Source organism: Schistocerca serialis, chromosome 2, assembly GCF_023864345.2.
Source record: "Schistocerca serialis cubense isolate TAMUIC-IGC-003099 chromosome 2, iqSchSeri2.2, whole genome shotgun sequence".
In the NCBI taxonomy this organism is placed as follows: Eukaryota; Metazoa; Arthropoda; class Insecta; order Orthoptera; family Acrididae; genus Schistocerca; species Schistocerca serialis.
The window spans coordinates 1,018,358,597-1,018,430,685 of NC_064639.1; positions in this window are offsets into that span (position 1 = coordinate 1,018,358,597).

The window sequence follows — 72,089 nt, forward strand, 5'->3', positions numbered from 1 at the left end:
TTTGAGAATTTGGCGATTTATGTTTTAAATTGAGTTAAAAATGGAGCTCGGATTTTTTTATATTTTTTGTTACTTCAAGTCGTTTAGAACGGGGGTTAATTTTTGTTTGTCACTCGATCACTCACTGGCGTGTGTGTCTGTACGTAGTTAGTAAAGGGAAGGAAATAAACTCTTATTTTGTATTTTGTTTGAAAGTCAAAATCTAGTTGCCGGCCGGAGTGGCCAAGCGGTTTTAGGCGCTACAGTCTGGAACCGCGCAACCGCTACGGTCGCAGGTTCGAATCCTGCCTCGGGCATGGATGTGTGTGATGTCCTTAGGTTAGTTAGGTTTAAATAGTTCTAAGTTCTAGGGGAATGATGACCACAGCAGTTAAGTCCCATAGTGCTCAGAGCCATTTGAACCATTTTGAACCAAAACCTAGTTGCCGCGTTGTCATTTAGCCCGAAGTTACTAAACAATTACTATGTAGGTAGTATTTTGTAGATATTGAATTATTTTATTGTCGATCGGAGTAATCGATTTTGAAGAGATCTGAAGATTGTAAGCGGAACACCTACACCTGTCAGCAACTTATTGTTAACCTGACTGTGCAATTTTCCTCACGTTTAGCTGCCTTTGCTGTCATAGAAAACCTGTGGATGATGTTCTTCAGAAAGTAATTGTACTTCTACAGTTTCCAAGTTTCTATACACTAACTCGAATAGTCCTTCTGTTGATATAGCCCCCAATTACCTTCGAAAAGCTGAAGGAATGTTATCTGCATCTCCTGCCCTGTTGTTCGCTGTTCTTACAGACCTCTGTTAAATTCTGACGTTAATACTGTATCCTTGTATGTCTTTCAAATCGATATGCATTTCTTCTGTAACGCCAACATACAAATCCGCACGCTCGTAGATACAACGCAGGTGTTCTTCTCACCCGTCCACTCGCTTCCCAGTGTCGTATCGTAGAGACAGAGACATTGTTTATATAATCGACGGGCCTTGCCGTAGCAACAGAATAGATCGCTGATTGTATCTGTCAACATCTATATATTTGAAATATTTTGGATGTTTGTTGAAGGTAGTAGGCATAAGTAAGAAGATGACAAAATATATCAACCTTTGCTCTGATTTTACTAAAAGTACAGTAGGAAAGCGAGCTCATTTAAAGTCTGTGACTTATGTTAAAGAGCGGTCTGATGTGTATATTGCTAGTAGTGAGTATTGGCTCCTCCAAATGGTTACTAGGAAGATAATTAAATTATTTCTGTTATAAGAACACTTCTAGAGCTCTACTTCTTACATACGTGTTTAAACCAACTAATTTCAGAAAAATTTCGATCGATTTGTGATATTTAATCGCTGGTATTACTGGACAGTGTACGATGCGCAATTGCATTTTCCGTTAGTGTGTTGATGTCAATATAGGAGGAACTATCAACTAAAAGTCACAGCTGTTGACCTTAACATAATAATAACACAAAACGGAATGGTATTTAAAAACTTAATCGGTAACAATCTACGCAAATAGCTGCCGTTTGTGGGCTCAATTGCAATTCCCCTGCACCTGCGTTTATGTATAGCGAGGGTGTTACCAAAGCATTCCTTCAATTTATAAATCATAATTCTTAAGACTTTATGAAAATTGTACTCAATTTCTTCTCTTATTGATGCTTGTTGTGTCTTCAACAGGGCTAGTTACGTGAAGTTACAGGCAACAATTCTGACACAGTATGTAGTGCCTCTTGTGTTACATGAAACTCCCACTCAGTATTCTCACCTCGAATTCTCGGTCATTTCTTGGCTCAACTTCCGGGAAGACTGAGCCGCGGGACATTCTAAATTAACTGAATGTTTATGACAACTTGTGTTCTGCGTCTTTCCAAAAGTATTTACATATGCATATTTATGTTCTGACGCAAGCAGTCAATAGTATTGTAATTGCTTATATTTTGTGCTTCCACATTTCCTTTCTGTCCTTATTCTCCGTGTAAAAGAGTCAACAAATGTGTGTGATTTTTTTTTTTATTTCAGTGATAGTAGTGAAGGACCTTGATGTCTGCTGTAGTCAAAGTGTGGCTATCTTTGTGTGTTCAGATGAGACAAAGAATTTTTTGCCCTTTATGAAGTCATTCCACAGTATCCAGGTTGATGGCAGAAGGGACCCATCTGGTCGGTTTCGGCTACCTGGAGAGATTTGGTGTTGTGTGTGAGTGCTTAAGAAGTTGGCGCCAGGCAGGTGGTGCGAGTGAATCGTAGCTTTAAGAGTGAGACTATTGTTGTCTCTCATTAAGAAAGAGCATGCACATTATTAATTTGATTTCAGTTCATACATTAATGAAAGGAATTAAATCTTCGCAATTACTGTGTATCAAAGTCAGTAATTAATTATCTCGGTACAATTAAATTTTCCCAATTCAGCTGCATGGCGACCCTGAGTAATGATGAAATATTGAATGTCCGAGTAGACCTCAGAGTTCTCCAGTTTTCCAAATAGTCAGTCCAAAGTTCACACGAAACATAAGTTACCCTGGGTAAGATCTGAATCTAAGCAAGTTCACAGAACCCATTTAATTCATTATGTAAATGGAGAGGAAAATGTAATAGCCGTGGGAGACTGAAATGATACTCAGTAGTGAGAATCATTTTGTTGTAAATAACTACCACAAGATGTTAAAAGTTTGTATTTTTATTATTCGAGAAGAATATACAAATAGGCCATAAAATGGCAAAATCTTTAGATTGTTAGTATCTTAAGGGTTTAAACTACTTGCTGTGTCTTTTATGGTATGTATGATGCGAGACTTTAAGATTAAGAGAGAGTTACTGAAGAATACTGGATCGGTAGTAGAAACAGATAATGTGTGCTTCAAGTTAACTGACACTGTAAATTAGGCGTTAATGAAAAACACAGTAAACACTTCAGTAGAACGGGGTAGAGATTCATTTAAAAAGGGCAGTCACGGAAGTTTGTCAAACGAATACGGGAACAAAAATGGCAAACGCTCAAAGCCATTAGGTGACACAAAAAATATCCACAGATGGAAATTAAAAATTTTCAGGAAAAGAAACTCACCAAGTGAAATCAATAAAGATTGTAGGAGAAACGATAAAAGTGGAACATCTAGATACAAATATGGACTAGCAACGTAGTTTTTGTCCCCTACCGGTCAACCTGTAGGTCCAAGAAGTAATGACGAAGGCTAATAAAAATTTCAACAGTCGAATTACAATTCAGAGTGAAAGGATATCTATTGTAAGATTGGCTGATACCATTGCTGTCCACAATGAAAACGAAGAAGAATTATTGGACCTCCTGTGTCTCTGTAATGGAATGAAAAGTTTAATGTGTGCACAGTATGGATTGAAAGTAAACCAGAAAAAGACGAAGTAAATCAGATGAGCAGAAATGAGATTAGCGTTGAACTTAACATAAAAATTAGGGACCATGTAGGAAATTCAGTGATGGAATTCTCCTATCGTGTAAGTAAAACAACCCATCACGGATGAAGCAGGTGTGACCGTCTCCTACTTCCGCTATACGCTGCAGTCAAGTATGATTATGAGCATTTGTGTTACGTGAAAGGCATCGATTGAGAAGGATGTAAACCAAAATGATGCTGAAAAGTCTACAACTGACTGTTAGTACTATAAGTAGATACGCTGCCCTAGTAACGAACGAGTCCAAACATACGTAATCAGAAAGATTAGTTATCAATAATAGTCGAATTTTTCATCAATCAAAGAAACTTCAGTTACATTTAAACTACAAACTTATTTGTTTGTCGTCTGTCCTAAAGTGACAATTTATTTGTGAAATCAACTGAGTTTAATTGAATTTAAGGGTGAATAAAAATTAGTAGAATGTGTACAAGTAACAATGGTAATTACTCATGTTGGAGCTCATTTGTATAACAAAGTGATTATCAAAGCAATTCAAAAAAAATGTTCAAATGTGTGTGAAATCTTATGGGACTTTACTGCTAAGGTCATCAGTCCCTAAGCTTACACACTACTTAACCCAAATTATCCTAAGGACAAACACACACATCCATGCCCGAGGGAGGAGTCGAACCTCCGTGGGGATCAGCCGCGCAGTCCATGACTGCAGCGCCCTAGACCGCTCGGCTAATCTGCGCAGCCTATCAAAGCAATTAATCAAATCCCAATACATATTCAAAACTTCAGAATTCATTAAAAAATGATGAAAAATCAAAACTGAATAGCTTATTGCATCACAAGATGCAGTGATAACCATGTACCTGAACCTCACGGTAATCTTTACTGCAAGTAATTCTGAATAACCAACCTTAGTAAGAAACCCTTAAATTTGAATGATTTCAAAACAAAAGCAGAAAACCAGTGTACCGCTGAAATATGATAGCCGAGACATCGTTTCGTAAATTTACCAAACACATAAAATTAATTAGTATAGCTGAATAAAAATTTCTTTTGTCACGTTCGGTAATTTCCCAAGTTATCAAATGTCATTTTCAGAATGTTAGTTAAGACCGTTGTACAGGTGACACAAAAATGAAATCGTAATGACAATGATTAATCAGTGAGAAATGTGCTTTCGAATTAAGATAAAATTTAACATTATGGTCTGGCAGAATATCTGGTTTTATTACATTCTTTCATTAATGATGTGATTATCAGTATTTAAGATAATAGCCACGAACCTGTTACAGTGTCGCAATAGGAGGAGAGGTGTACTGCTACGTGGCGCGTTCCAGGTGGTGGATAAGGAGGGTCCTAACCAGCGTGCTGGCGGACTTGAGGGAAATAAAATAGCTCTCGCGGACCAAACACACATCCCTTCAATCTCATTTTTCACCTTCCATAATTCACCCATCACATTCCAGATCACATCTGGCATTGTAAACCCTGACCTTGGTGAGACACGTGATCATTGATAAGATAATCAAACAAATATGAGGAGCCTTCTATTGAAAGAATCCACCGGTTTGGACAGTCACGACGAGATTATCCAGGAGAAGACACCATTCGGATACGGTGTGGTGTCACATAGAGGACAAAGGCTAGTCGGAGCGCCTAGTGATGCACTGAATGACCAAACAAACATGCAACATATTCCACTTAAGAAGGTGCTAAAATTTAACAAACCAGGAAAATTTTCGTATTTTGAAACAGTAAATATTAATTCTTTAAGGAAAGTTGGTAAAATGAAACATTTAATAGATGTCTTAGATAAACAGAACGTAGTTATCACAGCCCTTCAAGAGTTACGCAATACTGACCAGGACACGATCGAATCAGGAGCATATCGACTTTATAAGGGACCACCAGGAGAAAGGGTAATAGAAAATCTTCCCCAATTCGGTGTGGGTTTCTTGGTACACAATAGAATATTGGATTGCACTGAGGATTTTTCATCCAGTTCCTCAAGAATGGTATTGTTAACAATTAAGGTCGGAAAAAAAGGTACACACAGATAAATATTGATGCTCCAACTAATGATAAAAATAGAACTGCCAAGGATGGAACGGAAAAATTCTGGGATGAACTTGATCAACTAGTAAGGACCATACTGGAAACTAACATTAAAAAGCTGCTTTGAGACTGTAATGCGAAGATAGGACGAGAGAAGAAATTTTGAGGTGTGGTGGAGCGATGGCCAGCGCATAAACTTACAAACAAGAACAGGGAACGGTCAATTGAATTTTCTACTACAAATGGATTGGTTTTGAAGACAACCAAGTTTAAGAGAAGACCACGTCAAACTATGAGAGTTCCAGATAGATCATGTGGCCATGGATCAGAAATTCCATAAGGAAATCCATATGTTAACGTGCTTGTTGATTCAGACCACTACATTTCAAAAATTAAAATCAAACTGACACGTAAAAGAAAAAACAAACCTGAAAAGTTAGATATAAAGACAACATATGACGGTAGTTATATCATTAATAATCAGATATATTACGAGATATCAAGAATACCTTTAAGTGACAGTCTAGAAGCCATTGTCAATCGATTAAAAGCCTTGGCTGAAGAAGTAGCTCCTGTACGGAAACTCAAGAAACATGTTTGGTGAAATGAGGAATGTGATGTAGCGATTCAATGTAGACATAAGGCCTGGTTAAATGGCCAACAAAAGAGAACTGAAAGCTCCAGGGAGGAATTAATAAATGCTAGACGATCAACCGCCAAAGAAATTGGAAGGGTCAAAAGGCAATTTCATAAGGACTCGCTAAAATCTATCGAAGGTGCCTTCAATCGCCACAAGACAAGAGATAACTATCAGACATTTAAAGAGTACTAGTCGAAATACACTCCATCTACTCTTATGATGACGGATACAAATGGAAAGGTAGCACATAACAATTATGACAGTTCAATGATATTGGTTAAATATTTCAAACAGTTACTAAATAGTGCGGAACCTGAACATCATTTGGAATTTGACCCATATCCAAGAAACAAAACGCATTTAGAAAAAGTTATACCACCACATCCAGATTAAGTACAAGCAGCGATTAACTCACTTCGGAATTATAAAGCAGCAGGTGAGAACCAGATAGATGCAGAACTTTGGAAATATGGAAATGTACAAATTATTCTGAACTTAAACAAAGATCTTATTGACATTTGGAATACTGAGAAGTTACCAGAGGAATGGAATGTTGCAATAATCCATCTACTACACAAAAAAGGAGATTGGATCCAAATAATTATAGGGGTATATCCCTGCTGGATGTTACTTATAAAATTTTTTCCAAGGTTCTGTATTTCAGAATTCATGAACAGCTTGATGGTGAACTAAGCGAATATCAAGGAGGCTTTCGTCCAGCACGACGCTGTCCTGATCAAATTATTAGTGTCAGATGGATAATGAAACATCAAAGGGTCAGTGAGAAGATACTAGTTATCACGTTTGTCAATTTTAAAATAGCTTACGATAGTATCCATTGTGAATCTCTACTGTCAATTCTTAAAGAATTTGGTTTACATCAGAAACTTGTCAACCTCGTTGCAGTCACTCTTCGAAATACTAAAGCCAGATTGAGGTTAAGAAATGAATTCTCTGAACCTTATGAGATTTATACTGGCCTTCGACAAGGCGATGGATTGTCTCCATTATTGTTCAATTGTGTGCTGGAGAAAATCATGCATGAATGGAACAAGATATGCCCACTATCTGTTAAGATTGGAAGAAAGATTCAACTTAACTGCCTTGCATTTGCAGATGATTTGGCCCTGTTGGCAAACAATATTGATGAAGGAAAGGTTCAGATAGAGCAACTAGAACGATTAGCGGGAAAGGTCGGATTGCAAATTTCGTTTGAGAAAACAGAAATGATACCCAGCTTCCCAGTTGACACATCCCATATCATACTCCGTAATGATTAAAAATCAAGGTAGTAAAAAAGTTTAAATATCTTGGTGAGATTATTACCTGGAATGTTAATTAAAGAGCATCAATAGATAGTGGAACATTAAACTTCAGCGAGCGCAGAGAACCACTTGGGAAACCTACAAAAAACGATCTCTCTCAATAAATGCTAAATTTCGACATTACTCCTCCGTCGTTAAATAGGAAGCAACATATGCAAGTGCAATACTATTCAGACTTAATACTCAAGCAACAACTGACAAATTGCAGAAAGTTGATAAAAGAATACTCCAAACAATTATCAGTATGAAACACCAAGTTAATGGGCTGTGGAGACTTTTGCCCAAAGAAGAATTGCATTTTTCGCCCACATATCTCGTTTACCAAATACTAGAATCCTGAAGCAACTTTTTGACTACTTCTGGAACATTAAAACCAAAAACATCTAGTTTAAAGAAGTACAAAGTGATCTGGATGAACTGAACAGCACCACGCACCAAATTCAACAAAGAGAGTTGCTTCTGAAAAAGAAATACACACGGCTGGCATTCAAACCACCAGAACGGAAGAAGTATGTCACATATGTAGAAGAACGAGCAGCCAGATCACAGCGAATGAAGAAGTTTTGGGAAACGAAGAAATTGCTGACTGCTACGACTTAAACTTAATTATTGTAGACTCTGTTGTATTATGTTTGATTTTAGTGCTCCAGTGTGGGTGTAAACTATGTAAATAAATAAATAAATTTAAGATAATAGGATATGGACCCTGTTTGTGGTAGCAACGAGCTGAGTTAATGACCACAATACAATTATTAATAAGATTTATGCAGTTAATGTATTGTCCATTTTCCACTCGTCTGCACATTTTTCTTAACTTTGTTGTGTGCAAGAGTGGTATTTGTTAGTGTGGAGCAGTATGTCTCTCATGTCTCCCCGTCCTTCTCCTCCTCCATAACCTCAAAATTTTATTGGGATTGAGTACCATCTTTCTTACTCAACTGGCTTACTTAATTTCGCAAACTTCATTACTATTGGCCTCTGTCCTCCTTAATTTTATTTCTTATCCCTCTATTCCATTGAGCTAACCCGTCATTATATCTGGCCAGGTAGCTTTTGTTTCTCCCTTACTTCTACTGTTTCATCAGTATCTTTGACAGTTGGCTGTGCCTCTTGCGGATACTCCAATACCACTGGAGACTCTGGGACACTAGTGCACATCAGACACATTGTTGCTTCAACAATGTGTGAATTTGACTTCGATATCAATTAACTTCTTTATAACATGAGGCTCAGAGCCCCTCTGTGGATGTTTTCACGTGTTCCTTTCCACATGAAACTGTCCACATTTGCGTACGTTATTTTTCTAATTGTTAATAATTATTTTGTTGTTTTTACTATAGTAATGTTGTCGATGCTGATGGGCCAACTCGCCTCTGTTTAGTCCAGTTTGCTGTGCTATTGTCGTATCTGTCCATTTTTGGAACAATTAACTCTATGAAATTGTTTATTACTGTCTCCACTTACTCTTCTCCGGTCTCTGTCTGCTCATGAAACTCGAACGCCGTATCCGGTGGTTCTCTTATTGTTGTTGAGCCTGTTCTCATTATTATTACATCTGTTTTCATTAGTTCAGTACCACCAGCCTAGCTGTTCTTTTCAAAACTGTGATCCTATCGCATTCTTCTAAGCTGGTATAACCTTGGAGATTCAAAAGTAATTTTCTTTGCAACATATGTAACAGATGATGTTGTGTAACAAGATGTTTTACGCGATAAACTTCTCTGCATAGATTTTTGCAGTTAGACCTCACATTATTTTCTCCACCTTAATAGGGTAAGGACAAGCATGCTTCCTGTTACCAATATGCTGCTTGAAATGCATGCATTAATGCTTCTAATGTTTCACAGGCTTCTACAGCGCGAATTGCTCAAAATCATGCACCTTCCGAAATTTAAACGATTTGAAAACCACACGGAAGAAGGGGTTAAGTCCATTTTATAGATTTTTCAGGGGAGTAATTTTAAAATTTAAAACTTTACAGTTTCATTAGTTGTTGAAATACGCTTTTTTAATTCATACAGTACGTTCAGTGACCTTTTCTGTAGGATTCCTTAAAAGTGGAAAAAATAGTATTAAGATTGGAACCTTGCATGTCTTTTTATCTGAATGTCTATTTTTTTAATTTCTTTGTATAATGCATTAATTAGACTGTAGATGTCAGTATGTAATGTTACTTTGAGATGATACTTCATTATAAGACTTCCTGCAATTCTCTTGACAAAGATCTAATCATCTTTGAGTCTAGTCATTATTGTACAGGATGTTCATGACTGATCAGGTTTTAGGGACAGTACTGTTTATCAATATTATGTTTTTATTTTCATTGAACTCATATAAATTATAATGATTAATAAGCTCATGTCTCAACTTTTGTATCTTTAAATCACCTGCTATACGACTACCAACAATTATTCAATAAATGGTTACCACATTTACATTAAAATTATAGTTAATAGGACGTAATTTTAGTTATCACCATAAATCAAAGCCTTTATAACTCAGAGACTTCATTTCTCACTTTTTACTCATTACAAAAAAAAAAAAAAACAAAAAAAAACACAAAACGTGTTTGTAAATTCACTGCCAGAAAGTAATATTTGTATAGTACTCTTTGGCCCCTGTGTACAGAACACCTTGAGTTCTTGCAGATCACGATACTTTTCCTTGGTGATAGGTAGCAGTCCTGAAACATTTGACATGCGACATGTTATTAGTATGTTTTCTCAATAGGTTTGTTATAATAAAGCCTGACCTCCTATTTCACACACTGATATGATCTAGTTTCATTTCATTACTGTGACTAAAGTCTTTACCAGCCTACCTTTGTAACAGGGTGAAGCGAACAAAAACTCTCCTTCTGTAAGTTAGGTTCCTCTTCCATTCGTCCAGCATGGGCAGTAACAATTGATGTGACCTGAGATTCGTTGTAAGTGTCATGATGTGTGATAAGCCTTCGATGGTGACATTCTATCTTCATCTACTTAACAATTCGCGATGGAAATGGACTTTTTTGCCGGTATCTTGATTGTAAGAAACCAGTCCAGTCACGTATCATTGAGCCATCAACTTCAGCAACCTGAAAAGGCATGGATTTTACATGCACATCCATAATTATGTCTGTTCAGTCCTTTGGGAGATCAGATTCTGTTTTACGTCTGGTGAGGCCCATGTCTTTGTCACTTACGTGGTATGAATGGTCTCTTACTGGGAAAGTCACACGAATTGATTCAAATTGCTTTGCATGATGGACAAGGTAATGGATGAACCTCTAATGCGTATAATCTTTGCTTTGACCACCACATGAGTCACAGAAAATTTTCAAATTTTTGAGGTCAGGATCCGGAAACTAACTAACATAATGATTCAGCATCATCATTTGAACCTTTCTTCCCTATAGTTTCAGGAGAAACATAAAACACTCTATTACTGTCTGAGAGATGATGTGTGTTAAATAGGCATAGAGTAAGCTGTCGCTTATAATAGACAATGTTGGTGTTGTGTTTGGACATGTAAGATTTCGTTGGAAATCCATACATGTCGATTCAGTGTTTGTAAACTTTCTGCTTCTCTGTCGAGATTGTCTTTTACGCTGATAGAATACATCAAGTTTACGCCGGTGCAGTTCATATTCAGTCTTCTCTCTCTTAATATTACTTTGAACATCTGATCTTTCCTTTCTATCTGTTGCATGTGTGAGTTGTGTCTCTAGAGCTTTGAAAGTTACAGAAAACTTATCACTAGCACTGCATGGATAACTTCGAGGGAAACCGAATGAGATATTAATGACGGCTCTTGAAACATGTTGAACATCTTCTTGATTGTGAGCTCTTCCGGCATATACAGTTTCTGTGTTTTATTTGGGCTGTAATGACTGGACTGCCCTTTAAACGGCTTGATGTGAGCGCATATGTTTTGCTGTGTCTCTGTTGAAAGTTTATGGACTCGGTTTCCGTGTTTCCCTTTCTTATCAACTGACGCCATTACTTCATTTTTTAAGGAACACCGAATAGTTTCTAATCTTTTCTTTGAAATACCATGCAGTGATATAAAGACATTTTGACAAACTGTCAATTCTATCACAGTATTGTCTCTTATTATTCTGACCTTATAATGGAACGTATAATCGCCCAAATCAACTGCTGTCTCATCTCTGCGAGGCCTTCGGCGTTGTACATCGTCAACAGAAATCAGTCCTGTCAGGTGACAACTTTGCTCATTCCAGTACTTTACATAACTAAAATTAGATATTAATGTGGACTTTTCTGCATCAATTAGCAAAACAGTAGGTACAATCTTCTTGCAGTTACAATGCTCTCTTATTTCATGCGACATTGTTCTTAGCTTTCTAGACACTTCAGATAGTCTACCATAGCTTTGTCTTTTTCTAGATTTACCACTGCGGATTGACTCTGGATATTCCATCACCAGTTGAAACACTGACCTCAATTGGATTTCACACGAAATTCAATTCTATCTACTGTAAAACCCCAGCTACAGAAACCCTAATAAACAACCCTTTGTTGTAAAAGAAGTAGGAAAATTAGTCATCCTGACAGTGACGGCAGCTACTGACGACAAATTTTACACTTGTGATAATTTGATCAACTGGAATGTCATATGAATGAAAATAGTTATCATGAAATAGAGACTGAATGAAGTGATATGATAGTACACGCAACAAAAGCACCAAAGAAAGAATTGCAAAATAATTAAAAACGAAGGTTAAAGTCCAGATGGTAAATTGGCCAAAGATAACATTTATCATAGAATCTGCATCGAAAAGGAAGTTCGATGCGACTACAATGTAACTCGGAAATGGAACTCTTAGCTTCAGCTGCTATCTAGTCGCTCTATAGTACTACTGCGATCGTAGCATGCTTGTAAGCGCTACTAGATTGTTTTAAGCTAATCGGAAGTTTGAAAGTTTTGCGATATAGACTGAAATACTATTCAGAAATCATACTAAAGCTATGTCATCTTTACCGAGAGCAAAATAACGGGATACGGAGATTCACGACGAAATTAAATAGTGTAAGATTTGTGATGAGACTTAGCCTTCGTGATACTGAATAAGCACGAACATTCAAGGACACTGTAAAAGAAAGATCGCCGACAGAAAGACAATTATTATTCTCGAGTGGGTAACTAATTGAATAGACATTACTATGTGTATTAGTGAAAATTAATTGACTGTTAGAATAATATGAAGTGAAAAGTGAATTCATGATTATTTAACAGTGAACAATCATCTATTTGTCCCAAGATAACGACACATTCTGAACAGTGCTTAAGTACATGTTATCTCTGGAATTACGCCGTGTAGTTAATGAACGCTCGACGTAGCGACGTCTTGTCGACGGAATAACAATATATCAACTTAGCAGCCTCGCAATGCCATAATGTGGCCATGACTTGGGCGATGGCTTGAAGATTCTAGATTTTATAATATTAATATTCAACAACCATTATCTAACAGGGCATAACAAAAAGAAGAACTACAGTTAGCCAGTTCCTGCAAGCTGAAAAGTCTGTTGCGGACTCACAACAAAAGAAAACCACGCGAGGAGTTACAGAGTGGCGTCGTCATGAGCGACGAACGCCGTTCCACGTCATACCGACTGGGACAACCATCACCGCCCAATCGTGTCAACTCTAAGGAGAGGTAGACGCCACACTACCACACCACAAAGCACTGAAGTGATTGTCAAAGCTGCTATTTGTTAGCATAAATCACGGCACGAAATTCAGTTCCATCACAGCACAAAACAAAGAAGCTTAAGTCAAATCTGCTCCGTGTTGGTTTCGATAATACATAAGAATGATGAACAATGACATTGCATTTAACAATTCAACAATGAGACTTCCGTAAAAGCAGCTCCGAAATCCGCATCTGCGGGACTTCACCCTTTCTGTCCCTATACTGGACGGACTTGACCCGTTTTCTCCATGTATACCATATTTTAACCTGGCTATAGCTCCGTGACAATCCCCACCCAACTGAAAGTACATCTGATGAACTTCATAGTGATACCACTAAGTCATTGTCGTGAGATTCGAACTTAACCCAATTTTTCCGTGTAGTCTTCATTCCTTTTTAGGGAGTTCTAAGGAATTAATTTCCTAAATGTGTGTTTCGTTCTTACTGGACGAATCATCCCTTTCAGGTGGAACTTCTCTAGTTTGGCACTCACTTGCCAATGGTATACATCTCCTAATGGGAAAGTAGCTGCCACCCACCTAATACTTTCTAAACTTTCAATTTGTTCATTAGTTTTTAATGCTAGGTATTTCAAATTTTCTACTTTTTTGACTTTAAGTTCTGTAATCTGTTGATTTATGTTAGTTTCAAGAATTTGTTTTTATCGTGAATATCTGCTTCTACTGCTGGTACTAAATCAATCAATTTTTCGTCAATTATTTTCTCAAAATTTCTTGAGAGCTTTCCTATGTTGGTCTGTCCCTTTAGACAATCTACTAATTGATTCACTCCAGTATTTATTTCTTTATTATGTTTTCTTATTTTTCGTTCATCTTTCTAATTTCGTGTCCTTTTTTTTCTCGAAGTCATGACAAACAGCTTCTTTAGCCCACTCATACGAACCCAGTTTCTACATCTACATCTACATCATACTCCGCAAGCCACCTAATGTTGTGTAGTGGAGGGTACTTTCGGTACCACTATCTGATCCCTCCAACCCTTTTCCACTCGCGAATAGTGCATGGGAAGAATGATTGTTTGTTAGCCTCTGTAGCGGCTCTAATTTCTCGAATTTTCTCCTCGTGGTCAATAAGCTAGATGTGTGTGTGTGTGGGGGAGGGGGGGGAGGGAGTAATATGTTGTCCGATTCCTCCTGAAAAGTGAAAAGTGCTGTACCGAAATTTCAATAGTAAATCTTTCCGTGATGCACAATCGCTCTCTTGTAACGTCGACTAGGGAGCATCTCCGTAACGCTCTCTCACCATCTAAACGCTGTCGTCACCAAAAGCGCCGGTCTTCGTTGGATATTCTCTATCAGTTCTACCTGATAGGGTTCACATATAGATGAACAATACTCCAGAATCGTGGATGAGTTACATTTCCTTAGGATTCTTCCTGTGAATCTGAGTCTGGTGTCTGCTTTTCCCACTATCTGTTTTATATGTCCATTTTAGATCTACATCAATACTCCGCAAGCCACCTGACAGTGTGTGGCGGAGGGTACCTTGAGTACCTCTATCGGTTCTACCTTCTATTCCAGTCTCGTATTGTTATCGGAAAGAAAGATTGCCGGTATGCCTCTGTGTGGGCTCTAATCTCTGAGTTTACCCTCACGGTCTCTTCGCGAGATATACGTAGGAGGGATCAAGATACTGCTTGACTCCTCGGTGGAGGTATGTTCTCGAAACTTCAATAAAAGCCCGTACCGAGCTACTGAGCGTCTCTCTTGCAGAGTCTTCCACTGGAGGTTATCTGTCATCTCCGTAACGCTTTTGCGATTGCTAAATGATCCTGTAACGAAGCGCTCTGCTGTCCGTAGGATCTTCTCTATCTCTTCTATCGACCCTGTCTGGCATGGATCCTACACCGGTGAGCAGTACTCAAGCAGTGTGCGAACAAGTGTACTGTAACCTACTTCCTTCATTCCACTTAACGCCGCTCTGGACAGTTACGCCTAGCTATTTTACGGTAGACGCTGTCATCAGCCGTTTGTTATCAGTAGTGTACCTCTACATTAGTGGATTTCTTTTCCTATGCATGTGCAATATGTTACATTATTTTACGTTCAGGATCAACTGCCAGAATCTGCACCACTCATCAATTCTCTGGCGTTTCTACTTTGGTATAGACAACTGCATCATCTGCGAATAGTCTTAAAGAGCATTCTACTAGATCATTTATATATATTGTAAACAGCAACGGTCCAATCACTCTTCCCTTTGGTACTCCGGATATTACCTTTACAATTATTGATTTAGTTCCGTTAAGAGAGGTGTGTTGAGTTCTGTCTGCAAGAAAGTCTTGAATCGAATCGCAGGTCTGCTCTGATACCCCGTAAGCTCGTATGTTTTCATTAAACGGCCATGCGGGACGGTGTCAAATGCCTTACTGAAATCAATCTTTCGCATAATATTTGTAGAATCGTATGGGTATCTCATATTGTCCTAAAGCCTTTACACTTATAAGCGATTGTAGCTGCTTTTCAATTCCGCGATTAGTTATCTCAATATCTGCCATTTCTATGTTCGTACGACGATTGAGAGGAGGGACAGTGTTACGATTGTCTACGGTGAAACAGCTTTGGGAGACCGTATTCAGTATTTTGGCCTTCTCTGTGTTATCTTCCGTTTTGGTGCCGGTATGGCCGCCGAGAGAATGAATCGATGATTTTGACCCACTTAATGATTTTACATACGACCAAAATCTCTTAGCGCTTTTACTCAGGACGGTTGACAACGCCTTGCTTTCAGTTTCATTGAACGCTTCTCTCATTGCTCTCCTTACTCTCATTTTCGCTTCGTTCAGCTTTTGTTTGCAGCTAAGTTTTTACTTCTTTTGAATTTGAGATGAAGTTCTCTTTGTTTACGTAGCGCTTTTCTGACATGGCTATTAAAGCATGGTGGATCTTCCCCATCCCTTAAAACCTTACTCTGACATACTTGTCTAGGGCATATTGAACGATGCCTCTGAATTTTGTCCATTTGTTCTCTACATCTTCGTCCTCATCACTGAATGTTTGACGCTGACTGCTGAGACAGTCTGAAATTCGTATCCTGTCGCCCTCTTCCTCTTTTCTTAATATTCCTTGCAGAACCCGTCGTCATAGATGCTGTCACAGCCTTATGATCACTGATACATTCCTCTACGTTAACTGAGTAGATAAGTTCAGGTCTGTTTGTTGCCAGGCGATCTAAGACGTTACCATCTCGAGTTGGTTCTCTATCTGATCAAGGTAATTTTCAAGACATCCAGAACAATGCTACGCCATTCTCTGTCTCCGGCACCAGTTTTAATGGGATAACACTCCCAATCTATACCTGGCAAGCTGAAGTCACCCCCTATTACAACGACATGATCAGGAAAATTACTAATCATATTCTGCAAGTTCTGTCTGAAGCGCTCTTCAGCTACACATCCGGCCCAGGTGGTCTATAAAAGCATCCGATCACCATTTTTGACCATTCTTTGATACTCAATTTCACCCAGATTAATTCTCATTCCGAATCCATGATAACCTCGCTAGATTTTATCAAATTTTTTACAGCAATAAAAACGCCGCCACCATTGGCGACTAACCTATCCTTACGATAAACATTCCAATCTGAACTTAAGATTTCGTTGTCACTGACGTTTGGTTTCAGCCAGCTTTCTGTTCCCAATACTATCTGTGCATTATAACCTTCAGTAAGCGATACTAATTCTGGGACCTTTCCTTGGATGCTCCTGCAGTTTAGTAAAATGATATTAATCTTTCCTATCTCTGATCTGTGAGGACCAAGATTTTCTGAGATCGCTGTGGCTGATTTAACAGGCAAATCGCCTTTGCTCCCAAGAGAGGGGTCCCCTAACCTAAAAAGGCCCCACGTGCACGCCACACTTACTCCGCTACCCTAGCAGCCGTTTTCCGCCTGTAGTGCACGCCTGACCTACTCAGGGGAACCCTAGAATTCTGCATCCGATAGCGGAGGTCGAGAAATTCGCTTCAGATACTGTCGCAGAGTCGTCTGAGCCTCTGATTTATATCTTCCACTCTGCTCCATACCAGAGGACCGTGATAAACCCTAGGTACGATGCTACAAATAGACAGATTAGCGTGCACTCCACATGCTAGTTGCCTTCATCAAATCAGCCAGCCGCCGAAAGGAGCCGAGGATGGCCTCAGAACCCAAACGGCAGGCCGAAATGTGCCATTACATGGAGCCGGTTTCACCCAGTGCGCAATGCACACTGGAATTCTTTTCCGCATTGCCTGCTGTCTCCCTGAGGGGCTCCATCACCCGCCTAACATGATGTTTGTGGTTTATCCCTTAAACTTTCTTTCCATTGATTCGCTGAAACAATCTACCTTAATTTCTAAGTTACTGTCGATATATCTTAAGTCGTTAGCTAAGATTTCTATCTTTTTCCCTATTGTATTCCAGTCACACATTTAGTTTTTTACTGATTTCATTTTAATTCCCGCATTTCCTGCATAATGTCTGTCTCTTCCGAGTTTTTGTGATCAAAATCTGCAATATTTTATTTCTTAAACGCTTAACACGTGTTTTTTATGACTCAGAAGTTACGATTTTCCTCTCTGCTTAACACTTCTGACCTTACCATGGTGCCCTCGTAGTAACAGCTGCAGCTCGGTTCTTGCTACCTTCTTGCTACTGTAAGAAAAATAATACATTCGCTAATTGAAATTGAAATTTAATTCTGTGCGATGCAGAACATCAATAAATGATGTAGCGTCTACATATGATCGCCATGTGTAATCTACCCACAACCTTCGGTCTATGATGCAATCGACAGAATTAATTGTACCTAAGCTACTGGAGAAGCATCGATTCAACAAGTCAGTACATAGTCCAAATAACGAATGACTGCGAACGTACGGAATTACAAAGATTGAATAGTAATCCAATATGTCATCAATGAAAGATACTGCAACTCAATGACATTTTAATTACACTCCTGGAAGTTGAAATAAGAACACCGTGAATTCATTGTCCCAGGAAGGGGAAACTTTATTGACACATTCCTGGGGTCAGATACATCACATGATCACACTGACAGAACCACAGGCACATAGACACAGGCAACAGAGCACGCACAATGTCGGCACTAGTACAGTGTATATCCACCTTTCGCAGCAATGCAGGCTGCTATTCTCCCATGGAGACGATCGTAGAGATGCTGGATGTAGTCCTGTGGAACGGCTTGCCATGCCATTTCCACCTGGCGCCTCAGTTGGACCAGCGTTCGTGCTGGACGTGCAGACCGCGTGAGACGACGCTTCATCCAGTCCCAAACATGCTCAATGGGGGACAGATCCGGAGGTCTTGCTGGCCAGGGTAGTTGACTTACACCTTCTAGAGCACGTTGGGTGGCACGGGATACATGCGGACGTGCATTGTCCTGTTGGAACAGCAAGTTCCCTTGCCGGTCTAGGAATGGTAGAACGATGGGTTCGATGACGGTTTGGATGTACCGTGCACTATTCAGTGTCCCCTCGACGATCACCAGTGGTGTACGGCCAGTGTAGGAGATCGCTCCCCACACCATGATGCCGGGCGTTGGCCCTGTGTGCCTCGGTCGTATGCAGTCCTGATTGTGGCGCTCACCTGCACGGCGCCAAACACGCATACGACCATCATTGGCACCAAGGCAGAAGCGACTCTCATCGCTGAAGACGACACGTCTCCATTCGTCCCTCCATTCGCGCCTGTCGCGACACCACTGGAGGCGGGCTGCACGATGTTGGGGCGTGAGCGGAAGACGGCCTAACGGTGTGCGGGACCGTAGCCCAGCTTCATGGAGACGGTTGCGAATGGTCCTCGCCGATACCCCAGGAGCAACAGTGTCCCTAATTTGCTGGGAAGTGGCGGTGCAGTCCCCTACGGCACTGCGTAGGATCCTACGGTCTTGGCGTGCATCCGTGCGTCGCTGCGGTCCGGTCCCAGGTCGACGGGCACGTGAACCTTCCGCCGACCACTGGCGACAACATCGATGTACTGTGGAGACCTCACGCCCCACGTGTTGAGCAATTCGGCGGTACGTCCACCCGGCCTCCCGCATGCCCACTATACGCCCTCGCTCAAAGTCCGTCAACTGCACATACGGTTCACGTCCACGCTGTCGCGGCATGCTACCAGTGTTAAAGACTGCGATGGAGCTCCGTATGCCACGGCAAACTGGCTGACACTGACGGCGGCGGTGCACAAATGCTGCGCAGCTAGCGCCATTCGATGGCCAACACCGCGGTTCCTGGTGTGTCCGCTGTGCCGTGCGTGTGATCATTGCTTGTACAGCCCTCTCGCAGTGTCCGGAGCAAGTATGGTGGGTCTGACACACCGGTGTCAATGTGTTCTTTTTTCCATTTCCAGGAGTGTATATAAAAATAAAATGATTGTCAGTACTAAGTAGACTAGTTACTCCTGAAACCAATTGGATTTGTCTGAATTTAAGCAAATGTAACAATTAGTAATATGCATACAGTCATTTACGGTAATTACGACATGAGAACATATTTATATAAGCCGTAGAACCATTTAGTCAAATCCTAATAAATATTCGAAACCTTAGAATTCTTAAAAGAACTTAGGGAAAAAAACAGAACTGAGTGACTTATTGCATTATGCAACGCATAGAGTATCCTCATGGTAAACTTTACTGTTAATAAGTTTGAGTAATGAAAATTTCCAAATATTTACAATTCACTCTCAATAATAACACTAATAAATGTGAATGACTTTAAGAAAACGCCAAGGCAACGCAGGAATACAACATTTGAGATATTGATGGAAAAGTTTTCCAAAACACATCAAATTAATTACTATAGCTGAATAAAAATTCACTATATTTCGCCAGATTCATTGATTCATAGTGTTAAAATATTACTTTAAAAAGTCAGTTAAGACTGTTGTATTCTACATCTACATCTACATTTACACTCCGCAAGCCACCCAACGGTGTGTGGCGGAGGACACTTTACGTGCGACTGTCCTTACCTCCCTCTCCTGTTCCAGTCGCGTATGGTTCGCGGGTAGAACGACTGTCTGAAAGCCTCCGTGCGCGCTCTAATCTCTCTAATTTTACATTCGTGATCTTCTCGGGAGGTATAAGTAGGGGGAAGCAATTTATTCGATACCTCATCCAGAAACGCACCCTCTCGAAACCTGGCGAGCAAGCTACAGCGCGATGCAGAGCTCCTCTCTTGCAGAGTCTGCCACTTGAGTTTGTTAAACATCTCCGTAACGCTATCACGCGTACCAAATAACCCTGTGACGAAACGCGCCGCTCTTCTTTGGATCTTCTCTATCTCCTCCGTCAACCCGATCTCGTACGGATCTCACACTGATGAGGAATACTCAAGTATAGGTCGAACGAGTGTTTTGTAAGCCACCTCCTTTGTTGATGGACTACATTTTCTAAGGACTCTCCCAATGAATCTCAACCTGGTACCCGCCTTACCAACAATTAATTTTATATGATCATTCCACTTCAAATCGTTCCGCACGCATACTCCCAGATATTTTACAGAAGTAACTGCTACCAGTGTTTATTCCGCTATCATATAATCATACAATAAAGGATCCTTCTTTCTATGTATTCGCAATACATTACATTTGTCTATGTTAAGCGTCAGTTGCCACTCCCTACACCAAGTGCCTAACCGCTGCAGATCTTCCTGCATTTCGCTACAATTTTCTAATGCAGCAACTTGTCTGTATACTACAGCATCATCCGCGAAAAGCCGCATGGAACTTCCGACACTATCTACTAGGTCATTTATATATATTGTGAAAAGCAATGGTCCCATAACACTCCCCTGTGGAACGTCAGAGGTTACTTTAACGTCTGTAGACGTCTCTCCATTGATAACAACATGCTGTGTTCTGTTTGCTAAAAACTCTTCAATCCAGCCACGCAGCTGATCTGATATTCCGTAGGCTCTTACTTTGTTTATCAGGCGACAGTGCGGAACTGTATCGAACGCCTTCCGGAAGTCAAGAAAAATAGCATCTACCTGGGAGCCTGTATCTAATATTTTCTTTGTCTCATGAACAAATAAAGCGAGTTGGGTCTCACACGATCGTTGTTTCCGGAATCCATGTTGATTCCTACATAGTAGATTCTGGGTTTCCAAAAACGACATGATACTCGAGCAGAAAACATGTTCTAAAATTCTACAACAGATCGACGTCCGAGATATAGGTCTATAGTTTTGCGCATCTGCTCGACGACCCTTCTTGAAGACTGGGACTACCTGTGCTCTTTTCCAATCATTTGGAACTTTCCGTTCCTCTAGAGACTTGCGGTACACGGCTGTTAGAAGGGGGGCAAGTTCTTTCGCGTACTCTGTGTAGAATCGAATTGGTATCCCGTCAGGTTCAGTGGACTTGCCTCTGCTGAGTGATTCCAGCTGCTTTTCTATTCATTGGACGCTTATTTCGATGTCAGCCATTCTTTCGTTTGTGCGAGGATTTAGAGAAGGAACTGCAGTGCGGTCTTCCTCTGTGAAACAGCTTTGGAAAAAGGTGTTTAGTATTTCAGCTTTACGCGTGTCATCCTCTGTTTCAATGCCATCATCATCCCGGAGTGTCTGGATATGCAGTTTCGAGCCACTTACTGATTTAACGTAAGACCATAACTTCCTAGGATTTTCTGTCAAGTCGGTACATAGAATTTTACTTTCGAATTCACTGAACGATTCACGCATAGCCCTCCTTACGCTAACTTTGACATCGTTTAGGTTCTGTTTGTCTGAGAGGTTTTGGCTGCGTTTACACTTGGAGTGAAGCTCTCTTTGCTTTCGCAGTAGTGTCCTAACTTTGTTTTTGTACCACGGTGGGTTTTTCCCGTCCCTCACAGTTTTACTCGGCACGTACCTGTCTAAAACGCATTTTACGTTTGCCTTGAACTTTTTCCATAAACACTCAACATTGTCAGTGTCGGAACAAAAATGTTCGTTTTGATCCGTTAGGTAGTCCGAAATATGCCTTCTATTACTCTTGCTAAACAGATAAACCTTCCTCCCTTTTTTTATATTCCTATTAACTTCCATATTCAGGGATACTGCAACGGCCTTATGATCACTGATTTCCTGTTCTGCACATACAGAGTCGAAAAGTTCGGGTCTGTTTGTTATCAGTAGGTCCAAGATGTTATCTCCACGAGTCGGTTCTCTGTTTAATTGCTCGAGGTAATTTTCGGATAGTGCACTCAGTATAATGTCACTCGATGCTCTGTCCCTACCACCCGTCCTAAACATCTGAGTGTCCCAGTCTATATCTGGTAAATTGAAATCTCCACCTAAGACTATAATATGCTGAGAAAATTTATGTGAAATGTATTCCAAATTTTCTCTCAGTTGTTCTGCCACTAATGCTGCTGAGTCGGGAGGTCGGTAAAAGGAGCCAATTATTAACCTAGCTCGGTTGTTGAGTGTAACCTCCACCCATAATAATTCACAGGAACTATCCACTTCTACTTCACTACAGGATAAACTACTACTAACAGCGACGAACACGCCACTACCGGTTGCATGCAATCTATCCTTTCTAAACACCGTCTGTACCTTTGTACAAATTTCGGCAGAATTTATCTCTGGTTTCAGCCAGCTTTCTGTACCTATAACGATTTCAGCTTCGGTGCTTTCTATCAGCGCTTGAAGTTCCGGTACTTTACCAACGCAGCTTCGACAGTTTACAATTACAATACCGATTGCTGCTTGGTCCCCGCATGTCCTGACTTTGCCCCACACCCGTTGAGGCTGTTGCCCTTTCTGTACTTGCCCAAGGCCATCTAACCTAAAAAACCGCCCAGCCCACGCCACACAACCCCTGCTACCCGTGTTGCCGCTTGTTGCGTGTAGTGGACTCCTGACCTATCCAGCGGAACCCGAAACCCCACCACCCTATGGCGCAAGTCGAGGAATCTGCAGCCCACACGGTCGCAGAACCGTCTCAGCCTCTGATTCAGACCCTCCACTCGGCTCTGTACCAAAGGACCGCAGTCAGTCCTGTCGACGATGCTGCAGATGGTGAACTCTGCTTTCATCCCGCTAGCGAGACTGGCAGTCTTCACCAAATCAGATAGCCGCCGGAAGCCAGAGAGGATTTCCTCCGATCCATAGCGACACACATCATTGGTGTCGACAAGAGCGACCACCTGCAGATGGGTGCACCATGTACCCTTCATGGCATCCGGAAGGACCCTTTCCACGTCTGGAATGACTCTCCCCGGTATGCACAGGGAGTGCACATTGGTTTTCTTCCCCTTGATAATACCAAGCATTTCGTAATGACTTTGTTAATCTAAAAGAAATAAAACTTAAATTTGTGAATAAATTTAGTGATACTGCCTCCCAAAATTACCTTCTTTTGCTGTATTCTTACATTTATGATGTCATTCTCAGTATTCAAGATAATAGGATATTCAACCTGTTTATGGAAACACTAAAAAACGGTTCAAATGGCTCTGAGCACTATGGGACTTAACATCTGAGGTCATCAGTCCCCTAGAACTTATAACTACTTAAACCTAACTAACCTAAGGACATCACACACATTCATGCCCGAGGCAGGATTCGAACCTGCGACCGTAGCGGTCGGGCGGCTCCAGACTGAAGCGCCTAGAACCGCTAGGCCGCACCGTATGGAAACACTGTCTTTGCTTAAAGACCAGTACTGTATTTCGATTAAGGTTCATAGAGTTAATGAATTGTTAAAAAATAGCTACAGTGCACCACAAGTCTTTTAACTAACTGCGTGTCCATAATCATTCAGTTGGTCTTGCTGCGAAGATGCGGGCATGACGTATTAGCTCAGCGGTAGCAATAATAACAAACATGGCTCATCTTTCAGTTATAGATATTTCTTATGTGTGCTTCGACCAGACGGTAGCTACTCTTCCATTCTAATTCTTTTGCAGCATCCTCAGAAATTATCATTGAATTGTGGCACACAGGACTCACATTGTCTGTTACAGACACGACACTGCTGCACTCACAACCACTATGCCGGAACTGTGTACACACTTGTGTCTTCTCTCACTGTGCACAGAGAAGTCCTGTCCGTTCTATTTAGCTACTAACTACCAACTCCCTATTTTCTGCAAGTGCATCAACGTCTTTAACTTACCATTCAGACAATAGAATCGAGTACTTTATAAACTTTACGAAAATTGTTTCGAATTATTTGTGAGAAATTAATTTAACAACATTGAAATTGACCATATATAACAAATAAAGAAAGAAAATATTAATAAAATAAAAGTAATAGTAAATCATAGTGTGACATTCTAGTGCTACACAACAGCATATACATAACAGACTAGAATATGCAAAGAGAGTGGTCCTCTCTAAGAGAAATCTATCTGTTTAAAACGAAGAGCTAATAATGTGGACGAAATTGTTGAGACTTCGTCCCGAACATAGCACTGTGTGGAAGTGAGACTTGGACAGTGGAAAATCTGAAAGGAAGGGAATCTATGGCACATCTAAATCTACGTCTATACGTCTATTCTCTGCAAATCACTGTGAGTTGCATAATACATGAGGAGGGGAAGGCGTGCCATGCCGCATCAAACCAGGCTACAGACTTTTGTCAAACGTCAAATACGTAACTTCAGTTTTATTCATGACGAAAGGTGTCGTGTTTGATTTTACGCATGTGATCCGACCAGACGACGAACAGTATTCTTGGTCTCAATATTTCTTTTTTTAAATAATGAGAAAATGATTATGAAAATTAAGTGAAGTACCAAAAAGTGAGGAGACTTTACATTGAATCATTGAGTCAAGGAATATATGGTAAACTCTGACTGCTACCAGGAACAGAATGAGAGATCATGTTTTAGGACGTCAGAGAATATCTCTGATGATGTTAGAAAGAGGCATTGAGGGAAAAAACTGTAGGGGAACACAAAGGTTGGAGCAGTACATCGAACAAATAATTAAGGCCGTGTGGTGAGCTTGAAACATGAGGAGGGGAAGGCGTGCCATGCCGCATCAAACCAGGCTACAGCTTTTGTCAAACGTCAAATACGTAACTTCAGTTTTATTCATGACGAAAGGTGTCGTGTTTGATTTTACGCATGTGATCCGACCAGACGACGAACAGTATTCTTGGTCTCAATATTTCTTTTTTTAAATAATGAGAAAAATGGAAGCATGTCAGCAATTCGGATTTACGAGTGAACGTCGAAAATTGTTCTTCGGTACCTGTCAAAACAAATGGTTATGGGTATATGGGAACCCTGGATTAGTTGAATTTATGTGCAAATAGTTTTGCAGTAAAAGGCTATCATGATGTCCTTAAGTGAAAAATAATAAAAAGTTACTACGGTATATTGATAAGTTTCACTTATGGACCGCCTGACAGCAACTGAATGAAACACAATTTAAGTGCCATACGCGTTTCGCCTTTATTTTCTGCAAGGCATCATCAGTGGCCTGGAATATGTACATATGTTAGCTAATTTATTTGCATTTTTGTCGCTGTGCCTATAGGTTATAAACAGTTCTGGTGGTTGGTATTTCCTATTAAGTAGTAATGTTTTCAACTGTACTTACAGGTTGCGTAGACAGTTTCTTACACATTACGCTCCTGTTGCATTTTTGGTGTTGTTCTTCTTCCTATGAGCGCCAATTTGCTGTTTTTTCCACATTCCACAGCACTATGCACTGCACGCTTGTTTTAATGCAATGTTTTGATTTCTGTTGCCGACTGTCAAATGTTTTTGCCAAAGATCGAATATTACTGCCAAACTTATGAGTGTAACTATTGAAGTATCTGTGGTCTGTTCGTGTATGCATTTGTGTGTGCGTTTGTGTGTGTGTGCGTGTGCGTGAGTGTATTTTGGTGTGGTATTAATTTAATTTTATTGTATTTATTTATTTATGTTTTTGTCCTGTGTATGTGTGTGTGTGTGTGTGTTTTGGTGTGATATGTATTTTTTTGTGCTGTGTGTGTGTGTCTGTCTGTATTTTGGGGTTATGTAATTTCTTTTTTTTTTTTGGGGGGGGGGCTGTGTATGTGTGTGTGTCTGTCTGTATTTTGGTGCTATATATATATATATAATGTTATCATTTCCTTTATTAAGTGTAGTAGGGAGCCTGTGCTGATGTGTGTTTGTTCATTTATCACATGTTTGTTTTCTGCTAGGGCTTTCTGGATGTGGAAGTTTTCTTGCATTTGTATAAGATGTTTGTCATGGTTGCTTATTCTCATTACTTTCATTTCTTGTTCCATGTTTGTAGGATGATGCTTGTAGTGTTTTAAATGCTCTGCAAATGTGGAATGGTTTGTTTCATACTTCCAACATCTGATATGTTCATTGTATCTTGTTTCAAAATTCCTGCATGTCATGCCTATGTATACTGCATCACAACTTTGACATTCAAGTTTATATATTCCTGATTGTTGGAATTTGTCCCTCTTGGTAGCTGGCTGGCTTAGGTGTGATTGAAGGGTTTGTCCAGGCTTATATGCTATTTTGAAGCCCTGTCTCTTTAGGATGTTTGCAACTCTGTGTGTTAGTTTATGTGTGTAGGTCATGGTGTACCATCTGGTTCTTTTCTGTGTGGTGTTGTCATTGTGTGTGTTTGTTGAGTGTGTTTGTAAGTTTTCAGCTTGTGAGTTCTTTTGTATTGTGGAAATGTTGCGTTTGTTTTTTATTTGTGTTTTTATTTTTTGATTGAGCCTGTGTACCTCATGTGTGTCATACCTGTTGTTCCTAGCTATTTGTATGATCGTGTTCATTTCTTGTTCATAGTTTCTCTTGCTGAGTGGGATTCTGTTTAATCTATGTAACATGTGTCCTAGTGCTGCAAGTTTCTGTCTTTGGGGGTGGTTGGATGTGGAATGTATTATTGTGTCCATGGCTGTTGGTTTTCTAAAGATGTTAAATGTATGTTTTCCGTTTTCTTTTTTAATTGTAATGTCAAGAAAATTTATTTGATTTTCTTTTTCTTTTTCAAGTTTGAATTTTATGTTCTTATGAGCTTTGTTTATTTCTGAATGGAGTTAATCTATTTTTTCCCTTGGCTCGTCTACCAGACAAATAATGTCATCCACGTATCTGTACCAATATATGATTTTGAAACTTTCATTTGTAGTTATCTTATCAAATATCTGATTTTCAAGGAAACTGATGAAAATGTTTGCTAGTGTTCCTGATATTGGGGATCCCATGGGCAGTCCATCAGTTTGTAGATAATATTCTTCCTCAAACTGAAAGTAGTTTTGTTCCGTTGTCAGTCTGAGCGTATCTGTTATTTCTTTTATTGCGTCTGTGGTGAGGTTGCTGTGGGATGAGAGATTTTGTTCTATGATTTCTATTGTTTCTGTGATAGGGATGGAGGTATACATATTTTCTATATCGAATGAAATCAGTGATGCTGTGTGTGGTATCTGTATGTTCTGTATGTTTTCTATTAGGTTTCCTGTGTTTATCACTGTTCTGCTGTTTTCTACTTTATAGTGGTTTGTAACTAACTTTTGGATGTGTTTGGCTATGTGGTATGTTGGGGCTTTCTTGAAGTTGATAACAGGTCTCATTGGCATTCCGTCTTTATGTACTTTCGGTTGGCTGCGGAGTGTTGGTGCTTGTGGGTTTTTCTGTGTTAAGTAGTGTTTCTGTTTGTCTGTGAGTGTGTGTTCAATGTTTGTCAGTGATCGTTTCACATTTGCCTGGAATCGTGTAGTTGGATCTGACTTCAGTTTTTGTATTGCGTTGGTGTTTATGTATTCATTGGTTTTTGTGATGTGTTGCTCTTTATCCATGAGTACTGTTACATTTCCCTTGTCTGCTCTTGTTATTAATATGTTGTTGTTTGTTATCTTTTGTTTTAACCTTTTCATAGTAGCTGCTTCTGTTTGGTTGTTCATATTGTGTGTCTGCTGTGTTTGTTTTATTATGCCTTTTATTTCTTCTTTTACTAGTTCTCTTGTCAGTCCTATGTTTATTTCACAATTATTTTGTTGTTCTTCACGTGTAAGGATGTGTTCGGTTTCTACTATGAGATTTTCTATGTATTGATTGTTCACTTTGCTATTGGTGCAGTGTTTCAAACCTTTTTCCAAGAGCATTTTTTCGTTTTCCTGTAGTTCCGTCTCTGTTAGGTTAACTAAGCGTGGATGGAATGTGTGTTGGTGTTCATGTGGTTTCACATTTAAAATGTAAATGTATTTTTGCGTCTTTTTTACTGTTAGTTTCATTATCTTGTGTTTATGTTTGTTTTGTAAATGTTTCATTGCTATGTATGTGTTGTGCTCAGTTTTTCTACTAGTGCCATGAAAACTGCGGCGTTTCCTACGTTTTTTGCCAATTCTAGATGAGTCTCATAGAGCATCATGTTTAGGTGCTGTTTTTTCGAATAGAGCATCTTAATTTCATGTAGTAACCAATATCGTTCTGCAAATGATTTCGACTTTTGTGCCACTGTAGAACTGTTTTTAACCTTTACATTAATGTAACTTGTAATTAAATCGTTATTTTTGCATGTTCTGTTGAATTTTATATGCTGTATCGTCTTACGGAGTTTCAGATGTATTTTCTTGAACCTGTTGTACACGTTGACAGGGAGTGCTTGAGATAGCTGTATTGACATCTTCAACTTTTGTGGTCCTGTCCTCCTCAGTTGCGCGTAATACTACGGTATATTGATAAGTTTCACTTATGGACCGTCTGACAGCAACGGAATAAAACACAATTTTAGTGCCATACGCGTTTCGCCTTTATTTTCCGCAAGGCATCATCAGTGGCCTGGAATATGTACATATGTTAGCTATTTTATTTACATTTTTGTCACTGCGCCTATAGGTTATAAACAGTTCTGGTGGTTGGATACTAAGATCCCCTATTTAAGATCCGGCAGCACATGCGTGGTATCCTAGATGGCATTGCAGATGCGTTGCTTGAGCCAACCGCTTCTGCTGTAAGTCTGTGTCCTGCTCTGCGCACCCTCCCTGGTGGAAGGCTCGCTCCTTCGATATCGTTAATCATTGTTAGCACACGGTAAGATCGCAGGACGACGTCGATTAGGCTGAGCAAAATTTAAATGGAAGCCGTCGTCGCGATTCAAGAGTTATTCAGACAGACGTTCTTCCACTGATTCGTTGAAGGTTGAACTACGAAAGTTTGACGTATGGGCCCAAAATTTTTGTTTTATTATATTTTATCGAATGACCTGTGGAAGTACAGTGTTCAGGGATAGCAGAGTTATTTGCTTGGAAAAGACGAGTATGCCGCTGATATTCTGTAATGCAATCCCACCAATGCCCTATATAAGACTAGCTTAGCGAGCGCTGCTTCGCTCGCGAAGACTGTATGGCCTGCAGAGACGTCTTTTTTTGTTTTTATTTAATCGAATTTTTATGTTTTTCATAAATTACAAAGCCTTCTAAGTTTAGCACTCTAATTAAGGCCATATAAGATTGGTCTTTCCCGAATGTACTTCTGACCAAAAAGCGGTTCTGATAGCTGGACTCCAAAGTTTTTATTAACGATAATTTTTGCGTTCTTGTGGAAATATTTCCGCAGCAACTTTCATCCCATAACAAATATTTCTTTATATATAACCGAGAAGTGAAATACCAATTTTGATAAATGTAGCTTCAAAATTATTTTTAATGTAACAAAATATTTTCTTACAAATTTTCATCGCCTCAGGGGCTGAATTTCCAACTGAAACACTCATTAGCTGCTGGTAAACCTTTCGGGGTGTGAGGTCATGGTCCAAAAAACTCTTCTGTTGATGACGTTTCGTCCAGGACTGCGCTGGACGTCTTCAGAGGCACTCCTCCGCTGAGTCTTGCCGACCCAGCGTCCTCCGCTGAGTCTTGCCGACCCAGCGGAGGTGCGCCTCTGAACATATCCAACGCAATCCTGGAAGAAACGTCAGGAACAGAAGAGTTTCTTGGGCCACGACCACACATGCCGAAATGTTTACCAGCAGCTGTGCCATCCGGTCGTGAAAGCCTTCATTCAATGAAACACTTTTTTTTTCCAACCGAGAATTCAAATACCAATTGTCATAGATGTAGCCGCAAAAATCCTTTAGTTTTTCTTTAGCAACTACTTATTTTCAGAAAACTTTCACCCACTATTTTACCCCCTTAGTTGTTGAATTTCCAGAAACAGCGAAACACGTTTTTGTTCATCCCTAACTGAGGAGCCAGACGTCAACAAAGATTTACCTTTAAACACGCTTTCAAAGTCAAATGCTTCACGCTCCATTTCACCTCCTTAGTGGTTAAATTTCCAAAACAGTGACTTTTGTATGTTTTATTTCTAACATAGAAACCAAATGCCAAATGCACATTTTCATAGATTTAGCTTCAAAAATGCTTGCACAGTGAAGTATTTCCACAGCAATTTTCATCCCCCATTTCACCACTCCCCCCCCCCCCCCCTTATGGCTGAATTTCCATAAATAGTGAAACACGAATTCTTTTATTTCTAACTCAAAAGCCAAATTGAAATTTTCATAGATTTAGCCTTAAAAATGCTTTCACAATAAAATATTTTCGTAAAAAATTTCATCACCTATTTCACCACCTTAGGGGTTCAGTTTCCAAAAACCACTGAAACACATATCTTTTATATTTGCAGCCGAGAAGGCAGATATAAATGATCGAAGGTGTGGCTTTAAGGACACTTTAGTAGTTCTTTAATAATGTTGTCTTCTCAAAAAACATCTTTCACCCACCATTTCATTTAGAGGGTTAAATATCCAAAAATGCTCGAACACGTAATTCTTTTAGTTCTTTATTTCTGACCGAGAAACCAAAACCAATATGCATAGGCATAGCTTGAAAATAGCCTTAATGGTGACATATAAAAAGCTTGATCCCTATTTCACCCTCTTAGGGTTCGAAAAATCCCTTCTTAAATGACGTCTACAATATAAGGTCTACACTTATCCAAATTTCAAATTTCTGTCCTTAGCGGTGAAACATCCCCTTAGAAAATTAGTTAATTACTGTACTGATAAACCTCTTACGTTATTTGATTTTAAAACAGCTGAGCGAAACTGAACGTACTCAGACATTCACTAAACTGACACACAATATTTTTTTAGCGCAACTCAATCTGACTTTCAATAACACCTACAGAAGAATGGCTCTGACTAACAATAACCTATACCTTTCACGAATCACCTCACAAAAATTTTCGTTACTCGAACTGCTGCAATACAGCGAGCGCCAATACTGACAGCTAAATAAAACATTGTAACTACTGAAGGCACTAACTACTGATAGGCATACTTAGCAAATGAAAGATTTTGATTGAGAACAAACAGTGTATTTACCTTAATAATATTCAAAAGTCATCATATATATATATATATATATATATATATATATATATATATATCAGTTCATGATATACAGTATTACAAATTTACTCTTTCTGATGGACACGCACACGTCCAGATCGTCCGCTCTCAAAATTCTGCCATCTCTCTCCCCACATCCACCACTGTTGGCGGCTCACCTCCAACTGCGCAACGCTATGCGCTGTTCACATCCAACTGCCCAACACTAGAATAGCAAATATTCCAACAATGCAAACAAGCCACAGACTTCACACAGCACAGTTCAGTGATTTTCATATAGAGCACTACGTGGCGTTACCAACATAAAAACCTAAAAAGCCTGCTTACATAGGTTAATTGTTTTGTGCTGCTGCATTCCCTCGACCCTTAGTTTATGCGTCTGAGCACAGTAGATTTAAGTTAGCTTAAGAGGGGGTAGGCTATATAAGAGAATGAGTTGCACAGAATTGGAAAGAATGCATTGAGAAGTTATAAGAAAAAGATTTGGGCCAAAATGAGTATTGTACAACGACAAATATTTATTTTGAAAGAGGATCCAAACAGTAGGGTTTAGGGATATCAGGGTTAGATAGGTTTGTTACACTGAAAACGAACCCTGTCCTTTCCTTTTGTGTTATTCTACTATGTGTTTGTGTACCCTTGTGTATTGGTGTTTTTCCTGTCTTTATGTGTTAAGCTAATAAGATTTATGTTGTAGACTTTTTGTAATACCAAGCTACATTCGCTATGATGAGGAATACTGTTATCCTCAAATATAATTTGCGTTAATAATAGGTTATTTACTTTGTAAAGATGTTTAGACATTATTTTCGAAAGCTATTCTGATCTTTTATGTATTTACTTATAATTCCTGGCTGCTGGCCGTCTCTACAAGGACTGCAGTGGGTCTGTACCTTTGATGGCCCACCAGTACCATACTCTCTACCAGGACTACAGTGGGTCTGCTCTGTAATGACCTACCTACCAATATTCTTCAAAACTTCGACGGACTCTATTGTGGGTTGCTCTGTTGTGGCCCATTACCTGTCAGCATGTCAAGAGACAGCACTGTCTTTCCGTTGGAAGGACAACACTACCTCTTCAAGACTTCATGGAAATCCGCTACCTCCATGTGCATTTTCTTTTCCTCCTCAGACTTTGAGAAAAAAAAAGAGAACACTGTAACTACTATTGTGATGGATGATCAGGACTGTCTTTATGAGAACAATTTTTGCTTTTGACCAACATTACATCAATAAGTGTGTGCATTTGATATCTTTGTTTTTCCAATTACGAAAAATTTTATCAAATCATTATTGGCCACTGCCCAAAACAATTTGTAAATTTTTTTGTGGAGAGCATGGGGGTTATGTAAGTAGGCTGTTTAGGTTTTTATATTGGATGACGTGGTAAGTTTACACTGCTCATTTTCAACTATTTTGCACATATTTTCCGCGTTCGACTTACTAACATTAAACCTTTTCGTGACAGGAATGAGCGTTTCAATTCATTCAGGAGAAGAAATAAAACATGTAATAAGACAGAATGAGATTTTCACTCTGCAGCGGAGCGTGCGCTGATATGAAACTTCCTGGCAGATTAAAACTGTGTGCCCGACCGAGACTCGAACTCGGAACCTTTGCCTTTCGCAGGCAAGTGCTCTACCATCTGAGCTACCGAAGCACGACTCACGCCCGGTACTCACAGCTTTACTTCTGCCAGTATCTCGTCTCCTACCTTCCAAACTTTACAGAAGCTCTCCTGCGAAACTTGCAGAACTGGCACTCCTGAAAGAAAGGATATTGCGGAGACATGGCTTAGCCACAGCCTGGGGAATGTTTCCAGAATGAAATTTTCACTCTGCAGCGGAGTGTGCGCTGATATGAAACTTCCTGGCAGATTAAAACTGTGTGCCCGACCGAGACTCGAACTCGGGACCTTTGCCTTTCGCGGGCAAGTGCTCTACCATCTGAGCTACCGAAGCGCGACTCACGCCCGGTACTCACAGATTTAATTCTGCCAGTATCTCGTCTCCTACCTTCCAAACTTAACAGAAGCTCTCCTGCGAACCTTGCAGAACTAGCACTCCTGAAAGAAAGGATATTGCGGAGACATGGCTTAGCCACAGCCTGGGGAATGTTTCCAGAATGAGATTTTCACTCTGCAGCGGAGTGTGCGCTGATATGAAACTTCCTGGCAGATTAAAACTGTGTGCCCGACCGAGACTCGAACTCGGGACCTTTGCCTTTCGCGGGCAAGTGCTCTACCATCTGAGCTACCGAAGCACGACTCAGGCCCGGTACTCACAGCTTTACTTCTGCCAGTATCTAGTCTCCTACCTTCCAAACTTTACAGAAGCTCTCCTGCGAACCTGCTGCAGAGTGAAAATCTCATTCTGGAAACATTCCCCAGGCTGTGGCTAAGCCATGTCTCCGCAATATCCTTTCTTTCAGGAGTGCTAGTTCTGCAAGGTTCGCAGGAGAGCTTCTGTAAAGTTTGGAAGGTAGGAGACGAGATACTGGCAGAAGTAAAGCTGTGAGTACCGGGCGTGAGTCGTGCTTCGGTAGCTCAGATGGTAGAGCACTTGCCCGCAAAAGGCAAAGGTCCCGAGTTCGAGTCTCGGTCGGGCACACAGTTTTAATCTGCCAGGAAGTTTCATATCAGCGCACACTCCGCTGCAGAGTGAAAATCTCATTCTGGAAACATTCCCCAGGCTGTGGCTAAGCCATGTCTCCGCAATATCCTTTCTTTCAGGAGTGCCAGTTCTGCAAGGTTCGCAGGAGAGCTTCTGTAAAGTTTGGAGGGTAGGAGACGAGATACTGGCAGAAGAAAAGCTGTGAGTACCGGGCGTGAGTCGTGCTTCGGTAGCTCAGATGGTAGAGCACTTGCCCGCGAAAGGCAAAGGTCTCGAGTTCGAGTCTCGGTCGGGCACACAGTTTTAATCTGCCAGGAAGTTTCATATCAGCGCACACTCCGCTGCAGAGTGAAAATCTCATTCTGGAAACATTCCCCAGGCTGTGGCTAAGCCATGTCTCCGCAATATCCTTTCTTTCAGGAGTGCTAGTTCTGCAAGGTTCGCAGGAGAGCTTCTGTAAAGTTTGGAAGGTAGGAGACGAGATACTGGCAGAAGTAAAGCTGTGAGTACCGGGCGTGAGTCGTGCTTCGGTAGCTCAGATGGTAGAGCACTTGCCCGCGAAAGGCAAAGGTCCCGAGTTCGAGTCTCGGTCGGGCACACAGTTTTAATCTGCCAGGAAGTTTCATATCAGCGCACACTCCGCTGCAGAGTGAAAATCTCATTCTGGAAACATTCCCCAGGCTGTGGCTAAGCCATGTCTCCGCAATATCCTTTCTTTCAGGAGTGCTAGTTCTGCAAGGTTCGCAGGAGAGCTTCTGTAAAGTTTGGAAGGTAGGAGACGAGATACTGGCAGAAGTAAAGCTGTGAGTACCGGGCGTGAGTCGTGCTTCGGTAGCTCAGATGGTAGAGCACTTGCCCGCGAAAGGCAAAGGTCCCGAGTTCGAGTCTCGGTCGGGCACACAGCTTTAATCTGCCAGGAAGTTTCATGTAATAAGACAAATTACACCTGACGATGGACCCACAGGGTCCGAAATGCATCGTGTAGTTAATAAAACACGAAAAAGTTGTGACTGAAGGTGTTGTTTAATTCATACCTCCACTATTTATCATATTTTTGTGTTATTTGTGTTCACTGTGAATAACTTTTAAGGAACAGTAAAAATTCTTTATATGACAGACTAATTTTCTGAGGCGTTTCCCGCGACACTACACATAATAAAATGTTAATTAAATCTGGTGAAGCGGTATGAAAGTGATATCGGTGAGAGGTAGGACGTTTGATGACTTTCAACATACCCAACTTGCTATCACGAATTGTCATTATACAAACTCTATTGAACATAGAGCAACACAGACCCTACCTCGTCAGTTGTTACACAGTATCAGTATAATTATTTTTTTTTTTTTTGCGTTCTACACCATCACAAAGAAGGAATTTGATTTTTTGTTGGGAAAAGCGAACTGCTTTACTTAACACTGGAAATGCACGGTACCGGAATCCTCCTCTTCCCCCACCCTCACCACCCTCAAAAAAAGAAGTGCATATACACCACAAGAGAGACAGAGAGAGAGAGAGAGAGAGAGAGAGAGAGAGAGAGATGAAGTGATACACGCTACCATGCACCTGCTTTTTCCCAGCTCTGTTCTGCAGGTACCCCAGAAAAAGGAAAAAAAAAGTGGTAATTCTGCTTTATTCACCGCACCCGTTTTTGGCTCGTTAAGCGCTTCGGGGAATGCGTGGTGTTAGAGCGACCTCATTTAAATAGGAACTGCGCGGAAGCCATTAGGGGCGCATTCCAGCCAACTGTCAATGCAGCCCCATAAATGACGAACGGCGGCTCCACCGGTGCAGATATTCACTCGCAGCTCTAGGTTGCGTTATTACGCTTCCACTGGCAGATAAGCTGCTTCTGCGTGTGTATGTATGAGTGAGTGAGTGAGTGAGTGTGTGTGTGTGTGTGTGTGTGTGTGTGTGTGCGCTCTTAAATTCGTCTGTGCTAATGGTCTGCTCTTCATTATGATATGTAATCAGCCTATCGTCCACTGAAGCTGAAGCATGGTACGGTCGACCTAATACAGGCGCGAACAGGGAATCGGCAGTAGACTCTATTCCTGTAATCGAATTTGTGTTAAGCTACATTTGCGGGTCTACAACTTTTGGCGCCCACCATCGATCCTGTCCCATTAGTGATTAACTTATTTGCGGGTTAATTACTCCTATCTGGTCTGCCGACAATTTCCTATGCCTTTTGGGGAAATAGGAGAGACCAGGGCAGTTTGATGATGTTGGCAGTTAGCCATTTTAAATAAATTAGTGTATGCAAATTGTAAGGTGTCAGGCAAATCCAAAACCTTCCACGAAAACCCTGACATGATAAGCAAATCCAGTAGTATGTCACATAGCTCCGAATAAATCGTGACATTAAATTAACCAGAGTAATACAAGTAACGAGTGAGCAAATGGAATACCACAGACTAACACAAGAATGCCTAAATGCATGTCATACCTTCCCACCGTGAGACAGACGCAGTTCCGAGGGGAGAAACGAAAACAGAAGCCGAGAGCAGAACCGTGTTAAGCTAGAACGCCCTACGATAACGGATGGACACCCACGTCGCCAGCTTACCACCAGGACCACCCGCCAGCCCATGTTAAAAGCTAGAGCCCTCCAGAACAACAGTGTAGATCTTACGATAACACAGAAGGGGCCACACCAGACGCAAGTTTTAGCGTGAGAATTTTTCGCGTCTCTGTTACGTTGCAAACTTTAAAAACATTGCCCTACCACGAAAAGTATAACGTTTCTCATTGGATAGACAGAATTTTTGTAGGCGGAGCTTAAGGTTAACATTGATACCCTGATTGGTCAGATGAAAACACAGCCAGATAGTTTTTCTTAAACCAACTCCGGTAAATTGTATTAAGGAGAAGTTAGAAGAGAGTTGCTTCTGAGATGGCGAGATGCATGGAGTTGCGCCGGCCGCCGCCCCCTGACGAACGCCAACAAGGTAATGGACACATGCGATGGCGCATTTTTGAGCGCATAAGGCTTCACTCAGAACTGCAGAAATCTCATCTGTTACATCCCCTTTTTACGTAATACTACTGTCGATCGTCAATTGAAGCTCATGGTATTCACATTTGCTATGTAAGTTAAAATCTGAAACGAGATGATTTTTCTGTTATATAATTATTGAGAAGCCACATCAGCCACTGTAATTTACGACAAGTTAGATAAGTAATTAAAGATAATGAAGGTCACTGTAGACCATTTTGATAGTTTTCTCTTTTTTGAAACTTAATTTAAACCTAGATTATAGATGTGATATGGCATAGGTCATCCTTCGATCCATTGTAGAACTTGGAAACCCACTCAGGGAATATTCGTTCACATTTTTATTGAATGCAGTTGGTTTTTATCATCCTGTATTAAAATATTTCCTTTTATCAATAGTGCAATTTATAAACAATGTTTTGTGAGTAGAATAAAATTTCCAGTGGTAAACGTAGCTGCTTTTTCGACGTTATTTTACCAGCTAACTAAAAATAGGAAAGCCCTGAACCTCTTCCACTAAATTTAGTTAGTATTAAGATTCTTTTACAGGGAGTACAGTGGAGCTGACGCTGAAATCATTAAGTATTTGGTTATATCATCGCTAGTCTCCCTGAACTCTTCTGAACTCTACATATCACGTGTGGTCTGGCGTCTCCTTACCAGCAACAGGTCCAAGGTTCAAACCAGTCAATTCCCTAAAAAACACGCTCAGAGCATCGTTGCGCGAAAGTGGTAGCGAGACACGACTTAGAACAACAGACACCACGCAGAATGTTAGAGAATGGCGACCTTGCCAGGATGGTAAAATACCATGATTGAAGGTCGACCACATGCCTAACTAGGTCAGAAAAATATCTTGTTGAAAAATTGTTGTAACAAAAATTTTTTTTTCTTAAAGTTATACATAGCAGAAAACAGTAGCTGCAGCGATAGATAGTAAGAAAGTATTCAATAGAAAGTGAGACATTCTAGCAGAGACAATAGCATAATTAAGTTATGAATTTTAATATTGTTAGAATTAAGTTTTCTCTCCAATGCAAGCGCACAGGTAGCGGATACATCGTTGACTAGTTGGTTCTGACCCAACAAGTAAGTGAATGGATTGTCAAGTCGTGTGTGCAAAAAGTTCATGAAACGCGTGAGATCGTACGAGCGAATGTTGACGCGAAGTAGGGCGCGTGAATTGCTTTTAAAACAGAAAATAAGGGATTCGGATAGATTAGCAATGGCAGATCGAGATATTGACCGAATTGAGGCAGAGACCCAGCATGAAGATGGACAGAGAATAGAGGACAATACAACAGACGATGCATTATTGCGAGAAATAGGACAGATAACGCACCATAACGAGGATAATGTGCGTCAAGGCATAGAAAACGTAAGTCAGCATACGACAGAGGAGCAGGAAAGTAGAGAGACAGTCGATGAAGATTCTAACTTGCGTCTTGAATACGTAGAACCCATAGTACAAGTAATCAGAGTTCCCTCACCACAGAGTACAAGGAATTCGAGCAGAAACGTGTCACCGCACAGTTCAATGCAATCGGTTGCAAACCAACACTTGGACGATATCACAGAGCGTAGGACGTCGGAAGAAAACGCAATAGGACCCACCAATCTTGCAGAGTTATTACAATTAATGACGGAAACCATGACAAGGCAAAATAAAGAAATAGCGAACCAAATTAAAATTCACAATTCAGAAACGACGAAACAAATTGTAGAAACCATGAGACAAATGCGTGAGATTAAAGAACAAAACAAAAAAATTCAGTTACACCTAAGTCATATTGAAGACGAGGCAAAAGAATCTCGAGAAGTGATAGGAAACTTAATAACAGGTCACAGTCAATTGAGAACAGACATTGACAAGGTACATGCGCACGTACAAACATTGCGTAATGACACTCAGGACGAGATCAAATCATTACGTAACAACACCCAGGGAGAAGTCAAGAAACTAGAGAAACAGATAAACGTAATTACTAGATAAGCAGCAGGTACAGCGCTTGAAATTGTTGAAAACAGTGTGCTGCACAAACGTATCACAAAAGCAGCGCTGAAAAGATATGATAACCGCGTAGTCAAAATAGAAGCGAAAATAGCAACAGTTTCAGAAATTACGAGCAGAGTTGTTGCAAACCATTGAAGAGCGTAGTGAACAGGATCGAACAAGCACTGAGTCTGCAACCACATTCGTATCTGTAACAGCACCGGAAAAACAAGCAATTAACGATGATATCATGCATTTTCGATTCCAATCACAGGCGGAAAATAACATACGTGAAATCAGACAGCCTGCACCGCAACAAACACGTTTCAAAATTCTTGATGAACAAACGGCACCACAAACACATGCAGAACCACAAATGTATGTTTCAAGACAGTCTGGATCGTGCAATGAAGCGGCAAGGTTAGTCAGACAAGATTCCGAACCAATACGTGACAATCGAAAGCCAGGTCGCGAAGAGTACAGTGCAATGCATTCAGCTACACGCTCACAACCGATGGGAGAAAATTATTGCGTACCACTCCAACGATACTACGCAAGTGTAGGTGAAAGTTACAATGGACAATATCCAATGGATCTACCACAACCAGAAAGAACGACTGGAGAAATTATCACATACAAAAGTGGTTAAGAATCGCGAATTTCATATGGAACTATGACGAAGTACGACAACGATCATTTCCTCACAGTCAGAAAATTTCAGCACTTTCGAGAAGGAAACTCATTACATGCACGAACTTTTATTGATCAATTCCGAGTAGGATTACCAGAACACTGGACGCTAGCACACAAATTAGACTTTATATGTGCACACATGTTAGGAACAGTCGCAGAAACCATGCAAAATGTTGCAGCGACATGCTGATCGTACGAAGATTTAAGAGAGAAGTTTCTCTCACGATATTGGTCCAGCGAAGCACAGAACAGAGTGAAGTACGAATTATTACAGAACCCATATTTTGAAAATTCAGGAGAGAAGAGTCCCGTGAAATTTTTCGAATTAATGGCAAAGAAAAATCAATGCTTATATGTACCATACAGTGACGGAGAGTTGATTAAATTATGCGTGATGAAGTTACCATTGAAATACCAGCAATCATTAGTAGGTCGCGGAGGCAATGACGTCGAAGCATTTAAAGGTATTCTAAGGTAGCTAGAGTTCATATTTTCGGAAGATGACGCAAGAAAAAGACGAAGCGCACGTGAAAACGAAAGCAAAAAGCAGTGGAATCCACAAGAAACAGTACGAAGGAACAATAATTACGAACCACGTGATAACTTCGCACCAAGAAACGACAATAGATTTCAACAAAGAACCAGTTATGGATTTAGAAGAGGATATGGCAATAACTATAATTCACCCAGGAACGGTAACAACTATTACAGAGGGAATAACGACAACCGGAACGGAGTGCCAATAGACCGACAAATTATCAACAAAGAAACCAATATGAACAAGCGGAGCAAGAAAAGAGAGTACAGATAGAAGAGGTGGAGGTAAGACCACCAAACCCCGAGAAACGTTCGAATTGACAGCTAAGCGCCCATGCCAAACAGAATGACGCACCGACCCAGGACAATTGCAGCACCTTGAACAGAGAAGTAAGTATCTTATCACGAGAAGAGAAGAAGGAAGAAACAAATCCGCAGGGACCAGATGAAAACGAAGACAGGAAAATAACAATATCGTGTTGGGACGAAATTAATTGGGAGAATACTGACGAGGAAGATGAATTACCATAGGCATGCACAACGAATGTAGGAGGAAAGGACGAAGTAATGAGTATTGCAGAGCTATTTGAGATGGAAACCAGGGAAAGCGAATTCAATGAAGATAATGCACAGTCGACAGAAGTTGAAAATAAGTTACTAGTGGGCACACAACGCTATGTATATAATGAAGCGAAAATTAGAGCATTTAGATACGATTATGTGGAAGTAGCGACGAAGAAGGAGAAGATAGACGAGGATGAGGAAAAAGTAGAGGATGTTGAAGAAAGCGTAAATGCAGGAAGAAATAGAGGAGAGGAAATAAAAGAGAGAGAAGTAGCAGTCGAAGCTTATCCTACAGAAAGTTCGAATTCACAAGGGAAATTCCTAAAAAGACTCATGTATGATTGAATGGAGGATTCGTTGATGCAAGAAGAAGAAGAACAGAACCAACCCTTTAAATTCAACCAATTGTGAAGGCCATGGTAAAGCATATCCCAGTCAATATTGTAACTGATAGCGGAAGTGAACTGACTGCGATCTCAGAAAATTTATTCATGCAGTGTAATGCCAATGAGGAATTGCCAGTTCTGAAAACACGTAAGATTAACGTAAGAGGTCTTGTTAGAAACAATGCTGCGGAAGTTACGAGACAAACAAGGTTAACTCTTTCATGCCAAGGTCAAAAGATCGAAGCCAACTTCGTGATTATACCGAAACTAACTGTAGATTTGATTATAGGTGCAGATTTTTTAAATGAGAGACGAGCGATAATAGATATGGGGAAAGGTACCGTAACATTCGGGAATGTCGCACTTCTATTTGAGCAAAAGCTAAAATTAGAAGAAATATCAGTTATAAACAAACAATTAAGAATGACGCGAAATAAAGAGGATGAAGAATTAGAATGGTATGCACAAAGGGGGGAATCGCCTCAACTCATGTTACAAGTCCATAAAGAAATCGACCAAAAATTGCAAGAAGTTCAAGGTATTTCGGAACACAGTAAAAGAAAATTAGATGGTATTTTATGAGATAAGGCAGGGGTATGTTTACCTAAGAATAGCAGTATTAAACACTTTCAGTACAAGTTTGAAGTAAAACAGCACAAACAATTTAGAGTGCCACCCTGTAAAATCCCATTACGATACAGGAATAAAGTATTCCAGGAGATATCTAAAATGTTAGATGACGATATTATTGAACCAGCTACCTCCACATGTAACAGCCCGCTCCATATTCTACAAAAACGAGATGGGAGCATCAGGTTAGTGCTTGATTCCAGACAGATCAACACAATCATAATCACTGAGACAGATCGCCCAGAAAAATTAGAGTAATTGATACAAAACTTCCACGGTGCTAAGATATTTTCATCAATTGATCTACAGAGTAGTTTCTGGCAAATAGAATTGGCCCCAGAATGTAGAAAATTTACAGCATTTATCGTATTCGGTAGATGTTACCAGTTTAAACGATTGCCATTTGGTTTAAACATATCATCAGCAGCGTTTATTAGGGGATTTAATACTATACTCAGTCCTGAAATTTTACAAAAAATTACCTGTTATGTTGATGATGTGATTATAGCAGAACCCTCTTGGGAACATCACAACGACACATTAAATCAGTTTTTACAGATCATGAAAGAGCATGGGGTCACAGTAAATAAAACAAAATCCAAATTTGGAAGGCGAGAGGTCAGATTTCTAGGACACATAATTTCAGAGAAAGGGGTAATGCCCGGCCCAGAAAAACTAACGGCAATCAAAGAATTCTGTACTCCATATAATAAGAAAACTCTCAGAGGATTTCTAGGTCTCACCGGATTCTATAAAAAATTTGTTTGGATCGACTCTCTCGCAACACCACGCCTATGTGCATTGACTGGAGAAAACACGCCATGGGTATGGGATCAACAAGCCAATGAAGAATTTTTAAAAGTGAAAAACGCACTAACAACAGCACAGATTTTAGCACATCCTGATCTAACACAAAATTTTTGTATGGCCACCGATAGCGCGAAAACAGGTTTAGGAGTTGTTTTATTCCAAGAATACGAACAGGCCGGGCTAAGATCATATAGAGCCATTGCATTTGCCAGTCGTGTACTCACAAAAAAGCGAGAAAAACTATTCAGTCACGGAGCTGGAAGCATTGGCCATTGTATGGGGCTTCCAACGTTTTCGATACTTCCTATTCGGAAGAAAAAAAAAAGTATACACTGACCACAAAGCATTAGAATTTCTGTTATACGCCAAGCTAACTCATGGGAGGTTAGCCAGATGGATGTTAATACTACAAGAATTTGACGTCACTATTACACACATACCAGGACCAGCGAATGAATTAGCAAATGCTTTATCATGATGTCCACAGGGTGCATCCAATAATATAGGTTTGGAAGCAGCAGAGGACCAGTTTACAATGTACTATATGAAACAAGTACCTTTTGAAAACTACATTACGACAGCATTGAGAAACATAGGCAAAGAACAGGACAAGGATCCCGAAATACTAGGAATCAAACACAAGTGGAGAAGTAAGGATTTTCCAGACATTCGACATCACTATCTCGTAAAAAAACAATGTTTTATTTTTTAGATGAAATATTGCAACCAATGAATGGTTAATTTATATCCCAGATGAACTAATTAATAAGTACATATGGTATACACACTTAAGTAATGGCCACTTTGGACCAAAGAAATTCTTTTTAAAAATAAAATATACAAGTCATTTTCCTAATATGGAAAGACGAATTAGAACAGTATTAGTCAAATGCAAAAAATGTATGAGGGCTAAACACGTCACTTTCCAAACCAAACCACCTATCTTTCCAATAATCCCTAATAAATTAAAACAAATAGCTGCAACAGGTTTGATGGGACCCCTCCCACGCAAAAAAATTGATATATTTTCATATTTGTCGTTTTGGAACTTACTTCTAAATATGTTACCTTGACACCATTAAAATGGGCAACAGGTCTTACTATAAGTGATGCATTTTGACAAGATTTTCTCAGACAAGTAGGTCGAGTGGAACAAATAATTTCGGATAATGGCCCACAATACAAATCAGTGCAATGGCAGAACATATTAAAACAATACAAAATAAAACCCATCTACATATCTAAGTACAAACCTAGCGTAAATCCAGCAGGCCGATCTATGAAGGACATAGGCACATTATGCCGATTATATGCAGGCAAAAGACACAACACTTGGGATATACGCCTTAAAGATTTTCAAGAAGTAATAAATGAAATGCCACATAGACTACACTACTACCTCCAGTTACTGTACTTAAAAATATTGATCCCCCAAACATAACCAGAGAAAATGTTAGATTTCCTATTGTACCACGTAGACAGCACAAACAAGTCATAGCAACAGCACTCTCCAACATCAGAAAGGCAGCCATTAAAAGAAAAGAAAGAGAGATAGAACAGCAATTAAAAGAACATTTCAGTAGGTCAGAAAGTATTTGTAAAAGCACACCATCTCTCCAGCAAACAGAAACACAAGATACATAAGTTTTACACTGCATACAAAGGACCTGTCATAATTAGCCGAATTGCTCATGATAATGCTGTGGAACTAATGAACCCAAAATCAGGCAAAACCTTAGGACTTCACCATGTGAGCCATATCAAAAAGTTTGAAGATTAATTTTATTACTGGTAAATAATCAGCACAATATTTCAAGATTATGTTGCAGATAAGATCGTCAGGAGAAAGAAGAATGAAGAGAGAGGAAAGTGGGAAAAAGAAAGTAGTTTCAATATAAACAAAAACAAAAATAACACCAATAGTACCATAGATTAAGGTGAAGGGATAAAGCGTAGATAGTCTACCACCATGGAATACTAAAATGCTATACAACACGACACTACACAAAAAATAAAAAACGAATTTGAGGATTCTTGTAGAAGTTAAGACTCAAAATATCTTAGAATTGTAACATGGAAAGGGCGCCGAAATTTGTAAAGATTTTTAAGAAGGCATAAGACAATGTAGGTACTAGACATATGTTAGACAATTATAAGTAAAACGTTTTGTAAGAACCATTGTAAAAACTCCAGCAAAGACCAGATGCAACAATCCACAAGTTGCAACACGAGAAGTATCAAGAAAGAAAAGGACATAATTAGCAAGACACGATTCCTACAAGGCAGAAGCGTCGAGAGAAGGGAAAGGACAGTGAGACCAACAGAGGGCCCTTGTATATGATGTGGGCAGTAAATCTGCCCACTAAGTGGAACCCTGCTGTGACAGAACACGGAAAGCCAAGAGGGTCTTTGGATGCCCCGACTCAGCGGAGCAAGCAAAAAACGGCCCAACGAGAAGATGGCTTGGGCAAGCTACGACTAGCAGAAAATATGTGTAAAAGTCACACTACCGCTATTAAACAGCACGCTGATGCTCGAAACTGAAGAAAACGTCCACAAAGTAGAAATGACATTTCCAAACAAGTTATCAAACTGTTACTAAGAGGAGAACTTCAAAGCAACTAGTTATCAATAAATATTTCCATTTCCTGCCCAGAGATGAACCAAGAAGCAAGTAAGAAGCAGAGAAAAAGCAGGAAGAACAGAAGTTGAAGATCTGCAGGATTAAGACCAAGAAAGAAGATGGGTGAAGAATAGACGACGTACCTCCCCAAATCCCTATCCTATTGTAAACTAGTCGTCTGCGAAGTATTACAACGAAAAACGACCGCTTTCAGCGACACATAACGATGACTTTTACGCATACAAAGCCAGTAAACCACGAGATTCTGCACTCACAGCTCCATTCCATTAGGGGACCTCCACAACAGCAACACACACTTGTAGAGCCAACAAGGAACGACGAACGAAGCTGTACATCAAATACTTGCCCACATCCATCTCGCTCAAGTCCATCACCTTCGTGCAAAAACATTCGCCAACCTCATGCTTAAACATTCATAGGATTGTGTGAATGTGTGAAATCAAATTATGTGATGTAGGAATTGTGCAAAAGAAACGTGTGAAAAACTAAATAAGTTAAGCACACCAGACAGCGAATAAACTACAAAGTAACAGTCATTGCCTGTGGACTTATGTAAAAAATACACTATCGATAAAAATAAGTCATTAGTTCTGAAATGGACAGTATATAAGGAACAAGAGTAAGGCATAATAAACACTAAAACTATATGCCACTTATTTTCTCCTCATAAAAATAAAAGAATAACTATATTTTACTTATTTTCTCCTTATGAAAACAAAAAATAAAAAATTATCTTGTTAGATGTTTTCCCTTTTTTTAAACATTTGTACCATTTGTTAGGATAATATCTCAATACTTGTGTATGTATATTTCTTTGTCAAAGCAATTCTTGGAAATAATTCTTATTTGTTAGTGTAACAATGTTGAAATGAGTGTCTAGAAACAAAAACATTTTACTTGTACATGATATTTAGATGGCAGATTCGATTGAAAGTTTGCAAAGTAATATTTCAGAGCTAGATCAGAAATGTAAGGACTATAGTATGGAGATTAGCATCTCCAAAACGAAAGTAATGTCAGTGGGAAAGAGATATAAACGGACTGAGTGCCAAATAGGAGGAATAAAGTTAGAACAGGTGGACAGTTTCAAGTACTTAGGATGCATATTCTCACAGGATGGCAACGTAGTGAAAGAACTGGAAGCGAGGTGTAGCAAAGCTAATGCAGTGAGTGCTCGGCTACGATCTATTCTCTTCTGCAAGAAGGAAGTCAGTACCAAGACTAAGTTATCTGTGCACCGTCCAATCTTTCTACCAACTTTGTTGTATGGGAGCGAAAGCTGGGTGGATTCAGGTTACCTTATCAACAAGGTTGAGGTTACGGATATGAAAGTAACTAGGATGATTGCAGGTACTAGTAAATGGGAACAATGGCAGAGGGTTTCCACAATGAGGAAATCAAAGAAACACAGGGAATGAACTCTATAGATGTAGCAGTCAGGGCGAACAGGCTTAGATGGTGGGGTCATGTTACACGCATGGGAGAAGCAATGTTACCCAAGAGACTCATGGGTTCAGCAGTAGAGGGTAAGAGGAGTCAGGGCAGACCAAGGAGAAGGTACCTGGATTCGGTTAAGAATGATTTTGAAGTAATAGGCTTAACATCAGAAGAGGCACCAATGTTAGCACTGAATAGTGGATCATGGAGGAATTTTATAAGGGGGACTATGCTCCAGACTGAACACTGAATGGCGTAATCAGTCTTAAATGATGATGATGATATTTAGAAAATGTGTTAGTAATAGATTTTACTTAATTACTACATTTATAAAAAAAATTATTTCTAAGAAAATCGATGTGAAAGACTCCTCACTTTCGATATCAAACTTCTTAAAAATCAAACTTCACACTTGAATAAAGAAAGAAAATAATTAAAAAATAATAATTATAATAGAATAAAAATATTCTTCTCTTGTCAATATAAACATATTTTTGAGAATAATGTGGAAGAATATAAAAATATAAATTAGTAGTACAAACTAGCATAGAACCAGAATAACGTGGCTGAACACTAGGCAACAAAATTTAGATAAAGGAATAATCCTTGACTGACTTAGAGAACGATTCAATCATTGCCTAACTTCAGTGCAAAAAATTAAGTTCGAAGGGGGGTGATATGTAAGGTGTCAGGCAGATCCAACACCTTCCATGAAGACCCTGACATGATAAGCAAATCCAGTATTATGTGACATAGCTCCGAATAAATCGTGACATTAAATTAACCAAAGTAATACGAGTAACGAGTGAGCAAATGGAATACCACAGACAAACACAAGAATGCCTAAATGCATGTCATACCTTCCCAACGTGAGACAGACGCAGTTCCGAGAGGAGAAACGAGAACAGAAGCCGAGAGCAGAACCGTGTTAAGCTAGAAGGCCCTACGATAAGGGACGGACGCCCACGTCGCCAGCTAACCACCAGCCTAGAGCTAGAGCCCTCTAGAAGAACAGTATAGATCTTACGATAACACTAAAAGGGCCACACCAGCTGCAAGTTTTTGCGTGAGAATTTTTCGCGTCTCTGTTACGCCCCACCACGAAAAGTATAATGTTTCTCATTGGATAGACAGAATTTTTGTAGGCAGAGCTTAAGGTTAACATTGAGACCCTGATTGGTCAGATGAAAACACAGCCAGATAATTTTTATTTTAAACCAACTCCGGTAAATTGTAGTAAGGAGAAGTCAGAAGAGAGTTGCTTCCAAGACGGCGAGATGCATGGAGTTGCGCCAGCCGTCGCCCCCTGACGAACACCGACAAGGTAATGGACGCATGCGATGCCGCATTTTTGAGTGCATAAGGCTTCACTCAGAACTGCAGAAGTCTCATCTGTTACATCCCCTTTTTACGTAATACTACTGTCGATCGTGAATTGAAGCTCATGGTATTCACATTTGCTACGTAAGTTTAAATCTGAAACGCGATGATTTTTCTGTTATATAATTATTGAGAAGCCACATCAGCCACTGTAATTTACGACAAGTTAGATAAGTAATTAAAGATAATTCAAGGTCACTGTAGACCATTTTGATAGTTTTCTCTTTTGTGAAACTTAATTTAAACCTAGATTATAGATGTGATATGGCATAGGGCATCCTTCGATCCATTGTAGAACTTGGAAACCCACTCAGGGAATATTCGTTCACATTTTTGTTGAATGCAGTTGGTTTTTATTACCCTGTATTAAAATATTTCCTTTTATCAATAGTGCAATTTATAAACAATGTTTTGTGAGTAGAATAAAATTACCAATGGTAAACTTAACTGCTTTTTCGACGTTATTTTACCAGCTAACTAAAAATAGGAAAGCCTTGAACCCCTTCCACTATGTTTAGTTAGTATTAAGATTCTTTTACAGGGAGTGAAGTGGAGCTGACGCTGAAATCATTAAGTATTTGGTTATATCATCGCTAGTGTCACGAACTCTTCTGAACTCGACATGTCATGTGTGGTCTGGTGTCTCCTTACCAGCAACAGGTCCCAGGTTCAAACTAGTCAATTCCCTAAAAAACACGCTCAGAGCGTCGTTGCGCGAAAGTGGTAGAGAGATACGACTTAGAACAACAGACACTACGCAGAATGTTAGAAAATAATCTGTTTCTCTTCAAGCGCATTAAAAACTGGCATCTTATTGTATTGTACTTGCTTATACAAGCTTTTATTATGATATAATTATAATGATTATAATAGCCTATTATATTGAACTGAATGGACAGTGTCTTGAATGGAGCATATAAGATGAACATCAACAAAAGCAAAACGAGGATAATGGAATGTAGTCGAATTAATTCAGGTGATGCTAAGGGAATTAGATTAGGAAATGAGACACTTAAAGTAGTAAAGGAGTTTTGCTATTTGGGGAGCAAAATAACTGTTGATAGTCGAAGTAGAGAGGATATAAAATGTAGACTGGCAGTGGCAAGGAAAGCGTTTCTGAAGAAGAGAAGTTTGTTAACATCGAGTATAAATTTAAGTGTCAGGAAGTCGTTTCTGAAAGTATTTGTGTGGAGTGTAGCCATGTATGGAAGTGAAACATGAACGATAAATAGTTTGGACAAGAAGAGAATAGAAGATTTCGAAACGTGGTGCTACAGACGAATGCTGAAGATTAAATGGGTAGATCACATAACTAATGAGGAGGTACTGAATAGGATTGAGGAGAAGAGGAATTTGTGGCACAACTTGACTAGAAGAAGGGATCGGTTGGTAGGACATGTTCTGAGGCATCAAGGGATCACCAATTTAGTATTGGAGGGCTGCGTGGATGGTAATAATCGTAGAGGCAGACCAAGAGATGAGTATACTAAGCAGATTCAGAAGGACGTAGGCTGCAGTACGTACTGGGAGATGAAGAAGCTTGCACAGGAGAGAGTAGCATGGAGAGCTGCATCAAACCAGTCTCAGGACTGAAGACCACAACAACAACAACATAATTATACACTACTGGCCATTAAAATTGCTACACCACGAAGATGACTTGCTACAGACGCGAAATTAAGCCGACAGGAAGAAGATGCTCTGATGTGCAAATGATTAGCTTTTCAGAGCATTTCACACAAGGTTGGCGCCGATGGCGAAACCTACAACTTGCTGACATGAGGAAAGTTTCCATTCGATTTCTCATACACAAACAGCAGGTGACACGCGGTGCCTGGTAAAACGTTATTGTGATGCCTCGTGTTAGGAGGAGAAATGCATACCATCACGTTTCCGACTTTCATAAAGGTCGGATTGTAGCCTATCGCGATTGCAGTTTATCGTATCGCGACATTGCTGCTCGCGCTGGTCGTGATCCAATGACTGTTAGCAGAATATCGAATCGATGCTGGATCCCAACGGCCTCGTATCAATAGCAGTCGAGATGACAGGCATCTTATCCGCATGGCTGTAACAGATCGTACAGCCACTTCTCGATCCCTGAGTCAACAGATGGGGGCGCTTGCACGACATCAACCATCTGCACGAACAGTTCGACGACGTTTGCAGCAGCATGGACTATCAGCTCGGAGACCCTGGCTGCGGTTACCCTTGACTCTGCATCACAGACAGTAGCGCCTGCGATGGTGTACTCAACGACGAACCTGGGTGCACGAATGGCAAAACGTCATTTTTCGGATGAACCGAGGTTCTGTTTACAGTATCATGATGGTCGCAGCCGTTTTTGGCGACCCCGCGGTGAACGCACATTGGAAGCGTGTATTCGTCATTGCCATACTGGCGTATCACTCGGCGTGATGGTATGGGGTGCCATTGGTTACACATCTCGGTCTCCTCTTGTTCGCATTGACGGCAATTTGAACAGTGGACGTTACATTTGAGATGAATTAAGTTACGACTCGTGGCTCTAGCCTTCATTCGATCCCTGCGAAACCCTACATTTCAGCCGGATAATACACGACCGCATGTTGCAGTTCCTGTACGGGCCTTTCTGGATACAGAAAATTTTCGACTGCTGCCCTGGCCAGCACATTCTCCAGATCTCTCACCAATTGAAGACCTCTAGTGAGTGGTGGCCGAGCAACTGGCTCGTCACAATACGCCACTCACTACTCTTGATGAACTGTGGCATCGTGTTGAAGCTGCATGGCCAGCTGTACCTGTACACGCCATTCAAGCTCTGTTTGACTCAATGCCCAGGCGTATCAAGGCCGTTATTACGGCCAGAGGGGGTTGTTCCGGGTACTGATTTCCCAGGATCTATGCACCCAAATTGCGTGAAAATGCAATCACATGTCAGTTCTAGTATAATATATTTGTCCAATGAATACCCATATATTATCTGCATTTCTTCTTGGTGTAGCAATATTAATGGCCAGTAGTGTAATTTTTTAGTTAATTTTAAAACACTAAAGTAAAATTTCCAGTTGGGCAAGATTACATTGACTACGTCGCAAAATCACACTGTTAAACGTCGAATAAAGTGTCAGCAAGTAAATTAATTAATTCAACATCGCTATGTACACTCAGGTGACAAAAGTCGCATGGAAGCGATATGCACATACACAGAAGGCGGTAGTAATGCGTGCACAGGGTATAAAAAGGCAGTGTACTGGCGGAGCTGTTATTTGTACTCAGGTGATTCATGTACGACGGGAATTAACAGACTTCGAACACGGAATCATAGTTGGAGCTAGACGCATAGGACATGCCATTTCGGAAATTGTTAAGGAATTCAATAGTACAAGGTCCACAGTGTCAGTTGGTAAGGGATGATGGTATGGTTCGATTGAGTACCAGACCCCACCAAGTCATGGACGCAGGCTGCCAGCACGACACTGTGCAAGCTGGTGGTGGTTCCAAATTTGTACGGGCTGTGTTTGCGTGGAATGAACGGGGTCTTCTGGTGCAACTGACCCTACCATTGGCTGAAAATGGCTATGTTTGACTACTTGGAGACCTTATGCAGCCATTCATGGACTTCATGTTCCTAAACATGTCACTGAGCCACAATTGTTCTCGTCTGGTTTGAAGAACATTCTGGTAAATCACGAATGATTTGGCCATCCAGATCGCCCGACGTGAATCTCATGGGATATTTATGGGACATAACCGGGAGATCAGTTCGTGCACTGAAATCTGCACCGATAACACTTTAAAATAATGTACTGCTACAGAGATCGTAAATAAGTACAAACCATAAAGGAAGTACAAAAATGTTCGAAGAAATTCAGTAATACAGAAATACAAGCCGCTGAGGAATGAAATAAATAGGAAGTACTGGGAAGATAAGATGATATGACTGCATGAAAAATGTGAAGAAAGGAAAAAAGAAATAATTGTCGGAAGGACTAACTCGGCGTATAGGAAAGTCAAAAGAACCTTCGGTGAAATTAAAAGCAAGGGGGGTAACATTGAGAGTGCAACGGGAATTCCACTGTCAAGCGCAGAGGATAGAGCGAATAGGTTTAAAGAATACATTGAAGGCCTCTATGAGGGGGAAGATCTGTCTGATGTTATAAAAGATAGACAAGAGTCGGTATAGAAGAGATAGGGGATCCAGTATTACAATCAGAATTTAAGAAAGCGTTGGAGGATTTAAGATCATATAAGGTACAAGGGATAGATAACACTCAATAAGAGTTTCTAAAATCATTGCGGGGAGTGACAACAAAACGACTATTCACGGTGGCGTGTAGAATGTATCAGTTTGGCGACATGCCACCTGACTTTCGGAAAAATACTATCCACACAGTTTCGAAGACTGTAAGAGCTGACAAGTTCGAGAATTATTGCACAATCAGCTTAACAGCTCATGCATCCAAGTTTCTGGCAAGAATAATATACAGGAGAGTGGAAAAGAAAATTGAGGATTTGTTAGATGACGATCAGTTTGTCTACAGGAAAGTTAAAGACACCAGGGAGGCAATTCTGACATTGCGGTTGATAATGGAAGCAAGACTAAAGAAAAATCAAGACACGTTCATGGGATATGTTGACCCGGAAAAAGCGTTTGACAAGGTAAAATGGTGCAAGATGTTCGAAGTCCTGTGAAAATTTGGGTAAACTATAGGGAGGGACGGGTAGTGTACAAGCCAAGAGCCAATAGTAAGAGTGGACGACCAAGAACGAAATCCTCGGATGAAAAAGGGTGTAAGACAGGGATTTAGCCATTCGCCCCTACTGTTCAACCTGCACATCGAAAAAGCAACGATGAAAATAAAAGGAAAGTTGAGGAGTGGAATTAAAATCGAAGGTGAAAGGGTACCAATGATAAGATTCGCTGATAAAATTTCTATCCTGAGTGAAATTGAAGGCCACCCGCTGGTGGCCGAGCGGTTCTAGGCGCTTCAGTCTGGAACCGCGCGACCGCTACGGTCACAGGTTCGAATCCTACCTCGGGCATGGATGTGTGTGATGTCCTTAAGTTAGTTAGGTTTAAGTAGTTCTAAGTTCTAGAGGACTGATGACCTGAGATGTTAAGTCCCATAGTGCTCAGAGCCATTTGAACCATTTTTTGAAACTGAAGAAGAATTAAATGATCTGATGAATGGAATGAACAGTCTGATGAGTACAGAATGTGGACTGAGAGTAAATCGAGGAAAGACGAGAGTAATCAGAAGTAGCATAAATTGTATCAGAGAGATACTTAACATCAGGATTGATGGTCACAAAGTAGATGAGATAATGACAGACGGAGCAAGGAAGACATCAAAAGAAGACCAACACTGGCAAAAGGGACATTCCTGGCCAAGACAAGTCTATTAGTATGAAACACAGGCCTTAATTTGAGAAAGAAATTTCTGAGAATATACGTTTCAGCACAGCGTTGTATGACAGTGAAACATGGACTGTGGGAAAACCGGAATAGAAGAGAATCGAGACTTTTGATGTGGTGCTACTGACGAGGTTTACGCAGAATCGGAAATCTGTGGAAAATATGTGGAAAAAACTGACACGTTGAAAGGAAAGGGTGATAGGTCATCTGTTAAGACATCAGGGAATGACTTCCAGGACACTAGAGGGTGCTCTAGGGAGCAAAAACTGTAGAGGAAGGCAGAGACTAGAATACATCCAACAAATAATTGAGGACGTAGGCTGAAAGTGCTGTTCTGAGGTGAACAGGTTGGCATATGAGAGGAATTCGTGGCAGTCCGCATCTAACCAGTCAGATGACTGATGACTCAAAAAAGAAAGAACGAAATGGAGATAACATGGCTCAAATATTTCTGCAGAAGACTTCCAGCGACTCGTTGAATCCATGCCATGTCGAATTGCTGCACTAGTCTGGGCAGAAGGAGTTCCGACACGTTTGTAGGAGGTATGCCATGACTTCTGCTACCTGAGTCTAACAAAAAATAATACTGACCTTATGTTTAACGTCTTGAAAATTATAACATGTCAAGCAATGTGTTTGACAGTTACCTTAAGCACGACTAATTGATGACAGTCGCTTCACAATGCAAGGTTATACTGCCAAACCATGTGAAACTTTAGTACATGGCTTGACAACTGCTGAAAGACGACCGACACTTGCTAAAAACAACTGCCAACTGTTACGGAACAACCAGCAATTGCTATGGGACACCCGACTTCGACAGAACGTGTTAACTGTGCACGAATTCTCTTTATGCATTGGAAAGTTATTGCAGTACTGTACTTGTCGGAGTTTGTTGCGGAACCGATTCGTGCAACATTCCGTGTATTAGGATAAAATATCTGCAACACATGATGCACTAACATGGAGGAACAGTTGGACTGCTCGAAGTTGGTCAAAGTGCACCACAGAGGCCACATTGATACGTGCGTCCAAAAGTGTTACCTCGTGGCTTAAAAAGGCCGTTGAAGGTGAAAATGCTATATGGAAGCATGTTGGTAGTCGTAGAAGGATCATCACACCGCAACACGATCGATACGTAACCTTAGTGGCGAAAAGGAACAGATATTAGGCAGATAGCTGCAGACACTGAAACCGCTACCGCACACGTGTCTCGGCCAGAACCATTTCGTGGCGATCAAATCAGGCTGGTTTGCGTGCTCGGAAGCCTATTAAATTCATCCCAGTTCAATCACGCCATCGTCTAGAAATAGTTCCATGATGCATGGTCATATCTACATCTACATCTACATCTACATCGATACTCTGCAAGCCACCTGACGGTGTGTGGCGGAGGGTACCTTGAGTACCTCTATCGGTTCTCCCATCTATTCCATTCTCGTATTGTTCGTGGAAAGAAGGATTGTCGGTATGCCTCTGTGTGGGCTCTAATCTCTCTGATTTTATCCTCATGGTCTCTTCGCGAGATATACGTAGGAGGGAGCAATATACTGCTTGACTCTTCGGTGAAGGTATGTTCTCGAAACTTTAACAAAAGCCCGTACCGAGCTACTGAGCGTCTCTCCTGCAGAGTCTTCCACTGGAGTTTATCTATCATCTCCGTAACGCTTTCGCGATTACTAAATGATCCTGTAACGAAGCGTGCTGCTCTCCGTTGGATCTTCTCTATATCTTCTATCAACCCTACCTCGTACGGATCCCACACTGCTGAGCAGTATTCAAGCAGTGGGCGAACAAGCGTACTGTAACCTACTTCCTTTGTTTTCGGATTGCATTTCCTTAGGATTCTTCCAATGAATCTCAGTCTGGCATCTGCTTTACCGACGATCAACATTATATGATCATTCCATTTTAAATCACTCCTAATGCGTACTCCCAGATAATTTATGGTATTAACTGCTTCCAGTTGCTGACCTGCTATTTTGTAGCTAAATGACAAAGGATCTATCTTTCTGTGTATTCGTAGCACATTACACTTGTCTACATTGAGATTCAATTGCCATTCCCTGCACCATGCGTCAATTCGCTGCAGATCCTCCTGCATTTCAGTACAATTTTCCATTGTTACAACCTCTCGATACACCACAGCATCATCCGCAAAAAGCCTCAGTGAACTTCCGATGTCATCCACAAGGTCATTTATGTATATTGTGAATAGCAACGGTCCTATGACACTCCCCTGCGGCACACCTGAAATCACTCTTACTTCGGAAGACTTCTCTCCATTGAGAATGACATGCTGCGTCCTGTTATCTAGGAACTCCTCAATCCAATCACACAATTGGTCTGATAGTCCATATGCTCTTCCTTTGTTCATTAAACGACTGTGGGGAACTGTATCGAACGCCTTGCGGAAGTCAAGAAACACGGCATCTACCTGTGAACCCGTGCCTATGGCCCTCTGAGTCTCGTGGACGAATAGCGCTAGCTGGGTTTCACATGACCGTCTTTTTCGAAACCCATGCTGATTCCTACAGAGTAGATTTCTAGTCTCCAGAAAAGTCATTATACTCGAACACAATACGTGTTCCAAAATTCTACAACTGATTGACGTTAGAGATATAGGTCTATAGTTCTGCACATCTGCTCGACGTCCCTTATTGAAAACGGGGATGACCTGTGCCCTTTTCCAATCCTTTGGAACGCTACGCTCTTCTAGAGACCTACGGTACACCGCTGCAAGAGGGGGGGCAAGTTCCTTCGCATACTCTGTGTAAAATTGAACTGGTATCCCATCAGGTCCAGAGGCCTTTCCTCTTTTGAGCGATTTTAATTGTTTCTCTATCCCTCTGTCGTCTATTTCGATATCTACCATTTTGTCATCTGTGCGACAATCTAGAGAAGGAACTACAGTGCAATCTTCCTCTGTGAAACATCTTTGGAAAAAGACATTAGTCTGTCATCCTCTGTTTCAGTACCATTTTGGTCACAGAGTGTCTGGACATTTTGTTTTGATCCACCTACCGCTTTGACATAAGACCAAAATTTCTTAGGATTTTCTGCCCAGTCAGTACATAGAACTTTACTTTCGAAGTCATTGAACGCCTCTCGCACAGCCCTCCTCACACTACATTTCGCTTCACGTAGTTTTTGTTTGTCTGCAAGGCTTTGGCTATGTTTATGTTTGCTGTGAAGTTCCCTTTGCTTCCGCAGCAGTTTTCTAACTCGGTTGTTGTACCACGGTGGCTCTTTTCCATCTCTTACGATCTTGCTTGGCACATACTCATCTAACGCATTATGTACGACGGTTTTGAACTTTGTCAACTGATCCTCAACACTATCTGTACTTGAGACAAAACTTTTGTGTTGAGCCAACAGGTACTCTGAAATCTGCTTTTTGTTACTTTTTCTAAACAGAAAAATCTTCCTACCCTTTTTAATATTCCTATTTACGGCTGAAATCATCGATGCCGTAACCGCTTTATGATCGCTGATTCCCTGTTCTGCGTTAACTTTTTCAAATAGTTCGGGTCTGTTTGTCACCAGAAGGCCTAATATGTTACCGCCACGAGTCGGTTCTCTGTTTAACTGCTCAAGGTAGTTTTCAGATAAAGCACTTAAAAAAATTTCACTGGATTCTTTGTCCCTGCCACCCGTTATGAACGTCTGAGTCTCCCAGTCTATATCCGGCAAATTAAAATCTCCACCCAGAACTACAACATGGTGGGGAAATCTACTCGAAATATTTTCCAAATTATCCTTCAAGTGCTCAGCCACAACAGCTGCTGAGCCAGGGGGCCTATAGAGACATCCAATTACCATGTCTGAGCCTGCTTTAACCGTGAACTTCACCCAAATCATTTCACATTTCGGATCTCCGTCAATTTCCTTCGATACTATTGCACTTCTTATCGCTATAAACACGCCTCCCCCTTCACTGTCCAGCCTGTCTCTGCGGTATACATTCCAATCTGAGTTTAGGATTTCATTACTATTTACCTGAACCCTGTAGAAAATGCCTTGGCAGACATGATTCCCAAGGAACACCACCTCCCCGAATCATGCAAGAACTGAAAATCGCCTTGAGAGAGAAGTGTAGGAACCATCTTCGTTGGGATCAGGAACAGTGGTCCAGAGTATTGTACTCCGACGAATAAAGTGATTTAGGCCACCAGTTACCACGGAGAAAGAGGAGAACACTTTACAATCCACCCACTGTCCATGAACGTCGTACGCATCACTTATGCCTTACGGCATGGGCAGGCACTATGCCAAACGGCCGAACAAAGTTGAATATCTTTGCACCAAGTATCGTTACAGCACAGTGGTATTGCAGGGAGATTATCATGTCATCTCTTTAGCGGCAAGGCAGGTACCCTCTTTCTGCGACAATGTGGGGCCACACAAGATGACTGAGGTAGCGGACACATTGGAAAGCGAGGATGCTGAACGTATGGATTGGCCTGCGTGCTTCCAGGACCTGAACCCTGTAGTAAATGCCTTGGCAGACATGATTCCCAAGGAACACCACCTCCCCGAATCATGCAAGAACTGAAAATCGCCTTGAGAGAGAAATGGATTTTATCCCCCAAGGACTCCTCAGCAGTTTGGTAACCAGCATGAATAACAGGTGCAAAATGTGCGTTTATACCTGGTGAGGCCATATTCCCTACTGAGATTCGAAATCGACGTTTATGTCGGGAGACTGACCTGTGTAAAATATGAACGTTATTTATTTCTGTTATCTTGTTTTCCCATGTGGTGATATCTGTAACACTTCGTTATAAACATACCTATCCATATCTATTACGTATGTACAGAGCTTCATGTCATCCATCATAACCTTCATTATTCCCGTCCAACAATATCTTTGTTCCTGCAGACCCAAACTGTAACATTTGGTGTAAAGGTATTTTCTCTTTTTTATATAATAAAGAGATACTCATGGATGCTAATTTTGATGGGTGCCGCTTTGGCATCCTTGAGCAATTCTTTATGACGTAATTTTATCCAGTATTTTGAAATGTTCCAGAGAATACAGACAAATTATTAATTATTCTTTAATAAAGAAACAATCTTTCAATATTCTATATGTTTATAGTTTTATATTGTCCGCACCCGTTAGCTGAGTGGTCAGCGTGACGGAATGTCCATCCTAAGGGCACGGGTTCGATTCCCGGCTGGGTCGGAGGTTCTCTCCGCTCACGGACTGGGTGTTGTGTTGTCCTAATCGTCACCATTTCATCCCCATCGACGCGCAGGTCGCCGAAGTGGCGTCAACTCGAAAGACCTGCACCAGGCGAACGGTCTACCCGACGGGAGGCCCTAGCCATATGACATTATTATTATTAGTTTTACATTTAGAACTAAATCCCACTTTTGTGCACGAGGAGATTATACAAATGGTATATATCTGACAAGAGAAACTTTGTCGACGAAGCTAAAATAATACGTTTAAATACGGCTTCGCTGCGTTTTGTATAATGTTACAATTTTTTCACGTTAAGTTATGGTATCAATCAAAATTTTCCTGAACTTTATAACCTGTCAAATCGTCAGTATCATCTTCAAAGATCACTTTCATACCAGCTGATGCAGTCGTTGCTGCTACTTGTGGCTGTGAAAATACTGACATGCGTCTCCTTAAAGGCACATTTACAATATGTTGTGCAATATTAATTATAAGTTTGGAACTGCAGTTACTTTACTCGCAAGTCAAACATGTACATGATATTAATTCTATCAGTTCAGGAGGACCTACAGAACTCAGTCAGGTTAAGGGTATGCACGAGTCATTTTCCACTTTCCAACCATAGTCCGGGAGATACAATGCAGGAGACGACAACTTCGGTCCAGATGTCGACTAAATGACTTTAAAGTGAGCGTAAGTTTTCTTCCGTTCTTCCTTTTTTCTTAATCACTATTTCGACTAGTTTGGTGTGGCCGCCACGAATTCTTCTCCTTTCTCTGCCTCGTGATGACTGGGTGTTGTGTGATGTCCTTAGGTTCGTTAGGTTTAAGTAGTTCTAAGTTCTGGGGGACTGATGACCATAGATGTTAAGTCCCATAGTGCTCAGAGCCATTTGAACTATTTGAATTCTTCTCCTGTGCCAACCTACGTCCTCAGTTATTTGCTGGACGTGTTCCAGTCCCTGTTTTCCTCTGTAGTACCTTGGAAGTTATTCCCTGATGTCGTAAGATATATCTTACTATCCTCTCCCTTCTTCTTGTCAGTGTTTGCAGGACCTAATATCTAAGCGAAAGTAACTTTAAGTTAGAAGAGAATTCTCTTTTGGTTGTAAACAATCGGTGTCGTAGTTGAATCATTGATTCACATGGTCTGTCGATAAACAAAAGTGAAAAAAGTTGATACCCAGCCTTCATTATTTGATGATGATCAATCTAAATCTCGCCTAGTAATTCCAAGACAAGAAATTCACGTCTCTGCTACAAGGTGCATGGAGCAGTCTTGTCTCTCCGGAAAGGGTAAGAGACAGAAAGACATCTCGTCAAAGTTTGTACTGCAGCGATATTCTTATACTTGTCACCCAGATTATTAGCACTTGCTTTAATGTCAGATGTTTGCCCATTAAGTGTCTTTATAATAAAAACAGCTGGGAGTATCTGTTTCCAATAAAAGCACAATACTAAACCAAACACGTCTATATCGTCATGAACGTTTTGAATGTTTTTAATACCACACTGGAAAAACTGTACAGAGCGTAGGGAAGTAGTGTAGCATCAGCTTCCTCAAGAGCGTATAATGGCTTCTTCATATGTATGAAATGTACTTGATTACCCCAGTATTCGATGGAGCATAACAAATCAATAAGCTATCCCTTATCTCGGATGATGCTTAAACCAATATTTCGGTTATGAAGTGCTGTTGTCAATGTAAAGAGAAACTGCTTAGCAGCACCAGCAGAAAGGCGTCTTTCTTGTTCATGGTTTTTAACAGATGGAATCTCGTAATTATATTATATTATATATATATATATATATATATATATATATATATATATTTGTCGTAACCTCCTTTCAAAGCATTTATGATAACGGAGTGGAGGAGGGACACATGGGAACCAGTTGGCCGTTTCGTATGGTACATCAGTGCATTGCCATCAACGCACTGAGCACCTGGAGAATGAGCTACTGAAGTAGTGACAGCAAGTTCCCTTTTCGCTTATTACCATATACATTGCATAATGACAACGGAGCAGCAGACAGTTCATATGTAAAACGTCCAACATATTCATCTTCATTTGTTGAGAGATAACTAATAAGCTAGCACGTATCTTTCCGGAATCGTATGCTTCTTTCTTCTCCAACTATAATGCTTTCTTCATTGTAGCCATGGTTGTTACTTCTTTATGAATCGCGTCATAAAAGCCAGCAAATTATTTGTTTTTGCAAGCAGTGACCTTTCCATCAACAAAAGCTAGAGCATTGCAAACATTCACACTGTTATCAGCTTTCGGGCCAATGACAATGTTGACTGTAGTATCTTGTTTAATTAAAAAAGGATGCATGTGAGAGCGAATTCTATATTCTACTCCTGGACTAATAGCAAATGTCCAGCAGTATAGTATCCGTATTATGACATTAACTAGAAACATGAACCAAGAGTAAGTGATTAGTATCCTCACCCCGCCTATCAGCCTACACCAGCCTCCCCAAAATTAATACTTCGCTACAGGTTGACAACAGAATTTTGAGGCTATAAGTCAGAGATATGTCCAGTTATTGAAATGGTGATATTCAAGCGTTGTTCCCTAAAACGTAATAAAGCACTTCCATTCCTGACACGAGGAACCGTAGCTGCCATCCTGTCTTTAAAATGCAAAAATTAAAATATTCTTATTAATAGTAAATTGACACATACAGGAATAAATGAATTTACCGGCTGAGGGTGGGACTTTGAACTTATTCTTGGGAGGAGAGGTGGTGTGGCGCCACTTCATGGACTGCCGTTTTGTTTCCAGTTCGAAGTGATGAACCCATGTTTCACCCCCGATGCCAGATAAATAGATTGTCACGATCAGCTTCGTAACGCGCCTTTCTTTATGGTGTTTTGTTAGGTGGAGAGGAACCCAGCATCGCACACATCTTTGAGTACTCCAACTGGTGAACGAGTGTGTCAGCGCTTCCAACAGAGATGTCCAGTTGTGCTTGGAGGTGATTGATGGTGTTCGTCGATCACCTCGGATGAGAGTGTTGGCATGTCCCAACTCTGCCAGGAGTCACAGCTATGTGGGACCGGCCAGCATGCGGGAGATCGGACAGGTTTTCGCGACCTTGTTGCGACAATCACAGATGCTTCGCCCAACGACTCACCTTGCTTTTGTTCACTACCAGGTCTCCGTAGACATTCTGGAGGCGCCTGTGAATATTAGCGATGCTTTGATTTTCCGCTGAAAGCAACTCAATGCTTGGAACGCACCTCTGTTAAAGACACTATTTTGAAGGCTACACATACAATAAGAACTTTGTGAAATTAAAAGGACTGAAGCGGGAATATTCGACATTATCCTACAACAAATTCCGCATTTCCTGGGCGAGAAAAAAAAATGTTGCGTTACTTATTGAACGGCACTCGTACTTTCATCTCAGTAAGTTTGACACTGATTACACGTTTTTTCACATTATCAATAATTGTGCAAAGAAGTACATGAATCGTGATTTGCAATGTTGCTTTGAGAAAAAGGGCATGATTTTGCCCGTTAAAAGTATTAATACCAGGTTCGTTGACAGTCTCGTACCACAGGCCCAGCCTGCAATTTGCATCCGCTTATTTTCGCACTGCGTTTCCGCTTCTTGCCAACTGTGGGATGTGCTTGCCCTTAGATTGTGTAAGGCAACAGTCAGGGTGGTGCCTTCAATAAATCCCAACTTGGTACCCAGAGCCAGATGATGAGATGATGATGATGATGATGATTGGTTTGTGGGGCGCACAACTGCGCGGTTAACAGCACTCTTTCAAATTCCAAACCTTTGCTGAGTCCAATCTCGCCAATTTCATGAATGAGGATGAAATGATGAGGACAACACAAACACCCAGTTTTCCCGAGGCAGGTGAAAATCCCTGACCTCAGCGGAAATCGAACCAGGGACCCCGTGCTCGGGAAGCGAGAACGTGACCGCGAGACCATGCGCTGTGGACCAGATGATGAGAGACCCGCTCACCGGTTGAATATGAACGGCGAAATAATAATGCCGTTGCCAGTGCAGCAGCTGTTCGTTCGCTCAGTCCCTGTCTTGGTCAGGCAGTATCTAGACGTTCTACCACACAAATTGGCCGTATTAAATGATATTCATATTAGGAATATTTCTTTTCCATAGGAAATTGGTAAACAGTGAACCTACCTGTGCCGACCGTAAGCTAGGCTTCAAATGGTTCAAATGGCTCTGAGCACTATGGGACTTAACATCTGAGGTCATTAGTCCCCTAGAACTTAGAACTGTTTAAACCTAACTGACCTAAGGACATCACACACATCCATGCCCGTGGCAGGATTCGAACCTGCGACCGTAGCGGTGGCGCAATTCCAGACTGAAGCGCCTAGAACCGCTCGGCCATGCCGGCTGGCCATAAGCTAGGCATCAATTTTCATCCTGTACTTGCAAATGTTACTAGCCTCAAAATTTTGCTTTATCTCAATTAACATAATTAAAGGTACTATTGGAAATAAAGTATAGGTATGGAACTTATGCCTTAAATAGGAGTCGTCTTCATACTCGAACTGATGTGTCACCACCCCGAGAGGAAGTGGAACTCCAACAACTTAACTATATTGTATAATAAATTCCTGGACAAGACTAATCAACTGGCTGTCTCAGAACAAACCTCCATCTGAGGTATAGTTTCCAACTACCCTTGCGTAGCGGTTGTATCTTCTTCTAAATGAATGACGGTGATCTATAAATCTTTGTATATGCCAAGATCAATGGCAATTTACAAATATTAGGAAATAAGATATTTATCACAAAAGCTGTCTCCGTTAGACGACGAGCGTCGGATTTTATTTGAATAATATAATCGTGATACTCTAGGCTAGAATTTGAAACGAACTGATCAAGTGTCTTTATTCCGTACTAAATATTTCTAGTGCACGAAATCTCTTCGTAGCTGGGATGTTTACGACCTCTGTAGTAAATTCTGAGTTCCGAAAAGGACCATCAGTCACTTATGATAGGAATGCGATCTACACTGCTACGATGGGACTATGATCGTCTTCGTGAAGTCAGTACCAACCGCATTCTAGGAATTCTAGAATCTCAGGATTTAAGTTTATACATTATCAAGTAGCTGCGAAAACCTACAAATGCGCAGATAATTTTAATAATAAAAAATATAATGCCACACAGAAACAAATATTTTAATAATTAAAATGAACCATTAATTACAAAGTATCATTATTTTCTGGCTATAATTGGCTTTTAATTAGTGTTGGACGTTCTGAAATGAATACTGTTCACGAAATTCCATCTCGTTCAGCGGACAATGTTCCGTGTATATGAGTACACTTTCATTCATTCATTACATCACTCTAAAAGCAATCTCAGATGGTTCCTTTCAGTATTTTAAGCTTTCACAGATTTTCAAGAGGCCTTTCCCCAGTCCCGTTGAAACTTATTATGTAAGGAAGGGTTCGTCTGTTTTCCGTTGCTCATTATCTCGTAGGATCCGACGTTGAGGTTATAATCACTTTCACAATGGAAACGATTGCAAAAGAGCAAGATTTCATCCCTAGCAGTCTGTTATTCACGGATTGGCGATCTCCTTTAAATGAAACTAATTATCAGACTTCACAGCAAAAGACGATATGAGACTCCTTTATTCTGCACTGCGCCGCCTTACGCTCTCTCATTACCAGCTTCTCTTTTGCGCCGGTTTTGGATCTCCCTTCGTCGCTATCATCAGTGGCTGCACAATTTTCATTATTTCTTATGTCAGTATTTCGTCGTTATTGTATAAACAATTGTCATACCGAAGTAACGATTCTTTTTAGAATTACGATAGTTAGGAAACAATATTGAATGGAATATAGCTGGGTCCCTGTGCGTCTATGAATAGGAAAGCTTATATAATACAGACAATTGTTTGGAGGAAGGAACAGAATTCAGTACGAACAACAATACGACAGTTGGTTTTTTTAATATCGAGCTAAGAACGCAAAACGTCCATTCAGCTGCAAATTAAGTACACCCGCTAAATGTTTCTTGTAGATATAGATAGTTATATTTGTCACCGTGGTTTAGGGGTAGTGTCTTCGATTACTAATCAAAACAGGGTAGCGTCTTTGATTAGTAATCAAAACGTCCTACATCAGGTTTCGAATATCGCTGCAGCTTAAATTACGAATAAAACTCATCAGCAATACCGGCCGAAGACTTCCGGCACAAGAGGTCACTCTCGTTCTGCCAACGGCTTGTCAATGAAGCGGAGGAGCGGACAGGGGTTCAGGGCACACCCCTGCACTTGGGGTGGGAAACTGCCCCTAAAGGCAGAAAAATCGGCAGTGATCAATGGCATAATCATGCATAAGACAATGGAAACCACTGCGTTAAAGACATATAATCACAATCTACAAGACATGTGGTCTGTAACAGAAAAAGTGTAATGACGATCTCTCGATTGGCAAAAGATTCCTGATTAGACCCATTTTGGATCTTGGGGAGGGAACTGCCAACGGGGCGGTGACCAGAAAAAAAATTGAATAACCAACGAAAGGATAACGTTCCATGAGTCGGGGCGTGGAATGTGAGAAGTTTGAATGTGGTAGGGAAGCTAGAAAATCTAAGGGAGGTGATACGGTTCAATCGAGATATACTAGGGGCCATTGAAGTGAAATAGAAGAAACACAAGAAGTTCTGGTCAGACCATTATTGGGTAATATCACAGCAACAGAAAATGGTATAACAGGAATAGGATTAGTAATGAATGGGAAGGTAGGGAAGAGTATGAGTTACTGTGAACAGTTCAGTGACAAGTTTGTTCTCATCAGAATCGACAGCGAAGCAACACTGGAAACAATAGTTCAGCTATACATCCCGATGTCGTAAGTAGAGGATGAACAGACAGAGAAAGTACTTGAGGGTATTGAAAGGGTTATTCAGCACCTAAAGGGAGATAAAAGTGTAATAGTCATAGGGTATTCTAATAGGGTTGTACGGGAAGGAAACGAAAAAAGTGTTACAGGGGAATATGGGCTTGGTAGTAGGAACGAGAGAGGAGAAAACCTTACATAGTTCTGCCGTAAATTTCAGGTAGTAATAGCGAATAAGTTGTTAAAAAATCACGAGAGTAGGAGGCGTGCTTGGAAAAGGCCGGAAGATTCCATTTAGATTACAACATGGTCAGGAAAAAAAACAGAAATCAGGTATACGTTGTAAGGCCTACCCAGAAGTAGATGTAGACTCAATTCACAATTTAGTAATGAAGAGGAGGCTGAAGTTTAAGAGACTAGTCAGGAAGAACCAATGTGCAAAGAACTGGGATAGAGGAGCACTAAGGAATGAAGGGCTATGCTTCAAGTTCTCTCAGGCTGCGTGTATTGTGATGATGAATAGCTCAGTAGGCAGTTCAGTTGAAGAGGAAATGGCATCTCTAGAAAGAACATCGGTACAAGGAAGGTAATCGTAAAGAAACCAAAGATAACAGAAAAAACAGTCAGTTGATCGACTCTAGAAAAATGTTCCGGGAAATTTATGAATACAGAAAACAAGTCACCTAGGAAAGAAGTACGCCGAAAGTGCAGGGAAGCTAAGTGGAAATGTCTACAAGAAAAATGCGAAAATGAATAAAAAGAAATGATTGTCGGAAGAAGTGACTCATCATATAGAAAAGTCGGAACAAGCTTTGGTGAATTAGAAGCAATGGCGGGACATTAAGAGGGCAATGGGAATTTCACTGTAACAGTGAAGTGAAGAGATGAGAGCGGGTAGGTGGAAAGAGTACATTGAAGGCCCCTATGAAGGGAGGACTTGCCTAATTATGTGATAGAAGAAGAAACAGGAGTGGACAGGGAGAAGATAGAGGCTTTGGTATTAGAACCAGAATTTAAAAGTGCTTTGGATGATTTAAGTTAAAATAAGGCAGGAGGGTTGATAACAATCCATCGGAATTTCTAAAAACGTTGGAGGAAGTGGTAACAAAGCGACTGTTGGCTATGGTGTGTAGAAACTCGCAATATACCACTAGACTTTCGAAAAAACATCATCTACACAATACCGAAGATTTCAAGAACTGACAAGTGCGAGAATTATCTCACAGTCAACATAGTACCATTCAACTTACTGACAAGAATAATATACAGAAGAACGGAAAAGAAAACTGACGATGTGTTAGATGACGATCAGCTTGGCTTTAGGGAAGGTCAAGACCCCAGAGAGGTAGTTCGGGATGATGCGCTTGATAATGGAAGCAAGACCAAAGAAAAATCGAGACACTTTCATAGCATTTTTCGACCTGGAAAAAGCAATTGACAATTTCAAGTGGTGCAAGATGATCGTAACTCTGAGAAAACAATAGGGAAAGACAAGCAGTATACAATAAGTACAAGAAGAAAGAGGAAATAATAAGAGTGGAAGACCAAGAACAAAGTGCTCTGATTAAAACAGATGTAAGGCAGGAATGTCGTCTTTCAGCCCCGCTGTTCAGTCTATACGTCGAAGAAGCAATGACGGAAATAAAATAAGGGTCCAAGATTGGAATTAAAATGCAGAGTGAAAGGATATCAATGGTAAGATTCGCTGACGACGTTGCTATCCTCATTGAACAAATATTACAGTATCTGCTGAAAGGAATGAACAGTATAATGTGTACAGAATATGGACTGAGGGTAAATCGATGAAAGACGAAAGTAATGAGAAGTAAAGGAAATGAGAACAGCAAGAAATTAACATGAGAATTGAGAATAACAAAGTAGGCTAATTCAAGGAATTGTGATACCTAGGCAGCAAAGCTGCCCACGATCGACGGAGCAAGGAGAACACAAAAAGCAGACTATCACTTGAAAAGAAGGCATTGTTCACCAAGAGAATTCTACTGGTATCAAACACATCATAATTTAAGGAAGAAAGCGTTATTTGGTAGTGGAACATGGACTGCGGGAAAACCGGAACAGGAGAGAATCGAAGCATTTGAGAAACGGTGCTACAGAAGAAATATACTGCAAAAGAACTGACAAGGAAAAAGTACTGGATGAATGGACACCTGTTAAGACATGAGGGAATAACTTTCATGTTACTAGATGGAGCTGTAGAGGCCGAAAACTGTAGGGAATACAAAGGCTGGAATACATCCAGCAAACAACTGAGGAAGTAGTTTGCAATTGCTACTCTGAGATGGAAAGGGCTGTTGCAAATATTTAAAGAAATAATTTTCCTGTGTGATAGTGTTTTTACTTGTAATAAAAACTTTATTTTGTTACATTAACGATTATCTAATTTCACCCCCTCAGAAGTTTTAATACCTTATTTGACTACGTATTAGCTATGGTACCAAAACTGGGTCAAGAGAGCCAAAGTGGTCTTCATCTGGTCACTTTCCTCCTCTGTATTTTTTTGTATATTTCATTTCTTAGTAATCAGTATGCATGCGAAGGCATGATTATCAATGAGCTCCGTAACGCCGCACATAAAAACGCAATATTCCGGTGCTGATACCTCGGGTTCAATGGGCGATAAAAAGGTAAGGTCAAGTGCTTTGGATAATCCCTTGGGTGAGATACCATTTGTGTTCCCAACGGAAGTATCGTCTTAGTATCACTATCATACAGTACAGCGTCAAACTATGAATATTATACACTTTCTCCTGCTTAGGTAAAAGCAAATCGGTTTGTTCTTTTTGTGTCCGCCGCTCGTGGTCTCGCGGTAGCGTTCTCGCTTCCCGAGCCCGGGGTCCCGGGTTCGATTCCCGGCGGGGTCAGGGATTTTCACCTGCCTCGAGATGACTGGGTGTTTGTGTTGTCCTCATCATTTCATCATCATCCAGGAAAGTGGCGAAATTGGACTGAGCAAAGATTGGATAATTGTACGGGCGCTGATAACCACGCAGTTGAGCGCCCCACAAACTTAACATCATCACATCATCATCATCGGTTTGTTCTTTTTGCATTTGCCGTCGTCTACGGCGGGCTTGATGGGGCTTATGGCGGCACCATTAGTTTATGGGCTGTTCAAACCACAGATAAATCTTCACTAGATTTTCGCCGTCATTTGCGGACCGAAATTGATTTCAAGATGGTTGTGCATAGCAATGGTTGAAATTTTCGCCCTGTTTTCCTGATATCCTGATCTCGAACAACCTTGAAAAAATTCTTGATGTTTTTGTCCCTTTCCCAGATACAGAGATTCAAAAGTAAGCAACCTCATACATATAAAATATGTTCGTAAAAATTAAATAGATTGATTGATGAGAGGTATACTCGTTACAGACCTGCGATTATATTAAACCCACTTATATAACCGTAAACCAATGAATGAATGAATCAATAATGCCTTTATTTAAATTCACGTGCGGTTCAGAAGGTGTTGACACGTGTGAAAATTACCGAACTATCAGTTTAATAAGTCACGGCTGCAAAATACTTACACGAATTCTTTACAGACGAATGGAAAAACTGGTAGGAGCCGACCTTGGGGAAGATCAGTCTAGAAGAACGGATCGGTTAGTAGGACACGTTCTGCGGCATCAAGGGATCACTAATTTAGTGATGGAGGGAAGTGTGGAGGCTAAAATTCGTAGATGGAGAACAAGAGATGAATACACTAAGCAGATTCAGAAGGATGTAGGTTGCAGTAGTTACTCGGAGATGAAGAAGCTTGCACAGGATACAGTAGCATGGAGAGCTGCATCAAACCAGCCTCTGGACTGAAGACCGCAACAGCAACAACGTGCGGTTCCTAGTAGAACCAAAAGAAAATGTTTCACCGTTTTTTTGCGTCAGCAGCGGAACAAACCCAAGCCGCAGATGCCAAAACGTCTATGCACAGCAAATGACTGACACTTTTACAATACATCCCTATGATATCAGTCTGGTACTGCCTTGAAAATTTTCGGGATATCTTTATCCGTTTCCGAGATACAGAGGTTCAAAGATACTCTACTTCTGCACATAAAACGCGGTATGAGGTGACAACGTAGCTTATAAAGTGACGTAACACGGTGAAATATGATGTAAAGAGTTCCGTTTTGAGTGAAGGGTTCTGTTAATTCCATGTCGCAGTACCGAAGCACACGCAAAATTTTTGTGCACGTACATTCCGGTGTGAGGTGTAAAATTAGTCCTGCGCTATTTTAATTTCACATAAGTAAACTATCAATATCTTATTGACCGATCAAGTTCTTTTCATACAAGTGACATGCCACGCTCTGGCTGGGGAAAGAAGGAAACTTGCTGAGAAATGCTGTTATCAGAGCAATAAAACGCGAATATGCTCCTCTTTATTAAAAGACTGACTGAAAATGTGAAACCTGATGCCTCATGGTACCTCCCTCAGCACCTTTAAAAATATATTCGCATGTTTTATGCTCAGAGAGAAGGAGAAAATGGCTGCGGGAAGAGACGGAGAAGTAATAAACGCTGGAAGATAATAGACAGTGGTTGTGGTACAGAAAGAGCGAAGAAGACAAGAGCAGTGCCAGAGAAAGAGAGGCACACAGTGGCAGTGGAACATAGTAGATAGTGAGAGAATAGTGCTAGGAAAAGAGTGAACGAGACAATGCCAATTGGAGAGGAATAAAGAGAAGGAGAAAGTGGAAGTGGGGCAGAGCCAGTGAAAATGAAAGACAGTCTATGACAATGACAGCAAGGAAGAGAGAGTGACAGTGAGAAGAGAAAGAAACAGTGGGGGAAGAAATGAACGAGATAGTAACAGTAAGAGAGGAGACTCAGACAGTGAGAGGAGACTTGGGTGGTAGGACAGAACAAAGGCTCCAGCCGCTGGGTGACAGCAGGCAGTGACGGTTGGAGAGCCACAACGATATAAGCAGAATGAGTTGGACTGAATGAGTGGTTGAGAATAGGCAGTTGGGAGTGGATGGCCATGAGCGATTTACAGCGATGGGCTAGTGGGTGTGAGCGAGTTACAGTGAGCGCAACTTGTAAGAGTGAGAGGTGAGCTGCGCTTTTTAAAAGAGTTTATTCGCATGCAAATATTTTTGCGAAAAATTTTAAAGGTGCTGTGAAAGGTAGAATGATCTATCTGGTATCCCACTTCTCAGTCGGAGTCTTTTAATAAGGAGCAGTATATTCGCGTTTTTGTGCCCCAATAGGAGCATTTTTGCGCTGATACACAATGTTTCTGATGGAGCCGGTCATCTAATGTTTCTTATACAAATTGCTGAAACATTTCTTTGCAGCCCAAAGCTTTACATTGTATCTCTGGCACCCAGTCAGTTTCCGTCCATCACGAAAGCCTTTAACGCTTTTGATCAACTCCCCGAATCATTTTTGGAAATCTTTTAGTCTACTGTCTAGCAGCCAGACGCCAACAGCTGCGACGGATTTCTTATTAACCTCAGATAAATGTGCCACATGTGAGTCCACATGCTATGGGCGTGGTCAGGCATCGATCTCTGGCCCAAGAAACGCTAAGTTTCGGCGCAGCAGCTGGTCCTGACGGTAGGGTGTTGCTTACGAGGAGAACACGGCAAATGCCATTCCCCTATTTTCCAGAAAGTTTGCTCGGTGAAGAGGGATCAAAATAACCTAACACGTGTCACGGTTTGTCCATAGATACTTGACCGTTTCTGAAGAAACGATAGTAGGGTTTTCGAAGTATTTTCCAGGTACTTTTCTGCAGAAAATTGCCACACGAATGTTTCTCAGTGTATACTGATATAACCTTGTTGTTATTCACCTACTAATTGTATGTCAGATGAATGAGTTATTAACCTGCCGGAGTGGCCGAGCGGTTCTAGGCACTTCAGTCTGGAACCGCGTGACCGCTACGGATGCAGGTTCGAATCCTGCCTCGGGCATGGATGCGTGTGATGTCCTTAGGTTAGTTAGGTTTTAGTAGTTATAAGTTATAGGGGACTAATGACTTCAGATGTTAAGTCCTATAGTGTTCAGAACCATTTGAATGAATTATAAAAAAATGAGAAAATTGTTCGAAATTGTTTTCGTTGATATTCGTGTAGTATATCTTGATTCATCATCAGCTGCAAGCACCATGTTGCGAAAAGTGATCCGTCACGCATCACGAAACTGTCAATGCGTTTTTTTCCTAGTGAGATTCATACGAAGAAATGTCGCTATGGCAAACCAGCGATCATGCGATGCTCTTGGTGTTCGGAAAATCTGTGTGTGTCGAACGATTCTACGATCACTATCATTGAAGGGAATCCATCAAATAATCGTGAAAAATAAACATAGGAATAAAATATAAAAATATAAGAACTGATTTTATTGTTGCTGTGGTCTTCTGTCCAGAGACTGGTTTGATACATCTCTCTGTGCTACTATATCCTGTGCAAGTCTCTTCATCTCCGAGTGACTATTGCAACCTACATCCTTCTGAATCTGCTTAATGTATTCATCCCTTGTCCTCCCTCTACGATTGTTACCCACAC